Source organism: Nomascus leucogenys, chromosome 10 (genome assembly GCF_006542625.1).
Source record: "Nomascus leucogenys isolate Asia chromosome 10, Asia_NLE_v1, whole genome shotgun sequence".
NCBI lineage: Eukaryota > Metazoa > Chordata > Mammalia > Primates > Hylobatidae > Nomascus > Nomascus leucogenys.
Window position 1 is genome coordinate 12,267,497 of NC_044390.1, and position 72,089 is coordinate 12,339,585.

Here is a 72,089-nt window from a genome sequence, read left to right on the forward strand (position 1 = left end):
TTTGGTGCCCTTTCCAGTGGTAATTAGTTTTACTGTGGGCCAATAAAAACCAAGATTCCATATCAAGCACAAAACAATTCAACCAACAGATCCCTAGAAACCTATCAAGAAGGAAGAAAAAGAGATTAAGGAGATTTGGGCAGCTCTTTCATAGCTCTCCTTGCAACTTTAATCAACATACAGCATGTTCTCGCAGGGGGAGGTCCCCACCCTCAGCATTGAAAGTAAAATAACACACTCCGTGTTGCTGATCCTGGGTTGAAACGTATGACCTGCAGAAACTCAATGAGCTTGCCGGGCGCGGTGGCTCAAGCCTGTAATCCCAGCACTTTGGGAGGCCGAGGCGGGCGGATCACGAGGTCAGGAGATCGAGACCATCCTGGCTAACACGGTGAAACCTCGTCTCTACTAAAAATACAAAAAATTAGCCGGGCGTGTTGGCGGGCGCCTGTAGTCCCAGCTACTCGGGAGGCTGAGCCAGGAGAATGGCGTGAACCCCGGGAGGCGGAGCTTGCAGTGAGCCGAGATTGCGCCACTGCACTCCAGCCTGGGGGACAGAGCAAGACTCCGTCTCAAAAAAAAAAAAAAAAAAAACTCAATGAGCTTGAATTAATGTTTGTTAAAGAAGAAATATGGTTTTTAAAAGTAGTATCCTTTTGATTCCTGACTGCAAAATACGCAGCTTGGCGCTAACTTAGCTTCTTCCCCTATTAACCGTGTCTCCCTCTCTTTCCCCATGTTGTAGCTATTAAGCACAAATTGAGGACCACGTGGTCCTTCGTCCTGAGTCAAAAGCCTTTCAAGCTCCCACCCTGAGCCATCCAAGATTCCTTAACTTTCTTCCAGCCTCTATAAAAATCAATTATTGTTCTGTTTTATATACGTACATGGAACCTCTCAACAACAGCTTGATTCAGCAGAACGCTCCAGTCTTAAACTTTTCAGTGAAGCAGTGAGTGATGACAGCTTTAGTGTAGCTACTGAACTGATCCTGACAGCAAAAAAGGAGAAAAAAAGTTTGCTTCCAGAATTGTTAAGAAATGTTTTTCATTGCACAATATCCGAACCAGGAGGGCAGCTCATCAGCTGACCATATTGCCACAGAAGTGTTTCCTCCTGAAGTGGGAGGGGTTGAAAGACAAGAAGGGTCACAGGTAGGAGCAGACAAAGCTGGCAGGCAAAAGCAGCAGAACATTGAACAGAAAGGCACTGAGAATCTCTGGATCTGAAAAGCGATCAGCAGGGTAAAGGATGGCCAAGGACAGAATCCAGTCTTCCTCTTGACCACAGTGCAGCTGTTCTTTTTCTGCTCCATGAACTTGCTAAGGGGGGAAAAAGCAACCCCTGGCCTGTCTACTGTCAAGGCCAGTGAAATATGCTGGGTCATGACCAAGTTGTTTCTTAGCTTCCCAGAGCTTCTAACCACTAGACAGCACTATCTCTAGTCCTTGCCGCTAAAACCAAAATTCCGTGCTCTACAGAAGGCAGCGTGGTGTAGAGGTGCCTCCCAAACTTTAGTCTGCATGGGAACCACCTGGAGTCCTGTTAAAATAGAGATGACTGGGCCCCATGCCAGACTTTCAGATTTAGTAGATCTGGAGTGGGGCCTAAGAATTTGCATTTCTAACAAGTTTCCCAGTTGGTACAGATGTTGCTGGTGTGGGAACTATGCTCTGAGAGCCTGTGGTCTAGAGGAGAAACATGGACTTGGGAGTAGACAAACATGGGTTCTGGTCCCAGTTCTTTCACTTCCGGTGTGCCTTTGAGAGAGCCGCTTCTTTGAGCTTTGATTTTCTCATCTGACAGGACAGATAATGGCAGACAATGGTAGTGTGGTTAGATGCATGGACTGTGACTGTGTTCCGATCTGGCTCTGCCACTGTCTATGTGACCTTACACAAGTTACTTCACCTCTTTATCCCTCTATTTGCTCATTTATAGAGTGGGGCTAATAGCGGCATTTACCACGTAGAGTTGCCTTGAGCCTTGAGAGAGAGAGACTATGTAAAACATTTACAACAGTGCATGGTACATGGGAAACACTAGGTAAACGTTTGCTATTATGATTTTTTTTTGTACTTGTTAGAATTACATGGAATAAAGCATGTAAAGTGTCTTATGTGATGTCAGACGCATAGAAAGTGCCTAGTAAATGTCAATTTCCTCTCCTCAACCCAAAACAAGCAAGTCAGAGTGCTGACCAAAACAATGTCCTTTAAGTGGAGATCTTAGCAGAAGGGTACGGTCAAGAAAGATAATAGCATGAGGATTTTAGCTGTTAGTGGGGCAGAGTATGCCAGATGCCACCTCTTTGTACCCTGAGGGGTCCATGCCAGCAGGGCCTTCCTTTGAGCAAAGATCAGCAACTTGGACCATTTAGACAACTTCTGCCTGGTGCTCATAGATGTGGGAAAGGTTTAAGGAACTCCTGGCAGTATATTGAAAGACCAGCATTCCCTCTGGGGAGAAGGGCTGGAACTAGCTAAGCATAGCTCAGGGCACACAGGCATCCTCATTTAAAGGCTGGCAGGACTCAGGCTAATTCATTTCCTTCATTTTCCCCTGCCCACAGATCAAGGCAGCCCTAAAATTACCACGGAACTGATTGCTGAGGGTTAAGACAGCTGTGGTCATTTATCTTCCTTTCTGGCCATGTTCTCTAGTAATGGCCTGTGAATAAAGGGCAGGATGGAAGGTTAGATAAAACTGTCCATCATCCCTGTTGTATCCAGTGAGAATCTAGGGAGTTACTGTAGGACAAAGCATCTATATACATTTTGTGTAGGCTATATATTAATAACTCCCTCTTGGATATTTTTTATACCCAGTAGTATACCCTAAGGGCCCTGAGAAGTCCCACAGTGAAGAAATGATGATTTTTATTCTTAACTCATCAGTCTTCAAATTGTTTGACCGTGGAAACATTTTTCATTTAGACAAGTAATTCCTCTTAACATACGGTAGCAAATGCTGGACCAGGCAGAAATTTAAATGTCCAGATGTGGAATTGTTTAAACAGTGAGGGCTTCTGACCTCTGGGGGAAATAGATTAAGTTTCCAGATGCTTTAGTTTAAGTTTAGATTAAGCCATATATCAGTTTCCAAATGTTTTAGCTTATTGCTTGATCCATACTAAGTACTTGTCAGATGCTGGCTCTCCAAATGTCACCAACACAACTGTTGATAAGTCAAAGCTATCTGTATTGTTTATTGTGGTAAGGGAGATCATCTCCTAGACAGAGCTTTGGTAACATCTCTGAGGGGAAAAAAGCAAGGTTGTATTTTATTATTTAAAAAATTATTTTATGCCTTCTGATCAGTGGTGAATTAAAAAATATATTTTACTGGGAGTTTAGTTTAAGGTGATCTTTCAGTAAGGGGGCTTGATGAAGATTGAATAAGGATAATAACACAACAGTGTAGAATTGGAAACAGCAAGGAAAGGATTTTGAGGTGAGGGATTTGAAGATCCTTAGGGTGTTAACCATCTGCTGGTACTTCCTGTTGAAGAGTGAAGGATCTTTTTGGAAAGTTTCTGTAATGAATAATCAAATTATTTGCTTAGGCTAGAATCTCCTGGAATAGTAAAGTTATGCTAATGAAGACAATGGAGTAGTAAACTTACGTTAATGTAGTAAAGAAAGTGTATGTATGTGTATGAGTGAGTGTATGACTGTGTGTGTGTGTTGAGAGGGAGAGAGTTAGAGATAGGTCAAGTCCTTAGTTTCCAAGCTGTGTGTATGGGATAGATGGTTTTCATTCTCACCCTTAATTCCTGAACTTATTATATGGATGTTGAATGCTTATTTATTTTATTTTAGTTGTTTCTGCCAGGCTAGACTGAAGTGGGATATGACCTGAGGATGTTACATGTGTGTTGACTGTAGTCTACGTCATTGTTGAGATTCCACTGTGTGTCAATGCCAAGACCACCACCACTTCCCTTGGATGTGTATTGTGTCAATGCTTACAGATAAACTCACATTATCCAGAGCTGTGAAACTTCTCTTAAGAATGCTTTCATCTGGGGACATATCAGCAAGAATGATGTCCATTCCTTTGTTGGATTGTAGTATATTTTGGAGCAAGGTTAGATGACAACTTGGAAATGGTGAAGTGGGCCATTGTTTGTTTGCTGAGGTTAGAGCCTCCTAGAAGCAGTGAATCCCTTGGTAATGACCATGATGAAGAATGCATTGATGTGGACTACTTTCCATTTACTGAGGAAGTTCATATGGCTTTAATGCCTTCCTTATTTTACAAAAACAAAATAAAAAATGTCACTGATCACTCAAGTTTTATATGACATTTTAGAAGAAAATGATGAATTGGGTCTTCACAGGATCAAAGTATAGAATGAATTACAGGTTCAATAATAAAATTGAACTGATATCTTTGATAACAATAAATTTATATTTCATGAATTAAATGAGTTAAAAAAATAAAATCTTTAATCCCAATCTCTGATGTCATATGAGTAACTCACGAAATATTTTCTGTGAAATTGTTTTACCTTTTCCTTTGGAGAACTACTTTTATCTCCAGGTTATTTAATCCTATTTGGAAAAAACAAAAATTCTGGGCTAATGGCACAATTACTTTGAAAACACAGGAATGTCGCTACCTTACGTACTATCAAACTCTTCTGTTACAGGTTGATATGATTCTATTGCAAAAATAAAAAAGATGTGTCTAAGATCTTGGATAGTACAATTTTAATATTAACTTTAATAATCAAATACTAGTCAAGTGAAACCAGGCCTAATTGTTTAGATGGTAGGAACTACCTGAATTCATGAGAAATCTAAAATGCAAACTATATTTTAAGGACAAAGGATGTACAGTAAGTGAAGATAGTTCAGCTCAATAACATACATGTATTGAAGTCCACACCAATTGCAGCATTATGCTAGATCCTGGGAATTCAAAAATCAGCATGAGTGAGTCCCTGTCCTTGAGCTCATTATCTAGAATGGGAGAATGAAGGGAAAAGATGTAAGTCAGAACATAGTAGGTGCTATGACATGGCACAGAATGCTGGGGGTCAGTTGAAGGCTTCTAGAAGAGATGATGTATTAGTTATGTATCACTGCATAACAGTGACCCCAAACTTGGTGGATTTGAACAATACACATTTGTTATCTCATGTTGTTTTTAAGGGCTCGAAAGTCTGGAGGTGGCTTAGCTGGGTTGATATGATTTGGCTGTGTCCCCACCCAAATCTCATCTTGAATTGTAGCTCCCTTAATCACCACATGTTGTAGGCAGGACCTGGTGGGAGGTAATTAAATCATGGAGGCAGGTTTTCCCCTGCTGTTCTCATGATAGAGAATAAGTCTCACTAGATCTGATGGTTTTATAAAGGGCAATTCCCCTACACACGCTCTCTTGCATGCCACCATGTAAGACATGCCTTTGCTCCTCCTTTGCCTTCCACTGTGATTGTGAGGCTTTCCCAGCCATGTGGAACTGTGAGTTCATTAAACTTTTTTTTGCCTTATAAATTACCCAGTCTCAGGTATTTCTTCACAGTAGTATGAAAATGGACTAATACATGGGTAGTTCTAGCTCAGGGTCTCTCCTGGGTTGTGCCCATCTGAAGGCTTGACTGGGGAAGGATCCACTTTCAAGATGGCCCATTCACATGGCTGTTGGTAGGTGGCCTCAGTTCTTTACTATAGGGGCCTTTCCATAGAGCTACTCACAACATGGCAGCTAACTTATCCCACCAGAGTGAGGGATCTTATTGTGAAAGTGAGAAAGGCAAAAGTCACAATGTCTTATAACCTAGTCTCTGAAGTGGCATTCCATTGATTGTACAGATCAACTCTGATATAATATGGGAGAGGACCATACAAGGGTGTGAATACCAGGAGGCAGGGATTGTTGGCAGCCATCGTGGAGGCTGGCTACCATAGATACTACCTAAACCTAGTAGAAATTCCTAGGAAATATGACTTGACAAATTATTATATTATTATTTTAAATGTTTTAATTAACTGATAATCTTAGCTGATAATTTTAACTAAAATATGAATGTCCATATATAAAAGGAGAATAATAATTGTAGCCAATATTTATTGAACTCTTTCTATAAAGCAGGTACTGTCAAACCACTTTAGTCATCTAATTGAGAGGGAGGACAGGATAGTGTTTAAACATCTGGATTCTAGAGCCACATAGACTTTTTAAAAAATATTGACAGGTTGAGGCAGATTACTTAAGCACTCTGTGTCTTGATGTTCTTATCTGTAGACAAAAGGAATAGTATTTCCTTCATAGGATTTGAAATCACCTTTACAAAATTATGGCTGAGACAGTGAAAGAGATCTAACTTAACTGACTCCATCTTGCTTCTAACCTCCAAACTGTCCTTGTTCATTCGTGGGCATAGGCTGAACTAACTTTGGGAGAAACTTAGTTTATAATTTATAGTTGAAAACAAAGATGACAACAGCCCTTCCCCAAAGCAGACCTCCTTCTTGCCTGGAGACTAGGTTGTCTCTGTAGGACTAACATTAGCCACAAGATTAGAAATTACGGTTTAGGAGTCATGCAGCTGGAGGATGCAAGATTCTGATTCTCCCTAAACTGCTCCTAAGATCAGTGCTTGAGATATTTTGCAGGCCCTGCACTTGATGGATCAGCTGTCACCAGCCAGATCAATAAACTGGCTCATCTGATCTTGTGGCCCCCACCCAGGAACTGACTCAGTGCAAGAAGCCAGCTTCTTCTTTTTTTTTTTTTTTGAGACAGAATCTCGCACTGTCACCCAGGCTGGAGTACAATGGTGCAATCTCAGCTCACTGCAACCTCTGCCTCCTGGGTTCAAGTGATTCTTCTGTCTCAGCCTCTCCAATAGCTGGGATTACAGGTGCACACCACCATGCCCGGCTAATTTTTATATATTTAGTAGAGATGGGGTTTTGCCATGTTGGTCAGGCTGGTCTCGAACTCCTAACCTCAAATGATTCACCTGCCTCAGCCTCCCAAAGTGCTAGGATTATATGCGTGAGCCACCGCGCCCAGCCAAGAAGCCAGCTTCTACTCTCTATGATTTCATCCCTGACCAATCAGCACTCCTGGCTCACTGCCTTACCCCCTACTCACCAAGTTGCCCTTAAAAACTCTGTTCCCCGAATGCTCAGGGAGACTGATTTGAGTAATAATAAAACTCCAGTCTACACAGCTGGCTCTACATGGATTACTCTTTCTCTATTGCAATTCCCCTGTCTTGAGAAATTGGCTCTGTCCAGGCAGTGGGTAAGGTGAAACCCTTGGGCGATTACAGATTGTCTTGAGGGTAAAGTAAGCCCAGTGTTTGGCCTATCTCCTAACTGGAATACTTAGGTTCAGAAATCCAGCTTGTCTGTCCATCCTTTCCTTCCTTCCTTCCTTCCTTCTTTCCTTTGTTTCCTTTTTCTTTTTTTTTAAACTACTGGAAGACTGTAAGACATGGGCATCACATTGGACTGGCCCAGTAGGAAGCAAGGAAATCTAGTTTAGAGTTGGATGTACTACACAAAGCAGGCTGGTCTACCCCCATAAGGCCAGTGAGCTGGGCTGGGTTTCAAGTTGTCAGTCCATTGCTATGCTCAATCCTCTTGAAAGAACAACAACAACAAAAATGTGGGTCACCCCATGGACTATTGGGCAAGTATCTGAACGCTCCCTAGGGAAGCTGCTCAGTGGCTTGGAACAACCCAAGCTTTTTCCACAGACACTGAAAGCTGGCCAATAGGCCACCCTAGGGTGTCCCTCTGACTTCATGCCCTCATGACCGAGGACTTCTCTCTTTTTGGCTCTGGCTCCCCTCAAGTCCCACTTACCATTCTCATCTGGCTTAATCTGGCTGAACTTGTGGTGGGGGCTCCTGTCCTCTTTATTTCTTTAGCATTGGTCAAAATGTACCTGTGGGACACTCTTCCCTGCCCCGTGCCCAGTTATTTCTATCTTTAGAAGGTAGAAACTGTGGATACAAGTGCTGGCTCATTCTCAGCTAGGTCATCTGTCCAGAGCCTTCCTGGGTTATGCAGGCATGCTGTAGCTTTCATTTATCAATGCTTGGGATTGTGAAAACAGCTTTTCACAAATGAAACAACCAAAAACTCCAGACAAGTTTACCTAAATTGGTAAAGGTTTCTAAAGCTGTTTTCTTTTTCTTGTGCACAGTTATTTAAAAATAAATAGCAAAGATTTATTATGCCAGTGAGGGCAACTGTGTTTAGAATGTTGCCCCTACTTCTGACAGCCCCTACTGCCCCCTCCTTTCTTTAGAAATGACACTCAGGCCTTTAAAAATGTACATGGTGTGATATAGTAACAAAAATATATTTGGTCGCTGCCTCCATTTCCTGGCAGACAGCTCTTAAAACCCCTGGAATTGGCCGGGTGCAATGGCTCATGCCTGTAATCCCAGCACTTTGTGAGGCCGAGGCGGGCAGATCACTTGAGGAGTTTGAGACCAGCCTGGCCAACATGGTGAAACCCTGTCTCTCTAAAAATACAAAAATTATTTGGGCATGGTGGTGCACACCTGTAATCCCAGCTACTCAGGAGGCTGAGGCAGGAGAATCGATTGAACCCAGGAGATGGAGGTTGCAGTGAGCCGAGATTGTGCCACTGCACTCCAGTCTGGGCAACAGAGTGAGACTCTGTCTCAAAAACAAACTAACTAACTAACTAACTAACTGACTAACTAAGTAACTATCCTGGAATTTCCTTAGTGATAAGTGTCTTTTTGTATGTTAATTAGATGACTGAAGGCTGGGGGCTTCTGGATGGCCTCTGGACAAGCAGGGTGGGGTGGAGGTAGGGTGGCTGGTTGCCAGGGGAACCAATCATGTGATTAGAGGGTTGGGACTTTCAGCCCCACCACTCAACTCTTACCTCCAGGTAAGGGGAGAGGGGCTGAAGGCTGAGGGGGTTGATCACTGATGGCCAGTGATGTAATCGATCATGCCTATGTAGTAATGAAGCTTCCTTAAAAACTCAGAAGGATGGGCTCAGAGAGTTTCTGGGTTGCTGACCTTGCGGAGGTGCCTGGTGGGTGGCATACCTGGAGAGGGCAAGGAAGCTCTGCACCGTGTCTCCAGTATCTCCCCATATGCAAGGGCAACATATCTCTTCCATCTGGCTGTTTCTGAGTTGTACTGAGACAGGAAATTTCCCTTGACCCTTGTGATGGGGTGCTTCCCTTACTCAGCCTGCAGCTCTCAACCCGTTGAGGGAGGGGGAACATGCAGGTGAGTGGGTGCAGGAGCTGGAGTGAGCGTTTTTGGGTGCCAGCAGGAGCAAAACTCTGTGAGGCCCTGTGACAGCATCTGGGCAGAGGTGGGGGGTGGTCCCTGTGACCCATGAAGCCCCAGAGGGCATATGTTACAGTGGTCTTTTAGCATTGCTGTCCACAGACGGCTTAAGCGTTAAACAGCTCAGTGGGCCCTCTCCCTTTTCATGAGGGCAGAGGATCAGCATAACAGCCTTTAGTGTCTGCACTTGTGGCACCCAAGCTCTTGTTTGGTGTCCAGGAAAACTCAGGTTGCATGAACGAATTGAAGGGTGGTGAATGTGGAGGATTTTATTGCCGATGAAAGTGGTTCTCAGTGGGAAGGGAAGCTGGAAGGGGGATGGAGCAGAAAGGTGATCTTCCCCTAGAGTACAGCCATACCCAGCTGGACTCCTTTCTGAAGCAACACCATCAAGCTGTCCCTCTTAAGTCAAGCTGCTTCTCTCCGACGTCCAACCGCAGTCTCTCACGTCCATCTGCTTCTTCTCCTCTCCCCTTCTCTGCCCTCCACCAGTTGGGTTAGGGGTTTTTATGGGTACAGGATGGGGGGTGGAGAGGGCCATGTGTGGTTTTGGAAAAGGCAACATTTGAGCGGGAAAGCAGGAATGCATGTTCTCACTTTAGGTTATGGTTCCATGCTTGAAGGTGGGGCTTCGCCAGGGACCCTGCCCTTTTCTGCCTAGAATTCCTCTACCTCCTGTCCCTATCAGTACCCTTTGTAATAAACTGGTAATCTAATAAGCAAAATGTTTTTCTGAGTTCTGTGAGCCATTCTAGGAAATGATGGAACCTGAGATGGGTTCTGGGAAGCTCTGATTTACAGCCAATCAGTCAGAGGCACCAGTGACAACTTGGGCTCATGATTGGTGTCTGAAGTGTGGGGGAGAGGTGGGGAGAAGCCTTGTGGTACTGAGCCCTGAACCTGTGGGATCTGACTCTACTTCCAGGTACATAGTGTCTGAATTGAATTAAATTGTAGGACACCCAGTTGGCATCCTCAGAGAAGTGGAGAATTGTCTGGCATGGGAACAGGCCACACATCTGGTCACAGAAGTGTTCTATGTTGAGTGTGAGCATAGAAAACACAGTTTGTTCTTTTATTTAGTGTCAGATTTGAAGTATTGAGAGTACCTTGGAGGACAAATCTATTTTCCCTAACAATGGGAAATACCAACTACTTGCCAGGGATTGATCTGTAAGTAAGAACTGCCTTAGTAAAGTAAACCCTCATTAGCAGATGGTTATCTCATGAGTTCCTATATTTACCTTTCCATGATGAATGGGAAGACCTGCCATTGCCAAGATAAAGAGTTTTCCTAAAGTTTGGGCAGCCTCCACCTTTCCCAGGCCAGCTGTCACCCCTGGCCGCATTCCTGCCCGGCTGGCAGCAGTCTCTGAAGTCAAGCTCTCTACATCTGGGTTGGGGCCGAGGTGCCAGGAACAGGCAAGAGCAAGCTCTTTTTCCACATCTGCCAACCCCCTCCTTCTCTTTGTTGAGAGCTTTTCTCAAACCTTGTCTCCTTAGAGAAACTACCTAAAACCATGGAGTGGCCAACCCCCTTTCGTGTGTCCACAGGCAAACTTCCATCTAGGTTAGCCACTCTAAATTTTTAAATATTTATTTATTTATTTATTTATTTTACTTTATTTTATTTTTATTTATTTATTTTTTTGAGACAGAGTCTCACTCCATTGTCCAGGCTGGAGAGCCAGTGGTGCAATCTTGGCTCACTGCAACCTCTGCCTCCCGGGTTTAAGCAATTCTCCTGTATCAGCTTCCTGAGTAGCTGGGATTACAGGCATGTTCCATCATGCCTGGCTAATTTTTGTATTTTTCTTAAGACAGGGTTTCACCATGTTGGCCAGGCTGAACTTGATCTCCTGACCTCAGGTGATCTGCCCACCTCAGCCTCCCAAAGTGTTGGGATTACAGGCGTGAGCTACCGCACCCAGCCAGATTTTTGTCATAAATAAATGCAAGCATATTTCTCCACAAAAGGAATATAAATGACACAAAGGTATATGTGACTGTCCATTTTCTTACACCACTAACCAACCAGATTGAGAGAAAGACGTGGTTCTGAGGCTTTAGCCTGCGGAGTGTTCAAGATTGTGGGCTTTGAAATGGGACTTTCTAGCACCAATTCAGACACATAGTAGAGGGGCCTTTCAGCCTCCCTATGCCTCATTTTCTTTACTGGCAAAATGCAAATAATGCTAGTATTTACCTTTTGGAGTTGTTGTGAAGATGATGGGACCTTATAAAGCATCTAGAAAGTGCCTGGCCCATATAAACTCTCAATATTCCACCCACTACCCATAATTTATTATTTTTTTTTGAGACAGAGTCTTTCTCTGTTGCCCAGGCTGGAGTGCAGTGGCACGATCTCGGCTCAGTGCACCCTCTGCCTCCCGGGTTGAAGCGATTCTCCTGCCTCAGCCTCCTGAGTAGCTGGGCTGATAGGCACGCACCACCCAACTAATTTTTTGTGTGAGTATTTTTAGTAGAGATGGGGTTTCACCACATTGGTCAGGCTGGTCTCAAACTCCTGACCTCGTGATCCCCTGCCTTGGCCTCCCAAAGTGCTGGGATTATAGGCGTGAGCCACCACGCCCGGCCTACTACCCACAATCTTAATTTTAAAAAATCAGTCTGCACTCAGGGTTTCTTCCTGAAGCCTTGTGGGAAGTTCTGACTACAGGTACACATGTGTCTCTGTTTCTGTAGCTCAGCTTTCATGAGTGTCCTGTTATATCATTTGTGAACCTGCAGAAGTCTTAAAAGAATAGGAAAAAAGGACAAATGGGCAATTCTAATTCTGTACTCTGCTCTGAGCAGAAACTTTTGGTTTATTACACGCATGAAAGAACCAGAGCTTTAAGTTCACACTGGCCTTATGCATAGAATCCAGAAAAAAAGAAAAATTATCATAATAAGCATTTTGACTATTTGCTCAACTTTTATAGTTAGTTGGAACAAGCTACCCAGTTTCCAAATTATTCCTTGTACAGGATTTGTAATAGAACAAATCACTCAGTTGCCACGTTTTGTTTTTTCCTTGTGTAGATTGAGGATTACTCTGACCACTTCAGTGGGGTTAAAGGTTAATTTCCCGATAATTTAAATTTACTAACTTCACAATTGAAAGAGCTCCATAATCCAATGGGCAAAATAATCTCAACTAAAAGCCGAGATTGAGAAGTTTCTGGCTTCGTTTCCTACTTTAACTTCTTAGGTGACATTGGAGGAAAGTAAATGCCACTCCAGTTTTAATTTTTCATGAGGGAAGTATTGCTTTGCCAGGCATTCAGCTGATAGAAATCATATGGTGTTTGATTATCAAGAATCCTGGAGGTACATGTTATCTTTTTGCTTGAGGGGGAACCAGTGCCAGAAGGAAGGAGGATGGTATAAGGGTGAAGAAGGGAGGTTGAGGGGAAAAGAAAGGAAAAATGGAAAAAAGGAAATCCTTTTAATATTTTCTCCTCTTGGGAATGAAGAGCAAAAATTGATTTGGGCTGGGTGCGGTGGCTCAGGCCTGTAATCTCAGTACTTTGGGAGGCTGAGGCTGGTGGATTACTTGAGCCAAGGAGTTTGAGACCAGCCTGGGCAACATGGTGAAACCTTGTCTCTACAAAAAATACAAAAATTAGCTGGGTGTGGTGGCATATGCCTTGAGTCCCAGCTACTTGGGAGGCTGAAGTGGGAGGATTCCTTGAGCCCAGGAGGTTGAGGCTGCAGTAAGCCATGTTTGTGCCACTGCACTCCAGCCTGGGCGACAGAGTGAGCACCCATTAAACAAAAAAAAAGTTGATTCAGAAGCGATATTGGAGAGGCAGTAAATCCCTCTGTCAAGGTGTGTGTGGCAGCAGGATGGCTGATCTCCCCATCAATCTATCTCCATAATCCTCACCGAGTTCTGCTATCAGAGGCCCTGGGAAGGTGACTGTCAAACAGAGCATGACTTTTCCCAGCATATGGAACATGCCTAGTTCAAGAAGCTTGAAAGGGCCATTAAGAGGCTGCAGCAAAAGGGAATAGATGGTATCCAAGAAACATCTGTCCAATCAACATCAGTTTACATCAAGGCGAAGAAAGTTCTATTGTAGTGTCCCCTGCACATGTGAATTCGAGGTGATGGCGTCTCCTGCAAGGCTGACAATGCAACAACCATGTTATCCATTATTATAATTCACTCACATTTTAGATGTGAAAACCCACCCAAAGTTGTCTCATCAGGGCTGGGATTCAAACTGATTTCCTCAAACTATGACAGCTCCAACCTCAGGATTCCACACTGAATTATTAATTATTTTTTAGCAGGGCTGATGGATATGTTAAAACAACAGCAAACAGTAACAACATAACTACCATATAATGTCATAAGCAGTATAACACAGGCACATATCAATTGTGTTAGTAACTCAGAGTGGAGAGCAGTTGATGTGAGGGTGAGGGAGGGAAGAAGGTAAGAATGGGGTAAAGTTAGGGAGGCTCTGAGGAGTAATCGTTGTGAAGTTTTATCTAGTGTACTTCTGGGGGAAGAGATCACAAACAGGGCTGCCTGCGAACACATCGTATTTGTCTTTCACAGTGTTTGAAATTATTTTGAATAATGTTCCAATACTTATTTATTTATTTATTTATTTATTTAGAGATGGAGTCTCACTCCATCACCCAGGCTGGAGTGCAGTGGCATGATCTTGGCTCACTGCAACCTCTGCCTCCCAGGTTCAAGTGGTTCTCCTGCCTCAGCTTCCCAAGTAGCTGGGACCACAGGCATGTGCCACCATGCCTGGCTATTTTTTTTTTTTCTTTTCTTTTTTTTTGAGACTGAGTCTTGCTCTGTCGCCCAGGCTGGAGTGCAGTGGAGTGATCTTGGCTCAATGCAACCTCTGCCTCCTGGGTTCAAGCAATTCTCCTGTCTCAGCCTCCTGAGTGCCTGGGACTACAGGCATACACCACCTCACTTGGCTAATTTTTGTATTTTTTGTAGAGACGGGGTTTTACCATATTGGTCAGGCTGGTCTCAAACTCCTCACCTCAGGTGATCCACCTGCCTCGGCCTCCCAAAGTGCTGGGATCACAGTCATGAGCCACCGTGCCCAGCCATCCCGCTAATGTTTGTATTTTTAGTAGAGATGGGGTTTCATCATATTGGCTAGGCTAGTCTCCAGCTCCTGACCTCAAGTGATCCACCTGTCTCAGCCTCCCAAAGTGCTGGGATTACGGGCGTGAGCCACCGTGTATGGCCCCAACATTTAAAAACAGGATATTTCACATAAAAATAAAATTTTCTCCTTTCTCTTTGAAAATTAGATTTGTTAACACGGGGTCTCATGGTTTCACATGGTATCAACCAGCTGACTGCTTCATCCTGGGCAAACATGTCGACCGCCCATGTTGTCCCCACTGGGCCTCTCTTAACCCAAGAGGTTGAGAAGATAAAGTTTTCCGAGGCATATCAACATGTAAGCTTATAAGTTTAAAGAGCCAGAGGAGTAGGAAAAATCCTTGTTTACTTAAGCAGACTAAAATATTAAAGCAATCTGCTATTTGTTGATATTCTTTACTACTTAGGCTTTCCTTTTATGATAATCACATACAGACATACTTCTACGTGATTATCACAAAAGAGAGTTGAAAATCCTGTCGAGATTGTGGAGACATTGGGGTGAATTCGGAAAGAAATATGCTTCTGAAAAGGGCAGTGATAAACTAGGAACACTAAGGACTTGCATTCCACCATGTTTTGCTGACTTCTCTGATTACTGATAGAAATACATTGACAAAATCAACTAATTTATAATTTATTCCATTTTTTCTAATCCTCATATCTGGACATATTATCTAATGTAGAGGCTTTCAAACAATTTTGACCATGACCCACAGCATGAAATACATTTTTCATCACATACATACATATACATTTGTAACTGCAAAACACTTCAAAACGCAACACTTCCTCTTACATAATGCAACTCTGACATTTCCTATTTTATTTTAATCTGCATTTCATTTTAAAAACAAAAACCCTGCATGTCAACCCACTAAACTGATTCCACAACCCACTGATAGTTCACAACCTGCGGTGAAAAACGCTGGCTTAACATGAGGACCGACAATGTCTGAAATTATGACTGTATTAGGAAAATCTAGGGTATAATAGTAATGATATTTATACACTGTCAAATTCCAAAAGGGATGCCTGGTGGCTGTAGGCACATATGATGACCCCCTCCCCACAACACTCTGTGGCCAGCTCCTGCTACCTCTGTAATACAGTAGTCCCCATTTATCTACAGTTTCACTCTCTGTAATTTCAGTTACCCACAGTCTACTGTAGTTCAAAAATATTAAGTGGAAAATTCCAGAAATAAATAATTCATAAGTTTTAAATTGTGTACTGTCCTGAGCTTCATGATGAAATCTCATGCCATCCCACTCTGTCCCACCCAGGACATGAGTCATCCCTTTTCCAGCATATCCATGTTGTATATGCTACTCATATGTTAGTCACTTAGTAGTCTTTGCTTATCAGATTGACTGTCACCTTACTGCAGTGCTTGTGTTCAAGTAAACCTTATTTTACTTGATAACGGCCCCAAAGGGCAATAGTAGTGATGCTGGCAATTTGGATATGCCAAAGAATAGCCAAATATATGCTAAAGAAAAGTTAATTTCTTACTGTGCTTAATTTATAAATTAAACTTTATCATAGGTATGGGTATGTATGTATGTATAGAAAAAAACAGTATATATAACATTTGGTACTATCTGCAATTTCAGGCATTTACTGGGGGTCTTTGAATGTATCCCCCATGGATAACAAGGGACTACTGTACTTTGTTCCTGGACCTGGGAAACTTTCACCTCTTATTAGGTACTGCACATAAGCACCCATAACTCAGGATATAGACCATTCCCTTAGAAAAGGCAATTCCAAGTGAAAATGAAGTCAAAATGCTAAGAATATTTACAGGTTACATAAAAAACAAAACACTGTAAGATAACTAACAGATGCAATGAATAGGAGAAATAGCATCCCAAGAAACTGAGATGAAAGAATAATCTGAGTGCGAATATAATAAATATTTTTAAAATATTTATATTTTAATAATTAATATAATGTAATATTAATTAAAGAAATATAATTTAATAATAAATTCAAAGTGTAGGAAAGAATAGGGCAACATTAATGTAAAACTCATATATTTGAAAAGGATACAAATAGAATTTCTAGAAATGAAAAGTATGTTCATTGAAAGTAAACCTGTTTGGGATGGATTTAAAATCTGATTACATACAGTTGAAGAGAAAATTAATGAACTGGAAAACATCCAGAATATAGCTTAGAGAAAGAAAAAAAATATAATAAAGGTATGAAAATATCTTAATTTACTTAACTAAGATAAAAACATGAAGAATAGAATGAGATAGTACAATAGATATCTAATAAGAGTTTCAGGAGAGAATAGAAAGAGTAATAGAGGCAGTGTGTGAAAAGATAATGACTAAGAATTTTCCAGCTTGAAGAAAAATATCTTCTCCGGTTAAAGCAGCATTAATAAAAACTAAGAACAAATTCACGCCTAGACATATCATGGCAAAGTAGCAAAGGCAAAAATGAAAAGCTTCATAGCTATAAAATGTTAAAGACATGCTACCAACTAGTGAACAATAGTTGTAAATAGACTTGCAGCAGTACCTTTTCAGCAATAATAGATGTCAAAAAACAGTGGACTAATATCATCAAAGTGTTGAGGGAAAATAACTGTTAACTTAGAATTGTATACTGAGCTAAAATATTTATAAATAAGGGCAAACTAAAGAGATTTTCAAAGAAAGATGAAACACTGAGTGTCACAAACCATTGCTGAAAGAATTGCTAATGGATGTACTTTGGATATAATAACCTCGTAAGAGTAGGATGCAAGAAGAAATGGTAAATAAACAAATTGGTAAACATGCTGATAAGTCTACATGGACATTGCCTGTTCAAACATAGACATGTTTAGAGGGTTTTAAAGCAAGGGGCAATGAAAATACCAGACAATAATAGCATGGAAAATGGAAGGGGGAGATTAGAATTAAAGTATTTTAAGAAGCTAATATTTTTTTCCAGAGAGCAATAGGGAAATTGATTAATTTTAGAATTTTAGTTTAGTATTGCTCAAAATTAAAGGGTAACCATGAAAATAATAAAACATAACATAAAGTTTTCATTCAAATAGAGAGGAAAAAGGAATATAATGTGCACTTCTAGAACATGACACAAAAATTTGAAAATCAAAGAATGGAAAAAAATTATAGAAAAATGCTGAGTAAAAAAAGCTACATTAACAATATCACCATCAGTCAAAAGAAATTTTAGACAATAATGATTCTTGGGGATTAAAGAAGACATTAGTAAAAGGTACAAGTCTCCAGGAAAATATTACTACATTTGAACTTCTATACATTCAACAACTTAACCTCAAAATATGTAACAGAAAAATTTGACCAGTAGAAATCAACAAATTTATGATAAAATGGGAAGAGATTTTATCATATCTCTGTCAGAAACTGGTAGATCAAATAGACCAAAAATTAGTAAAGGTATAGACTATTTAAATAACACAATTTAAAAAATTTATTGCTGACATATAAACTCAGATTCAAGCATATATGATAATATATGATGGAAACACATTGTAAATCAATGAATTGTGAATTATTCAATAAACAATGCCGAAATAGTTCACATGGAAAAATGAATATCCGTTCATATGAATATATCAATTTAGAGAGATTTAAGACCAATTTGTCAGAATAGAAACTTTAAAAAATGAAGGAAGAAAATATAGGAAATGTCTTTATGACTTCACAGTAGAGAAAGATTTCTTAAAACAAGACCATAATAAACGTAAATCATAAAGACAAGGACATTATATGCAAATCTAAAAGAAATTCACTAATTGGGAGAAGATATTTGCAACACATAAAACTGACAAATACTAGTATCTAGACTATATTTAAAAAAACATATCTTCTTAAAATAAAAAAAGGACAAAGAAGCTCAAGGGAAAAGGGATAAAGCATATAATCAGGAAATTGTAGAATAGGAACCCCAGATAATCAATAATATTTGGCAAGGTGCTGTATTTCACTAATAATTAGAGCAATACAAATTAAAGCCACAATGAGATAACACAATTTCACATCTATTATTTTGGCAAAAAATAAAACATCTAACAATATCAACAGAATTTTGAGAGATGGGAACTCATATATTACTTAAGGGTGTGTAAATTTGTTCAACTATATTGAATGAGCAATTTCACAATATCTAGTTAACTTAATGATGTGGTAGATATATTGGTTGGGTACCCAAAAGCCATTTCCAACAACTTCTCCCTTCCTCACCTCCCACTGTAGAGACTGGAAAACCCAAATACTAACTTTCCCATTCTCTCTTGCATCTAGTGGTTGCTATGTGACTCGTTTCTGGCCAATGAGAAATAGAATGTCTGCTGGATGGTTTTACGTACTCTCCCTCACCGCCTGATTTTGAGTGTGGTCTGAGGAAGTAGTGTTTGGAACTGCTATAGTCATGTTGAGACAATGAAGGGAAGGTCAAGAGATTAATAAAGGCACTGATCTCTTAGCAATTGAATCAATTCCAGCAACATCCTTCTCTAGACCTTTTGTGAGCCAGGTTTTCCCTTGCTGTATCCAAATGCTCCTCATTGATCCTAAGATCTAGTAATTGCCTTTCCAGTTGTACACCCTAGAGGAACTTACATATTTGGAAGGATTATTCATTGTTTGTAAAACAAAAAATGGAAAGTAACCTAGATGACCATTAATAGAGGAAGGGATAAATAAATAATGGTACTGTTTCTACAGTGGAATACTCTAGAGCAGTTAAAATAAATAAACTGGGCCTACATGTTCCAACAGAGACAAATCTCACATCAATGTTGAGTGAAAGGAGCAAGCTGAGGAAAGCTGTATAGTGCATAATAGCATTTGTGTCAGATTTTTAAAGCACATGAAACAATATATTACATATTATATGAGTATATACATATATACATATACATGTACAGACAACACATAAATATGTATACACACATATATATGTATGTTGTAAAAGTGTAAAAGTATGGACAGAATGATACATACCAACTTTAGAATAGTTTTTACTCTGGGGAAGGAGAGGAATGGGGTCACCACAGAATACAAAAAAAGATATGACTGATAATAATCTTTAAAAATCTGAGTGGCAGGTAAGTGGGTGCTTATATTATTTTCTGTATGTCTGAAAAAGATTTGTAAATGAAAGGATAATAGAAAGATAATGCTGAGGCACAATTCGCAACTGCAAAGATATGGAAACAACTGAAGTGCCCATCAACCAATGAGTGGATTCAGAAAATGTGATCTATATACACCATGGAACACGACTCAGTCATAAAAAAGAATGAAATAATGTCTTTTGCAGAAATTTGTATGGAGCTGAAGGCTATCATTCTAAGTGAAGTAACTCAGGAGTGGAAAACCAAATACTATACGTTCTCACTTGTAAGTGGGAGCAAAGCTGTGGGTATGCAAAGGCATATAGAGTGGTATAATGGACTTTGGAGACTAAGAAGAGGGAAGGGTAGGAGGTGGATGAGGGATAAAAAGCTATATATTGAGTACAAGGTACACTCCTTGGGCGACAAGTGTAGTAAAATCTCAGACTTCACCACTGTACAATTCACCCATGTAACCAAAAACCACTTGTATCCCAAAAGCTATTGAAATAAATAAATAAAATGGAAAAAGAAAGATAATGTTGGAGATAGGTAAAGGAATGAGTTGAAGGGGAGAAAGACATGGCCAAGTTCTGGAGGCCATTACAATAATTCAGGTCATATAAGAGGAAGAAGGTCTGAACTGGGCCAGGGACCATGGAAGTAGAAAGAAGACAATTTTGAAATATATCTTAGAGCTAAATGAGCTACATGAGAAATTACATGCCTGACAATGATTTTTTAGTTTATATAGATTTTTCTTTAAAAATCATAAAATTTACATGGCATAAAATATATTATTTTAGCGATTTTTTAAGTGTACAGTTCAGTAGCAAGTACATTCATGTTATTGTACAACCATTACCACCATTCATCTTCAGAACTTTTTCATCTTGCAAAGCTGAAATTCTGTAGACATTAAACCCTAACCCTTCATTCCTCCCCTCCAGCCCCTGGCAACCACCATTCTACTTTCTGTCTCTATGAATATGACTAAACTAGTTAAAATGATGAACTGGATTTACAGGTATCAACACGGACAAATCTTACATCAATGTTGAGTGAGGAGCTAGTTCCATGATGAGTGGAATCATACTCAGTTTGCCCTTTTGTGGCTGGCTTATTTCACTTAGCATAATGTCTTCAAGTTTCATCCATGGTGAAGAATTTCCTTCTTTTTAAAGACTAAATAATATTTTGTTTATCCATTCATCCACTGATGGACATTTGTGTTACTCCTATATTTTGGCTACTGTAAATAATATTATGAACATGGGTGTACAAATATCTATTCAAGTCCCTGCCTTCAATTCTTTTGGGTAGGTACTTAGAAGTGGAACTGCCAAATCAATGGTAACCCTGTTACAGTGGAAAGCTAGTGAGGTATGAGCAGGGCAGGAGAGGGTCCCAGCCCCTGCAACACACACACCAGGAGTGTTGGGCAACATCATTAACTGTTTCTGTAAAGAAATAATCGGTTACAGCTCCTGCCAGGGAAAGGCAGTCTCCTAATAGAAAACATTTGAAACTGATCAGCAGCTTCCCAGTAAGATCTCAGGAGTGAGAAGAAGTAATGAAAGATCCTGGAAGCATGCCAACCTATAAAACCCCAAATCAAGAGGTCACGCTACCTGCTTGGCTTTCTTCCAAGTGTATTTTCCTTCCTTTCTTTACTGCTTCAAAGCTTTTTAGTAAACTTTCACTCCTGCTCTAAAACTTGTTTCAGTCTCTCCTTCTGCCTTATGCCCCTCAAATTCTTTCTTCTGCGGTGGCAAGAATTGAGGTTGCTGCAGACCCATATGGATTAGCTACCAATAACAATCCTATTCTCAGTTTTTTGAGGAAGATAATACTTTTCATAAAGGTATAATTTTCAGATTACAGCTACTGTGAAATAATGTACTACATTAGAATATTCATGTTTCCTCACCATTACTTTCCAGCAGCCTGCCAAGTTTGCAAATAAAAACTCTCACAGATATTTTGTTACCATGGATATGAGGCGCACAGGACTTTATAGAGTAGACCCAGGCTCTGGGGACAATCTGCCACTCGATGAATACATGAACACTCATTAAGAAAACCTAATATGGTGATTGAGAAATTGCCTCTGCCTTCTCTATTAAAATGTACACTTGTTAGTCTTGTCTGTTTTGTTTTGGGACTATACAACCTTAACTGCTGATGGTTTTCCCATGTGCTCTCAGCAAGGTCAAGTGAGATGACAAAGAAGAAAACTCCTAAATCCCAATGAGAGCCATTGATATTTAAATAAAATAGAAACCCAAGGCTGGGCACAGTAGCTTATATTTATGATCCCAATGCTTTGCAAGGCCGAGGTGGGAGGACAGCTTGAAGCCAGGAGTTCAAGATCACCATGGGCAACTTAGTAAGACCTCACCTCTACAAAAAAAAAAAAGAAAGAAAAAGAAAATCCCAACCAAATAAAGTCCCCAAACCCCAACCTTTATTTCTAACAATTACATAGGTAATGAAGGTTCACTGCAGGATAATAAAAAATATATAGATGCATAAATTTAAGACAATTAAAATGATCTATAATCCCACCTACTTTTTGTTAAATTTAGATTATTTTCTAGGCATAAATATATTTAACGTGAATTTTAATTATAAAACAGAGCCATACTCTATTGTTTTGTAACTTCCCCTCAATTAATATATTGTGCACATATTTCCATGTCATATCTGTTAAAATATATTTTAAATTACAAAATATCCACTGATGGATATATTTATTCAATGTTGTGTTGTTGGACTCTTTTATTTGAAATTTTATCTTGCCAATAAGGCAATGAATGTTTTCCTAGCTATATTTTTAAGTTCATCTTTATTTTTTATGATAAATTTAAAAAATAATATGGTTCTTTGGGAGGCAGAGATGAGACGACTGCTTGAAGCCAGGAGTTGGGACCAGCCTGAGCAACACAGCGAGACTCCATCTATAATAATAATAATAATAATAATAATAACAACAATATTATGGTTTCATCAAGTGGTATGCATAGATTCTTATTTCTTTCCAAAAGAGAAAACATTTACATATTTTGTAACGTTTACAAGTATATACATTTATTATTATAAGTTAAAATAATACAAAAAGGAATAAAAAAGAAAGTTAAAATTGTTCCTGGTTCTCAAGATAATTGTTAATAATTTAATGAACATTCTTTTAGACTTTGAGTGCATATATACAAATGCATGTATTTATTTTTTAACTTAGTGGACTTTTTCATCTCATTAAATATTATTTTACAGTATCATTTTTGATGGTTTCAAACTAGTCTGCATTTGTGTTACTCAAGTCAATCCCAGTTTCTGTAGCTTTGCCAAGGAAAGCTGGCCCATACAGAACCCCTGCCAAAAGGGCAGGGCTCCCTTCCTCTCCTGCTCCCTCTCTGCCAGCCACCGGCTGATTAGAATGAGACTAGGTATAGGACACATGCACAATCACTGGATTGTCAGGGTGCCCAGTGCAAAGTCTCTGTGCAGACTGGAAAGATCTAGACCTACAATGACCTCATTGTTAGATTTGAGCTGGGAAATAACCAGAAAGTTAAACAGTTCATAGTGGATTCACAGCTTAAAGATGCATGGGGAAATGGCAAGAGGTGCCTTGAAAGGTCATAATGTCATGGAAATGCCAGGGGTTCAGTCTAGGTCGCCTTTCTCACAGCACAGAAAACCAATCACTGAGACAACCAGTATTGCCAGGGAAGAAGACTTTTTATTTGGATCTTGTTAGCTGGAGAGAGGAGAGATCAGCCTCAAGTCCATCTCTCCCAACCAAATAAAATTGGGGGTTTATTTAGTGGTTATACAGCAGGGTATGAAGGTAGCTATGTAGGGGAAAACAGAAATCATGGAGGGGTAAGGAAGGAATCATGACGGATGAGGGGTCTGGCATCTTCACTGTCTGGATGCAGTGATCTGATGAGTTTCAGTTTCTTACCTGAGAGTCAGTTTCCTGAGGAAGGAACTCAGATAAAACAATGTAAGATTCAAGTTTTAAGATCAAGGAGAGTCAATTTCTGTTTATTTAAAAAACCATAAACATCAATTCTACGGGACAATTGGGCCAGTATCAACAAAAAGGTCAGTCAACATTATGGGAACACAAGAAGTATGAGTAAGATAAGCCATGAGGTTGATACAAATATGTACCATAAAGAGTAGTATTTTAGGATATAGGCTTTGGAGTCAGCTGAGTATTTGAATATTGATACTTCTCCTTTAATGCTATGTGACTTGGATTGATTAATCTTCTGAACCATAGTTTCCTTATCAGTAATACATGGATAATTCTGTATCTGTTACTGAGATGTTGAAAGAATTTATTGAGATAATATAGGCAAAATTTTTAGCACAGTCCCAGACACATAGAAGCACCAAATAAAAGCAGTTATTATTATAGCTATTTCTTCCCAAATGTACCTTATGTTTGATCCTGTACTATCTTTTGAATCTCCTGGCATATATCAATTTATGAATATGTAATGTGGGGGCCATAGGCTCTTGAACCCCTAAAGGTTCACTGAAAATCACTAACATGAGGCAGATTGCTTAGTAGGAGAAAAGGCATACAAATCTATTTGCCGCGTATACACGGGAGCCTTCAGAATGAAGACCCAGCTACTCAGTGTGGTATAGAAGCTTATAAACCATCTTGAGGTTACAGAAAGAATGGGGGCTTGGATCCTGGTAAAACAGGTTATAGAAGAGGCGGAAGAGGAATTCTATTAAGGGGCAATACAGGATTAACTTGTAAATAGTTCTGTTTGGAATTTAAATGATAAAGGGGTCTGCTCAGGTGTGGTTATGTCTTGGTAAGAAAAAACAATTGTTCTTGGTGGGTCTGGATCTTAGGCAGCTAAAGATACTTCAGCTTCTTGGAGGGGTGCAGGGAAGGTCAGAGAGACCTTGATGCTTCTTCAGCTCAGGAAGGCAAAACATCATATTCTGGGGTATTGGTTTTTGAGCCGCAACAGTTATCAATAATTGTATGTTGAGTTCCAGGAAGTTTTCTTGGATTTAAGTCTGGATTTTTTTATTGACCAAACTTCTGAAATAGCTGAATCAATTTTCTAATTCACAACTTTTTTCTATCTTTAATGATAAAAGGAGATTGTATCTAGACTGCTTGTTTAATTTTGGGGATATAAAACTTAAGTTTTCTTTTTTTTAAGTCTCTTGAAGTCTTGAATGGTTGTAAGAGTCACACAATAAAAAGGAGTACTAGCATTTAAATATCAGTTGGCAACTGTGTAGGCTGTACTCTCATAGAAGTCGAGGTTTCTTATCTTTTTCTCTTAGAAAGTAAGTACTTTACTTACTTAGTAAGAATTTTCTCTTGCTGGAGTGGCACAAAGGGTGGTGGGTGGATTCAATTTCAGTCATGTCAACTTTCTCTCTATTTCCCTCCTCTCCCTACAGATAATTAAGGACTACGTGGTGTGTATAAATAGCTTCAGTCGAGAACATCCTCTTATCTTTGCCCCTCTCATCACCAAGCAGGGCCCCTAACTGATGTTGCAATTAGAGTACTGATTTAGCTCTGAGAGACACATTGCAAATGATCTGCTGAGGAGGATGGTATTTATATCAGTACTGACTGATGAAGACTTTGTCAACTGTACCTTTGGCAGATCATCTGACGGCATGCCCCTGGGTTAATCTACTTCTCATTATAAACGATGACCCATGATGATGTGTTTTCTGAACCACTCATCTTGCATAGAGTGCCACAATGTGGAACAGCCCTATGTAAATTCTGATAATTAAGGAAATAATCCAAAATATAGGGGTCAACGAAAAATCTGTAGAGGTCAAGACATTTGGTGACTTACTAGGGCACAGTAATTTGATGTCGATTTGAAGGAATTCACACTTCCGTATTGCAGGTTTAATTGTCTCTTTTGACACAGAGAAAGGAAATAAAAATATGCTACTTGTGTTTCCCATAGAAAGACTGGGCAATTTGAAGTTGTCTTTTTTCATTTCATAGATGCTGTGAGTACTTCAAAATCACGACATATTCTCAGGTCAAGTAAGTAATATGGAATCAGAAATTTGAAGATTGTTTCGATTAAGATTGTTTCGATTATTTGACTAAAGTTAAAAGCCAGTGATTGAGTACAGATATTAAAATATACAAATATGCATATTATAATTATATATTATATTTATCACATAACAATTATATTTTATAGAATATAATTATAATTTATAGAATATTTAAAATTTTTCTCCTTTGTGAAAGTAAAAATGTAGTGGAAACAGTAATAGGGAGTTGAGCTAATTCTTTTCCTTACTTTGTCCTGAATGGCTAGAAGGTTGATATTACAGTCCATTAGCATAAAGATTCATCTCTGCTCTCTTCTTTGATACAGAGTATTGATATTTGTAATCTTTTGGGAAGAGATTTGCAAACATAGCGGCATGCCCCTCCTGCTCTTTCTTTTACTCCTAAACAGATTACCGTTTCTAAGCCTTTCCTACCTAAAAATCTTTCTATTGACCAAGTGTGCACAAGGAGTCCAGATGATGTTGCAACATAGAAAATCATCACTCAGAGGCCGGGCGCGGTGGCTCACGCTTGTAATCCCAGCACTTTGGGAGGCCGAGGCGGGCGGATCACGAGGTCAGGAGATCGAGACCACGGTGAAACCCCGTCTCTCCTAAAAATACAAAAAATTAGCCTGGCGTGGTGGCGGGCGCCTGTAGTCCCAGCTACTCGGAGAGGCTGAGGCAGGAGAATGGCGTGAACCCGGGAGGTGGAGCTTGCAGTGAGCCGAGATCGCACCACTGCACTCCAGCCTGGGTGACAGAGCGAGACTCCGTCTCAAAAAAAAAAAAAAAAGAAAATCATCACTCAGGCTGGGCATGGTGGCTCACTCCTGTAATCACAGCTCTTTGGGAGGCTGAGGCGAGTGGATTCCTTGAATACAGGAGTTTGAGACTAGCCTAGGCAACATAGGGAAACCCTATTTCTACAAAAAATACAAAAATTAGTCAGTGGTGGCATGTGCCTGTAGCCCCAGTGACTCAGGAGGCTGAAGCAGGAGGATAGTTTGAACCTAGGAGGCAGTGAGCCGAGATTACACCACTGTACTCTAGCCTGGGCGACAGAGTGAGTTCCTGTATCAACAATAACAACAACAAAAAAAAAAGCAAAGAAAAGAAAAGAAAATCAACAATATTGTTGTTATTGTATCAACAATAACAACAACAAAAGAAAAAGCAAAGAAAAGAAAATCATTGCTCAGTACATACTGAATCGTCCCTCTGGTGTGCGCAAGGGCACTCCTCTTCCTCTCCTTCCCCTAGTGCCCCCTCGTCTTTGGACGCTACCTCTTCCTCTCTGTTTTGGCTCCAGTGCTCAGCCAATCAGATCAGTCCTGCTGAAACTGAAGATGAGGGGCATACAATAAATCCTTATTCTTGAGAAAATGGTAGAATGAAAATTGTATCTTCTGGTCCTATCTCAGAGTGAAGTAGCTACTAAACTAACTTCTTTCACTAGTTTGGCCCATTCCTTAAGACTTTTGTGCTATGTTGTCTCTTTATTTTCTCTTATCATAGACCCACTGTGTTGTTCTAACTTAGATGAAGAGAATGGAAAACTTTGGATTACTGTACAATCAAGGCCTTTCCCATCTTTTATAAATATCTGGACCCCTCCTTCCCTTGTGACTAGTGGCTCTGGGCAAAACACAATCTGTATGCTTATCTCAAAAATGTCAGATGTAGCCCCTGGGAGGATAAAGAAGGAAGCAGGAAATCAATATGTGCTGTAGGACAAAATAGATGAAGGACTCTTAAAGCTCGAAAATAAGAAAAACACAGCCCAATTAAAAAATAGGCAAACAACTCAAAAAGAAACTTAAATATAAAAATGCCCAATAAGCATTTGATAAGATATTCAGCATCATTAGGAAAATGCAAATTAAAACCACAAAGAGATACCACTAAAGCCAAAATAAAGTAGCTAAAAAAAATTTTTTTAACCTAAATGCTGGCTGGGCACAGTTGCTCACGCCTGCAATCCCAGCACTTTGGGAGGCTGAGGCGGGCAGATCACATGAGGTCAGGAGTTTGAGACCAGCCTGGCCAACATGGTGAAACCCTGTCTCAACTAAAAATACAAAAAGTAGCCAGCCCTGATGGCAGGTGCCTGTAATCCCAGCTACTTGGGAGGCTGAGGTGGGAGAATCACTTGAACCTGGGAGGCTGAGGTGGGAGAATCACTTGAACCCAGGAGGCGGAGGTTGCAGTGCACCGAGATCGCACCATTGCACTCCAGCCTGGGCAACAAAGCGAGACTCTGTCTCAGAAAAAAATAAATAAAAATAAATAAATAAAAATAATAATAATAAAAGAAGAAAAATAAAAAATCCAAGTGCTCATGAAGATGCAGAGGAACTCTCTCTTTAATTTTTTTTTCTTTTTTCCCGAGATGGAGTCTCACTCTTATTGCCCAGGCTGGAGTGCAGTAGCCGGATTTTGGCTCACTGCAACATCTGCCTCCCAGGTTCAAGCAATTCTCCCACCTCAGCTTCCCAAGTAGCTGGGATTACAGGCATGTGCCACCACACCCAGCTAATTTTTGCATTTTTCGTAGAGACGGGGCTTCACTATGTTGACCAGGCTGGTCTTGAACTACTGACCTCAAGTGATCTGCCCACCTCGGCCACCCAAAGTGCTGTGATGACAGGTGTAAGCCACTGTGCCCAGCCTCTCTCTTTTTAATTTAACTACAATAGAGATGGAGCCTGCTGGTCTTGAACTCCTGGGCTCAAGTGATCCTCCTCCCTTGGCCTCCCAAAGTGCTGGGATTATAAGCATGAGCCACTGTACCCAAACTGGAACTCTCTCTTAACTATTGCTGGTGGGAATGCAAAATGGTATGATCACTTTAGAAAAAGTTTGGCAGTTTCTTATAAAGTTAAAATATTGTTACCTTATGACTCACTAATACCAATTTTAGATGTTTATCCAAGCAAATTGCAAATATATAGTCACATGAAAACCTGTGTGCAAGTATTTACAGAAGCTTTATTCATAAGCACCCTGTATTTGTCTGTTTTCATGCTGCTGATAAAGATATACCTGAGACTGGGCAATTTACAAAAGAAAGAGGTTTAATCAACTTACAGTTCCACATGGCTAGGGAAGCCTCACAATCATGGTGGAAGGCAAAGAGGAGCAAATCACGTCTCACATGTATGGCAGCAGACAAAGAGAGATAGAGCTTGTGCAGGGAGACTCACCTTTTTAAAACTATTGGATCTCGTGAGACTTATTCACTATCAGGAGAAAAGCATGGGAAAGACTTGCCCCCATGATTCAATTACCTCCCACTGGGTCCCTCCCACAACATGGGGGATTTCAAGATGAGTTATGGGCAGGGACATAGCCAAACCATATCACATCCCAAACCCCAATGTCCTTCAACTGGTGAGTGGATAAACAGCCTGTAGTCCATCCAAACAATGGAACTCCACTGAGCAATAAAAAGAAACTAGCTTCTGATACATGCAACAATTGGTTGAATCTCAAATATCTTATGCTAACTGAAAGAATACAGACTCAAATAGGTATATGCCACATGGTTTCATTTATATGATATTCTGGAAAAGGCAAAGCTGGAGGAATAGAAAACACATGGTAATTTTCAGGGATTGGAGGTGAGGGAAGGAGCTGACAACAAAGGTTTGTAAGGAATTTTTAGGGATAATCGGAATGCTTTATATCTTCATGGTTCTGCCTACGTGATTGTACCTGTCAAAAATTACAGAACTATACACTACAAAGGCTAAAAACTTAATACATGTAAGTTACATAGAATAGAAAACAAAGATAAAATAAAAGTTATCAATAAAGGCAAGTTGCTTCTTTGAGAAAACTGACAAAATCAGACACATCTCTGGTGACATTAGCCAAGGTTGCCAAAATGAAACAGAGAGAGAGGGTGGGACATATGGGAGAAGGGGCCCATCCAAAGCAGCTTCTCTTCTAGAAACCTAGGCTCAGGACTGTAGAGGGAAAGGGCAGTGAGTAAAGGCTGGAGAAATAACACTTGTGGGATGAGATTAAAACATCTGAGGTCAGTTTACCTGCTAATGAGGGGGCAAAAGGGTGATTTCACAGCAGTCTTTGAGTTTCTATGCCTCCTTGGCAGTTTGATTATGGTTCAATTTAGCAAGAATGAACAGCTTAAATAATCTTTAGCATATTATAATGGAGTGTGTCTATGGAATTATATGACTTCTCTGAAAGGTAAAGCACTTGTAGTGCCTTTTAAAATGAAAATGCAGCATGCAGAGGCTTGCATTGTGAATTTTATCTCCAGATCGACTGCAAGAACAAACCAGCAATCCCGAGAGGACCCACAGACCCTCTGAAAGAAGTGGACTGCTTCTGCAGGACCCGAGAGACACCCCAAACACTGTGAGTGCCCCAACTGTGGAATTGGGAAAGGGAGAGCCTCCTCTCCTGAACACACACCCCCACTGGAGAAACTGAAGGTCTGTTTGTGGGAGAAGCTTCTGACTTTACATGATCCTGAGTCAAGTTAGAGAGCTGAGCAAAATACAGGGGTAGAGGAAGCAGCAGAAAGGCCTTGGGAGCTTGCTGGCTCCCCAAACAGCCCATTCCTGCCTGACACCACAGGGATCCATCCAGAGGGTGGCCAGAGGAGCAGGGGGTAAAACTCCACAGGGAGAAGGAATTCTCTAGCTGAACTTTGTAACAATTTAAACAGGGCAAGAAGCCTCCTGGCCAGAACTTAGGGGAGGGCTGAATCAGGTGTTCAGACTTCACAGGCAAGGGAAGAACTAAAGCTTTTTCCTCTTGTAGCTGGGAGGCAGATAGCCTTGGGCAAGTTTTCAAGCCTTTCTCACCCTCCGCCTGGAAACAGACTTGGGCTGTTGTGGGAGGCACGGTGGGAGTGAGACTGGTACTTTGGTTTGCCTGGGAGCTGGTAAGGCCTGTGACTGCCGGCTTTCTCTTGCTTTCCTGACAACCTGCATGACTCAGAAGAGGCAGCCATAATCCTCCTAGGTACACAACTCCAGTGACCTGGGAAACTCACCCCCATCCCCGGCAGCAGCTGCAGCAAGACCCGCCCAAGGAGAGTCTGGCCTCAGACACACCTAGCCCTGCCCCCACCTGATGGTCCTTCCCTATCCACCCTGGTAGTGGAAGACAAAGGGCATACAATATTTGGAGTTCAAGGGCCCCACCCACTGCTGGTCCCCCTCCATACTACTACAGCTGATGCTTTCTGGAAAGTGCCACCTCCTGGTAGGAGGCCAACCAGCACAAAAATAGAACATTAAACTACAAAGCTAAGGACCCTCATGGAGTCCATTGTACTCCGTCACCTCCACTGGAACAGGTGCTGGTATCCACAGCTAAGTGACCCATAGACAGTTCACATCACAGGACTCTGTGCAGAAAACCCCCAGTACCAGCCCCGAGCTGGGTAGACTCACTGGGCAGCTAGACCCGGCAGAGAGACAACAATCACTGCGGTTCAGCTCACAGGAAGCCACATCCATAGAAAAAGAGGGAGAGTACTACATCAAGGGAACATCCCGTGGGACAAAAGAATCTGAACAACAGCCTTCAGCCCTAGACCTTCCTTCTGACAGATCCTACCCAAATGAGAAGGAACCGGAAAAACAACCTAGTAGTATGACAAAATAAGGCTCTTCAACACCCCCTCAAAATCATACTAGTTCACCAGCAATGGGTCCAACCAAGAAGAAATTCCTGATTTACCTAAAAAAGAATTCAGGAGGTTAGTTATTAAGCTAATCAGGGAAGGACCAGAGAAAGGCAAAGCCCAATGCAAGGAAAAAAAAAATGATTCAGGAAATGAAGGGAGAAATATTCATGGAAATAGATAGCTTAAAGAAAAAACAATCAAAAATTCAGGAAACTTTGGACACACTTTTAGAAATGTGAAATGCTCTGGAATGTCTCAGCAATAGAATGGAACAAGTAGAAGAAAGAAATTCAGAGCTCAAAAATAAGGTCTTTGAATTAACCCAATCCAACAAAGACAAAGAAAAAAGAATAAAAAAATATGGACAAAGCCTCCAAGAAGTCTGGGATTATGTTAAATGACCAAACCTAAGAATGATTGGTGTTCCTGAGGAAGAAGAGAATTCTAAAAGCCTGGAAAACATGTTTAGGGGAATAATCAAGGAAAACTTCCGCAGCCTTGCTAGAAATCTAGACATGCAAATACAAGAAGCACAAAGAACACCTGGGAAATTCATCACAAAAAGATCTTCGCCTAGGCATTGTCATCAGTTTATTCAAAGTTAAGATAAAGGGAAGAATCTTAAGAGCTGTGAGACAGAAGCACCAGGTAACTTATAAAGGAAAATCTATCAGATTAACAGCAGATCTCTCAGCAGACACCCTACAAGCTAGAAGGGATTGGGGACCTATCTTCAACCAAAACAATTATCAGCCAAGAATTTTGTATTCAGTGAAACTAAGCATCATGTAAGAAGGAAAGATACAGTCATTTTCAGACAAACAAATGCTGAGTGAATTCACCATTACCAAACCACCAGTAAAAGAACTGCTAAAAGGAACTCTAAATCTTGAAACAAAACAAAACAGAATCTCTTTAAAGCATAAATCACACAGGACCTATAAAACAAAAATACAAGTTAAAAAGCAAAATCAAAAACCAAAAAACCAAAGTACACAGGCAACAAAGAGCATGATGAAAGCAACAGTACTTCACATTTCAATATTAACATTGAATGTAAATGGCCTAAATGCTCCAATTAAAAGATACAGAACCACAGAATGGATAAGAACTCACCAACCAACTATCTGCTGCCTTCAGGAGACTTGCCTAACACATAAGGACTCACAAAAACTTAAAATAAAGGGGTGGAAAAAGGCATTTCATGCAAATGGACACCAAAAGCAAGCAGGGATAGCTATTCTTATATCAGACAAAACAAACTTTAAAGCAACCGTGGTTAAAAGAGACAAAGAGGGACAGTATATAATGGGAAAAGGCCTTATCCAGGAAAATATCACAGTCCTAAACATATATGCACCTAACACTGGAGGTCCCAAATTTATGAAACAATTACTAATAGACCTAAGAAATGAGATAGACAGCAACACAATAATAGTGGGGGACTTCAGTACTCCACTGACAGCACTAGACAGATCATCAAGACAGAAAGTCAATGAAGAAACAATGGATTTAATCTATACCTTGGAGCAAATGGACTTAACAGATATATACAGAATATTTCATCCAACAACCTTAGAATACACATTCTATTCAACAGCCCATGGAACTTTCTCCAAGATAGACCATATGATAGGCCGTAAAATGAGCCTCAATAAATGTAATGAAATTCAAATTATATCAAGCACTGTCTCAGACCACAGCAGAATAAAACTGGAAATCCACTCCAAAAGGAACCTTCAAAACCATGCAAATACACGGAAATTAAATAACCTGCTCCTGAGTGAGCATTGGGTCAAAAACAAAATCAAGATGGAAATTTAAAAATTCTTTGAACTGAATGACAATAATGACACAATCTATCAAAGCCTCTGGGATACAGCAAATGTGGCGCTAAGAGGAAAGTTCATAGCCCTAAACCCCTACATCAAAAGGTCTGAAAAAGCACAGGCAGACAATCTAAGGTCACACATTAAGGAACAAGAGAAACAGGAACAAACCAAACCCAAATCCAGCAGAAGAAAGGAAATAACCAAGACCAGAGCAGAACTAAATGAAATGGAAACAAACAAAAACAAAAATAGAAAAGAAAAATGAAACAAGAGCTGGTTCTTTGAAAAGATAAATAAAATGGATAGATCATTAGCAAGATTAACCAATTAAAGAAGAGAGAAAATCCAAATAACCTCACTAATAAATGAAACAGGAGATATTACAACTGACACCACTGAAATACAAAAGATCATTCGAGGCTGCTATGAACACCTTTACATGCATTAACTAGAAAACCTAGAAGAGATGGATAAGTTTCTGGAAAAATACAACCTTCCAAGCTTAAATCAGGAAGAATTAGCTACCCTGAACAGACCAATAACAAGCAACAAGATTGAAATGGTAATTTAAAAATTACCATTTCAAAATAATCCAGGACCAGATGGATTCATAGCAGAATTCTACCAGACATTCAAAGAAGAATTGGTACTAATTTTTTGAGCTATTCCACAAGATAGAGAAAGAAGGAACCCTCCCTAATTCATTCCATGAAGGCAGCGTCACCCTAATACCAAAACCAGGAGAGGACATATCCAAAAAAGAAAACTACAGACCTCTATCCTTGATGAACATAGATGCTAAAATCCTTATCAAAATACTAGCTAACCAAATCCAACAACATATCAAAAAGATAATCCACCATGATCAAGTGGGTTTCATACCGGGGATGCAGGGATGGTTTAACATACCCAAGTCAATAAATGTGATACACTACATAAACAGAATTAAAAACAAAAATCACACAATCATCTCAGTAGATGCAGAAAAAGCATTCAACAAAATCCAGCATCCCTTTATGATTAAAAACTCTCAGCAAAATCAGCATGCAAGGGACATACCTTAATGCATTAAAAGCCATCTATGACAAATCAACATAACACTGAATGGGGAAAAGTTGAAAGCATTCCCTCTGAAAACTGGAGAAGACAAGGATGCCCACTCTCACCACTCCTCTTCAATATAGTACTGGAAGTCCTAGCCAGAGCAATCAGAAAAGAGAAAGAAATAAAGGGCATCCAAACCAGTACAGAGGAAGTCAAACTGTCACTGTTTGCTGACGATATGATCGTTTACCTTGAAAATCCTTAGGACTTCTCTAGAAAGCTCCTAGAAGTGATAAAAGAATTCAGCAAAGTTTCCAGATGCAAGATTAATGTACACAAATAAGTAGCTCTTCTATGCACCAACAGCAACCAAGCAGAGAATCAAATCCAGAACTCAACCCCTTTTACAATAGCTGAAAAAAAATAAAATAAAATAAAATTCTTAGGAATATACCTAACAAAGGAGTCAAAAGAACTCTACAAGGAAAACTACAAAACACTCCTGAAAGAAACCATAGATGACACAAACAAATGGAAACACATCCCATGCTCATGGGTGGGTAGAATCAATATTGTGAAAATGACCATACTGCCAAAAGCAATCTACATACTGCCAAAAGCTATCAACACAATCCCCATCAGAATACCACCATCATTGTTCACAGAATTAGAAAAAACAATTCTAAAATTCATATGGAACCAAAAAACAGCATGCATAACCAAAGCAAGACTAAGCAAAAAGAACAAATCTGGAGGCATCACACTTCCTGATTTCACACTATACTCTAAGGCCATGGTCACCAAAACAGCGTGGTACTGGTATAAAAATAGGCACGTAGACCAATGGAACAGAATAGAGAACCCAGAAATAAACCCAAATACTTACAGTCAACTGCTCTTTGACAAAGCAGACAAAAATGTAACATGGGGAAAGGACACTCTTTTCTTTTTATCATTTTTTTATTATTGTACTTTAAGTTTTAGGGTACATGTGCACAACGTGCAGGTTTGTTACATATGTATACATGCGCCATGTTGGTGTGCTGCACCCATTAACTCGTCATTTACATTAGGTATGTCTCCTAATGCTATCCCTCCCCCCACCCCCCACCCCCCCAACGACAGGCCCTGGTGTGTGATGTTCCCCTTCCTGTGTCCAAGTGTTCTCATTGTTCAATTGCCACCTATGAGTGAGAATATACGGTGTTTGGTTTTCTGTCCTTGTGATAGTTTGCTGAGAATGATGGTTTCCAGCTTCATCCATGTCCCTACAAAGGACATGAACTAATCCTTTTTTATGGCTGTGTAGTTTTCCATGGAAGGACACCCTTTTCAACAAATGATGCCGGGATAATTGGCTAGCCACATGTAGGAGAATAAAACTGGATCTCATATCTCACCTTCACAAAAATCAACTCAAGATGGACTAAGGACTTAAACCTAAGACCTGAAACTATACAAATTCTAGAAGATAACATTGGAAAATCCCTTCGAGAGATTGGCTTAGGCAAGGATTTCATGACCAAGAACCCAAAAGCAAATGCAATTAAAACAATGATAAATAGCTGGGACCTAATTAAACTAAAGAGCTTTGCACGGCAAAAGGAACAGCCAGCAGAGTAAATGGGCAACCCACAGAGTGGGAGAAAATCTTCATAATCTATACATCTGACAAAGGACTAATATCCAGAATCTACAATGAATTCAAACAAATCAATAAGAAGAAAACAAACAATCCTATCAAAAAGTGGGCTAAGGGCATGAATAGACAATTCTCAAAAGAAGATATACAAATGGCCAACAAACATATGAAAAAATGGTCAACATCACTAATGATCAGGGAAATGCAAATCAAAACCACAGTATGATACCACCTCACTCCTGCAAGAAAGGCCATAATAAAAAAATAAAAAATCAGTAGATGTTGGCATGGATGCGGTGAACAGGGAACATTTCTACACTACTGATGGGAATGTAAACTAGTACAGCCACTATGGAAAACAGTGTGGAGATTCCTTAAAGAACTAAAATTAGAACTACCATTTGATCCAGCAATCCCACTACTGGGTATCTACCCAGAGGAAAAGAAGTCGTTGTTCAAAAAAGATGCTTGCACACGCATGTTTATAGCAGCACAATTCACAATTGCAAAATCATGGAACCAACCCAAATGCCCATCAATCAATGAGTGGATAAAGAAACTGTGGGGTGTGTGTGTGTGTGTGTGTGTGTGTGTGTGTGTATGAATACTACACAGCAATAAAATAAAAAGGAATGATTAACGCGTTTGCAGTGACCTGGATGAGATTGGAGACTATTATTGGAGACTATTATTTTAAGTGATGTAACTCAGGAATGGAAAACCAAACATCGTATGTTCTTACTGATATGTGGGAGCTAAGCTATGAGGATGCAAAGGCGTAAGAATGATAAAATGGACTTTGAGGACTTCGAAGGAAGGACTGGAGGGGGGTGAGGGATAAAAGACTACAAATATGGTGCAGTGTATACTGCTTGGGTGATGGGTGCACCAAAATCTCACAAATCACCACTAAAGAACTCACTCATGTAACCAAATGCCACCTGTACCCCAATAAATTACAGAAAAATAAAATGAAAGGAGGAAAACAAGTAAAATGAAATGAAAACGTGCCTGAAGTACACTTAATAGCCATATAGTTTGGAGCCTCTTTGTCCTTATCTACAAAGCAGGCACAGTGTTATCTGCTTCATAATTTTGTAGGGAGGCTTCAAGTCAGATTGCCTGTAAAAAGTGCCCAGCCTCTTTCATGTTTCCACCCCCCTCTTCTCTCAACTCATTCTCCTTTTTTTTTTTTCCTTTTACTGAGGGCTGTGAACATTGACGTTTTTAAGGCAATAGTATTAAAAAAACAAACTATTTATTCCGCTGAAATGCTGGACACTGTTCTAAGCTCCAAAGTTTATTGACCCATTTAATTGTCATGCCAATCCTATAAGGGAGGTATTATTATTACCTCCATGTTATAGACTCAGACACTGAAGAGCAAGCGAGGGTAAGTGAATTGCTAAGGATGTTGCAATTGTTTCTTCTTACTGAAATTAAAATAATGTTTTTTTGTGGGTTTCACTCTCTTTTTAGCACTTCTTTCCTCTTAGCAGCACACTTCTGTTTATGTTACCTTTTATACTTGCAAAGCACTTTCATATTTTATTTGCAGCTATGGGGATTTTGGTGTGAAGTAGTAGTAATGCATACGTGTTGCTGAAGTTGAATGATGACCATTTCTAGAAAGTTCTAGGAACAGTTAAATGCTGCTATTCTGAGTTCCATATTATTTTTATTTTTATTTTTGAGACAGGATCTCGCTCTGTCACCCATGCTGGAATGCAGTGGCACAATCACAGCTCATGGCAACCTCCACCTCCTCCTCCCTTCAAATATGTCTTGAACACTGAGAATAAAATAACAGAAACAAAAAAAAACAAAACACACATCCTGTTAGCTGTGTATCTTTAAGTGATGGAGGGTGCCTTGTCCCAGATGGATGCTTTTCATTGACCACTATGCCATCACATGGCTACACTTGCTGCAAGTAAGGCTGAGAACTGCAGTCAGAGTACAGGAGGAAAGGACAAATGGATGAGTGAACAATCAGGCAGCTTTGATATGTTCTTTGTGTTGGCCGTTCTTGTTTTGCTATAAAGGAATACCTGAGACTGGATAATTTACAAAGAAAAGAGGTTTAGTTTGCTCATGGTTCTGCAGGCTGTACAAGCATTGTGCCAGCCTCTGCTCAGCTTCTGGGGAGGCCTCAGGGCGCTTTCAGTCATGGCACAAAGTGGAGTGGGAGCAGGCACGTCGCATGGTGAGGGCAGGAGTAAGAGAGAGGGAGGGAAGGTGCCACACACTTTTAAACAACCAGGTGTCCTGAGAACTCACTCAGTATCATGAGGACTGCACCAAGATATAAGGGATCTGCGCCTATGACCCAATCATCTCGCTCTAGGCCCCGCCTCCGACATTGGGGATTACATTTCAATTTGAGATTTGGGCAGGAAAAATATCCAAATCACATCAGTCTCCTTTGATTAAATATAAGTTTTAAAGTTAATGTAGTCAAATGTGTCACTTTGGGTGTTTTTTGTTTTTTTGTTTTTTTGAGATAGGGTCTTACTCTATCACCCAGGCTAGAGTGCAGTTGCACGATCATGGCTCACCGCAGCCTTGACCTCCCAGGCTCAAGTGATCCTCTTGCGTCAGCCTCCCGAGTAGCTGGGACTATAGGTGTGTGCCAGCAAGCCTGGCTAATTTGTTTTTATTTTTATTTATTTGTATTTTTGAGACAGAGTTTTGCTCTTGTTGCCCAGGCTGGAGTGCAATGGTGCCATCTCAACTCGCTGCAATCTATACCTCCCGGGTTCAAGTGATTCTCCTGCCTCAGCCTCCCAAGCTGGGACTACAGGTACACGCCACCATGCCCGGCTAATTTTGTATTTTTAGTAGACAGTGGGTTTCACCATGTTGGTCAGGCTGGTCTCAAACTCCTGCCTCCGCCTCCCAAAGTGCTGGGATTACAGGCATGAGCCACCACGCCCGGCCATTTTTCTGTATTTTTTGTAGAATGGAGTTTTGCCATGTTGCCCAGGCTAGTCTCCAACTCCTGAGCTCAAGCAACCCACCAGTCTTGGCCTCCCAAAGTGCTGAGATTATCAGCATGAACCATCCTGCTCAGCCACAGATTTTTCTTTATATGTTGTACATTTGATGTCTTATTTGAAAAATCATTCTCTATCCTAAGGACATGAGGATACTATGCTATATTCTATTCTTAAAGTTTTCAAGTTTGACTTCCACATTTAAGTCTTTAATCTACCTGGCATCAACTTTGGTGTATCGTGTGAAGTAGGGATTTTATTTCTTCTCTTTGTGTCTCATGCTCTGGAATTTCATGATGCTGTTTTTCTGGTATAGGTTTTTCTTCTGTGCTGAGTTCTCTCAATCTGAAGATTTATATTCTTCAAACCTTGGAAAAAGTTCTTTATTTGATTATTTTATCCCCTTCCTTTTCTCCTTCAGGAACTCCTATCAGATGTTTGAGATCTTGGATCAATCCTTTACATATTAATCTTTTCTTTCACATTATCAGTTTATTATTATTATTATAACAGTTCACTGCAGACTTGACCTCCTGGGCTCAAGCGATCCCCTCACCTAAGCCTCCTGAGTAGCTAGGACTACAGGTGCACATTATCACTCCCAACTAATTTTTAAATTTTTTGTACAGACAGGATCTCACTATGTTAGCCCAGGCTGACCTCAAACTCCTGGGCTCAAGCTATCCTCCTGCCTTGGCCTCCCAAAGTGCTGAGATTACAGGCATGAGCCACTGTGCCTGGCCCAATCATTTGTTTTATATATCAGTTGATATAGGGATTTATTTATAATCGATTTAATAGTAATCATTATTATTTCATGCCACATATTCTCAGACCAACGTTGCCAAAGGCCATTCAAATAAAATTGATACTTTCTTTTTGGCTAATGGTGACAACAAGATTGCAAGCCAATTGCTGTTGTGATGGACATGCTTCTTGCCTCTTTGGAAACTTCATAGCAGAGCCTGGACACACAACCAGTCTGTGTAATTCCAATCCAGTGTTTGTGTACTTATGAAACCTTCATCAGGTGTCACCTCTATGCAGAGGGGAAGAGCTTGTCTAGGGAGGAGCAGCAGATACTGAGCCCAGGAGGCTGCAAAGGTATGAAGTTGGGCTCCACTTCTGCCATCACTCCTTCTTTCCATCCCTCATTGGACATTTTCCAGCCTCATCTGCCAGATGTCTCTGGTGTCAAGAGCGCTCTAATATAGCCCAGGGCACGGGATGGGGAAGAAAAGTGGGTTAGGGAAGATAGGCTCTTGATGCCACTGTTAAGGGAGGGGAACAGGGTTCTCTAATATGTATATATGTGTGTGTGTGTGTGCTTTTTATCCTCCAACTGTTCTAATGAATTTTCAATTTGAGCAATTTTATTTTTAATGCTCCCCTAACTTTCTTGTTCTCTGTTTGTTGTTTTTTTTTTTTTGTCCCCATAGAATTTTGATGTTATTTTATAGTTGCAATATCTTCCCTAATCTTTCAGGGGCTTCAGGTTCTCTTCAGTTTCTTATGTTTTCTTTGTTTCTGATGAGATGCCTGCTTTTCTTGGTGTCTCTCTGTTATCAAAGGTCTGGTCACCCTTAGCTCTTCATGCATAATGAAGCGTGAGCTGCTGGAGAGTGGAGTGGGGATGCTTTAGACCTCAGTGGGGCTAACTTTCTGAGGATAGTTGTTTTAGGACGATTGGCAGCAGGGAGTTGGCCGCAATACTTGGAAATTTTTTTTTCCTTCTTTTTAAATTAAGGAGCCGAATGCTTTGTGAACTGAGAAATTTCTGAATGCTATCCTATGGAGGTCTGTATTACTCCATTCTCATGCTGCTATAAAGAACTGCCCAAGACTGGGTAATTTATAAAGGAGGAGGTTTAATTGACTCACAGTTCCACATGGCTGGGGAGGCCTCAGGAAACTTACAATCATGGCAGAAGGCAAAGGGGAAGCAAGGTACCTTCTTCACAAGGCGGCAGGAAGAAGTGCCAAGTGAAATGGGAAGAGCCCCTTATAGAACCATCAGATTTCCTGAGAACTCACTCACTATCATGAAAACAGCATGGGGGAAACTGCTCTTGTGATTCAATTACCTCCACCTGGTCTTTCCCTTGACACATGGGGATTATGGGGATTATAGGGATTATAATCCAAAATGAGATTTGGGTAGGGACACAAAGCCTAAACCATATCAAGGTCTTTTCTCTGGAGCCATTCAGTTTCTCCAAATAAGAAACCTCATAATTCCTGTCTGGGCCTGGCTACCAGGAACCTGTGTACAGGGATGTTTCGGTGCATTATATTCATTGATTAACTGTTCTAAATACAGACCTTTTTGGTCAATCCCACTTTGCTGTGCTAATGATAAAAATGGCAAACTCTTAAATATCTATGTCAGGCACTAATCTAACTGCTTTACATTGCTTACCTCATTTAATCCTCCCAACAACCCTATGAGGTAGATGTTATTACCATCTTAGTTTTACAGAAGAGGAATCTGAGGCACAGGGAGATTAAGTAACTAGCCTGAGATCACCCAGCTCGTAAACCATAAAGCCAGGATTTTCACCCAGGCCCCTTGACTGACTATAGGGCCAATGGAATGCTGCCTCCTTGATCAAAAAATCACATAGGCTGAGATTTGGGCCATTTCTGAGGGTTCAACAAGATTGCAAGCCCCAAGAAAGCAGAGATTTTGTCTGTTTTACTCACACTGTACATCCAAATCCTAGCACAGTTCAGTGCAATGGATTTTCATGAAATAAATGAATTTATAGTGCCTTTCTTACAGAAATGGCACTTGTTGCTTGTGGGGGTGGGCTACTGGAAGGAGGTGTGATGACCTTCTGATTTTCTTTGGTTGTTAAATATAATCTTTTCTTCTGGGAAAAAGAGCAGAGCTGAGGTTGGAGAAGTGGTATGGGGCACATTTCTTTAGTAAAACTTCTTTATCTCCTTCCATACTTGGCTTCCTCATTCTTTGTTCAAAGACTGTTACTGTTACTTGGGGAATGAGCTTATTTATTTTTTCTCAATATTGTGCACTGTGAATCAACATTCCTGTCATTATCTGTTATCTGAAGTTCAGAGAAAACCCCCAACCTCCAGCATTCCCTATTAAAAACAAAACAAAATGAGTTTTGATATTTGGATTGTTCTCTTTGAATGAATAATATCCAACCTTTCGTTTCCTCCCAGAATGGCTCTTATTTGACAATGACTGTTTTAAAGCATGAATTTCCTGAAATGGAATGACCCGAAGGCCATGGCAATACACATGCTTTACATACTTGAATTACAAAAAAAAATCTGGCTCTTATTTCAAGGGTTTAATGCTGTTTTGACAATGCATTTCTATCTTCCACTGAAATGTTTTTTGTAAAAACGGGCTCATGCATAATCAGGATCTGAAGCTTTATTGCCAGTGTCACTAATATTTATTGTAGATTTTGGAGCAGAAAGAATTACCTTATATTAGGATTGTTTGTTTGCAATTCCAGACTTCTCAACAGCTTACGATTAAAGAAAACACTTTTTAAAAGGATGGTGCTGATAAAAGTTTTTCTTTATTAAATAAAACAATTCACTAGAAGTAAACTATAGCATGAAGAGGGAAGTAGACAAGTTATTAAATGAAATCAGCAGGTGTCAAGAATTGCTTGGTTATAAGTTACAGAAAACCATTCCATCTATGTTAAGCAAAACAGGAATTTTAACGGGAGATTATGGAAGCCCAGTACCTACTACAAAAGATGACTGAAACCAGGAACTGGAAAGTCAGGGCCTGAGACCACCCACCCTCCCTCCCTTCCTCATGCCCTTCCTTCCTTCCTTCCTTCCTTCCTTCCTTCCTTCCTTCCTTCCTTCCTTCCTTCCTTCCCTCCTTCTTCCTTCCTTCCACAGATATCTATCAAGCACCTCCTATGAGCCAAGAACTGTAGATACAGTAAAGAACTAATCAGAGAGACCTCCTGTCAAACAGCTTATATCCTCATAGAAGGAGATAGGTGATAAGCTAGTCAAGGTCAAATAAAAACAAGTTTCTTATAAGTAGAGCGATCATGAAATTTGTTTCCTACTTCTTTTTCTGCGACAGGGTCTTGCTCTGTTACCAGGCTGGAGTGCATTGGTGCGATCTCAGCTCACTGCAGCCTCAAACTCCCTGACTCAAGGGATCCTCTCACTCAGCCTCCCAAGTAGCTGGGACTACAGGCATGTGCCACCATACCCAGCTAATTTTTGTATTTTTTGTACAGACGAGGTTTCACCATGTTGCCCAGGATGGTCTTGAGCTCCTGGGCTCAAGCGATCCTCCTACCCTGGCCCTCCAAAGTGCTGGGATTACAGACATGAGCCACCGTGTCCAGCCTTGTTGCCTACTGTTGAGAGTGAATGAGGTGCTGTTAATAGTCATGCCTGACAATAAGAGTAAACCTGTCCAGGACACACTGGAAATGTCATGGGCAAAAGACTATGGCGAGAATTAGAGTAGAGTCATGTGGCAAGGGCTGGGTGGCTACTTGACACAGGTGATAAGAGATGTCCTTATGTAAACTGAGACCTGAGTGACAAGAAGGAGCCAAGCATAGGAAGATGACAGGAATGAGCCTCCTAGGTAGAGAGAACGACTAAAACAAGGGCTCCCAGGGAAGAAGGAAGGTGGCTGGTGTGCACGGACAGGGAGAGCCTGGCTGGAAATGAGACCAGAGGCATAGGCGGGAGCCATGTGAAAGCAGTCTTAAGAAGGAGTTTGGCTTTGTTCAGAGCATGATGGGAAACCACAGGAAGGTTTTCAGCAAAGAAATGACATGTTCTGCTTTACTTTTTAAAAAGACCATTCTGGGCCAGGTGCAGTGGCTCATGTCTGTAATCCTAGCACTTTTGGAGGCGGAAGCAGGTGGGTAGCTTGAGGCCAGGAGTTCGAGACCAGACAGGGCAACATGGTGAAACCCTGTCTCTACAAAAAATACAAAAATTAGCTGGGTGTGGTGGCACATGCCTGTAGTCCCAGGTACTCGGGAGGCTGAGGTGGGAGGATTGCTTGAGTCCAGGAGGTCGAGGCTGGGGTGAGCCATGATTGTGCCACTGCACTCAGCCTGGGCAATAGAATGAGACCCTGTCACAACAAAACAAACAAACAAACAAAAACACTTTGTGTTTTTTAAATTGGAATTTTTATTGATTTTTTTCTTAGATGTGGTTATTTTTAAAGTTCCTATCTTTAAGAGATGCAAACGTATGCAAGATCAGATCATTTATAGACCAAATGGTGTAATATCTGAGATTTACCTCAAAATTAGAGATAGAGATGAATGACATTGGCCATGATTGGATACTTGTTAATGGTGGGTAGTCAGGGTTTTGATTTACTGTTCTTTTTACTTTTGTATATGCTTGAAATTTTTAAATAATGAGATGTTGCGAAAAAAAAAAACAAAGTATCTCTGGTTGCGACTGTGTGGAGACTGTGTTTTAGAGGAATGAAGAGCAGGCAGACCAGTTAAGAAAAGCAGAATCTATCTGAGATATGGTGATGGGCAGGATTAGGTTGGTTGTAGTATAGACAGGAGAAGTGGATGGATTTGGGATACATTTTGTAGCTGGAGCCGACAAGACATACTGATAGATGAGTGGGGTGAGGAGGCAAGAGGGGTCTATGGTAACCCTTCACTTTTTAGCTTGGCAACTAGCTGGATTAAGATGTTACTGACCAAGATAGGGAAGATATAGGAAGAGCAAGTTGGGGAATAGAGGAAGAAAAGTTCTCTTTTGGCCACATTCAGCTTCACATACCTATTTAGACATTCATGAGGAAATGTGAAGTTGGCAAGTCTGGCGTTGTGCACAGAGGCCTGGGGTGTCCGACGCCTGTCATGAGCTACTCCAGGTGCTCTCAGGCTCACATGCCTCAGGGGCCTTGCAGATTTGTTCTGCCTCTGTGGCTGGCTCTGTGTTGCTTCCACTGGCCTTTTGTGGGTGTCACTTTCCATCTCGGGGATTTCTTATTGATGACAGAAACGTGCTCAATGCCTCTGTAGAAGGGACTGGAAAGTGAGGAGGAGTTAACATCCTGTGGAGTAAACTTTTGACCATTGGGGAATGGGAGCTGATGGATAAATTCCTCCCTTTTCCTCTCCTTGGACAGCCAGTGCTCAGATGCGGTCATTCTTGTGGTCTCTTGGACAAAGGTCCTGGGACATGGAGTAACTGGCCATGCATGATCCTGAGAGAAAGCCAGCTCAGGGATGCAACATTGTGTTTGTTTTCCTTCCTTTCCTGCCTCACTCTCCCTTCCCTCAATATTTGGAGAACAAGAGAAGATGGACACAGTAAAGGCGATGGAAAAGGAGGCAGAAAAGGAGAAGGAAGCCCAGGAGAAGGGAGTGTCATGCAAATCTTGCATGGGAGACAATGATCATTTTGTCAAATGCTGCAGGCCATCCAAGTGAGAAGAGACTAGCGTGTGATCCTTAGATTAGGCAAACATCAAAGCCATTAGTAACCTTAATGAGACCAGCCTTCATGGGGTGGTGAAAGTTGATCATATGAATTGGGTCATTCTTGTCATACTCAACTAAAACATAGTCAAGGGGCCTGGAGAAAAAGCACTCAGGATGCCTCACATTGCTCTAGAAATGTTACTTTCTGTAAGTCCAGCAGCTGAAACTGCTGGTTGTAACCTGAAACCAGTTTCATCTATAGCTGCTAAGATAACTTGCTGCAATTCTAGGACTAACTTTGCCCACCACCCTCGCCCACCAATTGGAGCTTGCCAGCTCCCCACATCTTTGCTAATCGCAATGAACTTTCTTTCAGGACCACACATAACGATCCTCTCTCTTTTTTATAAAATCCCCAACCTTTTATTTGTTCTTTGGATATATCGAAAACCACCTGGACTGTGTGTACACCCCACATTGGAAGCCTTTCTTGCCAAAGAAACATTACTTGTAGAGATTTGTCTCTATATTTTAATTTTGACTTCAACAAGGTGATTGGGAAAGAAGCTTGGCTAAAGTGGACTGAGGAGAGAATAGAAAATTTTTTAAAATGTGGAGGTGGTAAATAGAGACAACTCTTTGCTTTGAAGAGGAGCAGAAAATGAAGTGGGGGCTAGAAGAAAATGTGTGGAAAAGGGAGGTTGTTTGTGTGTATTTTTATTTGTTTGTTTTAAGATGGAGTCTGTCTGTCACCCAGGCTGGAGTGCAGTGGCACGATTTTGGCTCACTGCAACCTCCACCTCTTGGGTTCAAGCGATTCTCCTGCCTCAGCCTACTGAGTAGCTGGGATTACAGGCTTGTGCCACCACACCCAGCTAATTTTTGTATTTTTAGTAGAGATGGGGTTTCACCATGTTGGCCAGGCTGGTCTCTAACTCCTGGCCTTAAGTGATCCACCTGCCTCTGCCTCCCAAAGTGCTGGGATTACAGGCATGAGCCATGGCGCCCAGCTGGAGGTTTTTTTTTTTTTTTTTTTAAAGATGGGCAGTATTACTCTATGTTCATGGGAATAATCCACGAGGGGGCATAATTATGACAGAGGAGTCCCGAAGAAGGCAATAAGGAATACAATTCAGGACTCAAAGGAAGGGTAGGGCGAGCATGGGTGGGCTGGGGTTTCAAGAGAGGAGAATGTTCATTTTGGAAATGGGGAGACAAATGTACTAGGCATGTGTAGTAGACTCACTGGGCGGTGTTGAGACGGGGCTGTGAGGGGTCTACCTAGGCTCGTGTCTATCTCTCATCTCATCTCTCACTAAGGCTGCTTTATTCTGCTCACCCAAGACTGGCTTTTCCTCCTGGCCTTTCTACTGCTCTAAGTTCAAGAACCTTCAAGAGCAGGAGTTCCTAAATTCCAGTCTCTAGGAGAGAATCTAGGAAAGATACCCTAACAGGCGTCTACTGTTGGTGCTGTCAGCTTTGTCAGGGAAGTGGGGTCGGGAGTGGGGTGCAGTTGTGAAAGAATGGGGCATGGATAAGGCAGGTGCCTCCAAGAGGTGTTTACGGGTGCAACCATAACCTTCCTCACCTTCTGCAGGTCCTGCTCATTAGAAGGGCCAGAGGAACAGGCTGGATGCACTTGGCTAAGCTCATTTTCCCCCCTTGAGGACATCCTTGCTATGGGCATAGTGATCCTAGTCAGACTGTGTTCTGATTTTTACTTTAGAACATTTCCTCTCTACAGCTGCAGGGAAACATCTTCTTTTATTAAACTCAATCATTTGAAGGAGTTTGTGTAGGAGGATAATGAATAGAGACAGTGTGTGTGTTTTCTTCCTGTGAGTGGTATGTTGGCTTCTGGTTCTTTCTGAATGCCGGAGGACCAACACCTTTCTGTGGGGAAGGAGTTTTGTGTAATGATTTGCTCGTTGGAATAGATGAGTCAATGGCCCATTAGGGCAGTGTGCTGGGCAGTCTGTTGGGGTTGTGCCCCTGGCAGCATGGGGGTAGAGGAGTTCAGAGCTTAGTGAGTCAGTGTTCTGGCCTTTACTAGCAAGCGTCTGGCTACTGTATCATCCGGAGTTGCCTTGTTTTTCCTACCTTTGTTAGGAACTCAGGCTTGAAGTCAGATCTGGTTCAGATTCTCTTTCTGCCGTCTGCTATCAGAGTGGTCACAGGACATTACTGATGCACACCTTCCTTCTGGGGTTCTTGGGAAGAGTAAATGAGTTTGGGTGTGTAGAGCATTCAGCAAGCTGCCTGGCACAAACTAGACCTGGCACAAATAATAATGGTTAGCATTTGTAGAAGGATCTATTGACATAAAATGGGGTAATCAGATGTCCAGTGTAATGTATGCTCTAGAGAGAGAAGGAAAAGCCATTTAGGGAATGAGGTAAGACTGGGACTGGGGAATAGAGGAGCATCACATGGAACATGGAATTATGGAACTTTAGTTATGGAGGGAGATTTTGGTTCACATCTTAAATTAGCTGCTTGGGTCCTTGGGGGAGTTACATTGTTAAGCCTCACTTTCCCACCTAGGAAATGGGAATAATAATGTTTACCTCATGAGGTTTTTGTAAGGAACAGATTAATAAACCACTAAGCACAAGGCCTGACATATAGTAGATAGTCATTAGAGAGCAGCTCTGATCTTTAATAATAGCAGATGGGTGTCACCGCTCCCATAATAGAGGCAGTGTAGCTGAGTGGGGAAGAGTGGCCTCCGCATTCCTGAAATTGCACCAACTTAGTAATTATCCACTTTACAACAGCAGAGGTTGACCCTGCCCAAATCTCAGTCCTGATGATTCAACAAAGGTTGCTAGATTTGACATAACAAGGGCCTCTTTCAAACATGTACAAGTTATGAATAATCTTGGACACTAATCTTAGGTGCTCCATTTTTTCATTTTGCTTGGGACATCTCACCCTGCTATGAAGAGGCATATACTTACCAAATTCTCATGTTCAAAAATGTTTTTTTTTTTTAAACCTCTTTGAATCTGATCATTCAGGCTTGGCAAAATCCTTGTCCTTGAGTTTATTCAAAGTTCATGGGAACAGCATCTCATTGTATCATTCTTGCCAAAATTGCTTAAGCAGAATTGAATCGCAAGGCAACAATCAGATAAAACCAGATTAGGGCACATTCTGCAAGACAACTGCCCTAAACTCTTCAAAAAACTTGAAAGAGCAAACCCAAAAAGGCAGGGCTGGAGGTAGGTAGAATTAGGTTAAAAGAGACTAAATGTACATGATAACTAAATGCAATGCATGAACCTTGAATGAATACAGATAGGCACCCCCCTAAAAAAAACCCGACTGTAAAATACATTATAGAACAACTGGGAAATGTGATTATGGACTGTATATTAGATACTGTTATTGAATCAAAGGAAAGTTTCTTGGGTATGACAATGATATTATAACTATGTAGGAAAATATCCTTTTTTTTTTTTAGGACAAATAAGAGTAAGTATTTAAGGGTATAGCGTCACGATTTCTGCAACTTACTTTCAAATGGTTCAATAACACATACACAGACACACACACGCTGGGTGTGTGGCACATGCCTGTAGTCTTAGCTCCACAGGAGGGTGAAGATCATGGATCTTTTGAGCTCAGGAGTTTGGGACTGTAGTGAGCCATGCTTGGGGCTCTGAATTGCCACTACACTCCAGCCTGGGCAATGGAGCAAGACCCTGTTTCTATATTTATAAGCACACAAATACAGATATGTAAAGAGGTAGAAAATGTTCTTTGGGACATGACAAATGTTAACAACTGATTAATCTTTGTGAAAGGTTTATGGGTGTTCATTGAACTGTGCTTTCAACTTTTCTGTAGGCTTGAAAATTTTCAAAATAAAAAGTTGGGGTGGGGGGAAATCTTCATGGAAAAAAACTAGCTAACCAATCTGCATGGCTTTGTCTAGCAAACATTCTGTTCAGTGAGGAGCCCTTGATGCAAACTCACAAAGACACGGGCGCTGTTCTCCTTTTGAGATGAATGGCTCCCGCCACCTATAAAAGGTAGTGGGGTATTTAAACTCTTGGCCAATTCTCACATTGGGGAAGCCGCAGTTCTTTACAATCCTGCAGCTGAAAGGCTGGATTGAGAGGGAGATGTGGAGGGAGGGCTTGCTCACAAAAGGAAACAGTAACATGAACATGCATTTGAGAGAGCAACCATTTAGAAAACCTTAAGGAAGTCAAAGTCCCTTGGGTCTGTTAAGCATTTGTGCATACTTAGTAAGCATCCTGTCTGCCTATGTGACGAAGAATCAAAATTCTAGGGTAAAAAGCGTCCTGAATTTTTCACCTGGAATTTCTGGGGAGAAATTTATTTTTAGACTTCATGTTACATTAATTCTATATCTCAGGGAGAAGGGATTTCTTTTCAAGAATGGATTTATTAAAGTCAGATGGATCCAGGGGTCATTCCACTTGGAGCCGTAATAACTATGTTCTAAAGCAGTTTGAGTTCTTAATGACTTGACTCTTTCATATCCAGTGGTGTCAAATTTAAAACCAACCACACGAAATGTTGGGGGCAAAAAGTAGTCCAGTAAACAAACTTATTAATAGAAATGAAATCCCACAGGGAACACAGACACATACAAGTCAGTGGGATATTAAATTCCTATGATAAGTTAACACGGATTAAGCAAAACTTTTTATAGTGCAAGTTCTTAGTATCAAATTTTGAAGCACAGCAACATCTAATAATATAATTATTTATATTAACTATTTCTAATAAGCGGCAAATAATTCTAAAAAGATATGTTGAAAGAAAAACATTGATTCATTCAGTAAATAATTATTGGACACCCATTCTGTTACCAGTTTAGGAATAAACATACCTTCTTAGAGTCTTCTCTCCACTGGCAAGGTAAACTTACACAAATTATTACGTGATGAATTCCAATAGCAGTAAGTGCCATAAAAGAGTAGTTTGTAGATATGACCATCTGGGATAGTGTAGATTTTGTAAACTTTAGTAATTACAAAACATTTTCACCAAAGTTTGAAGTCTCTTTTTAATATATTTCAAGTTTTTTCTGGATTTTTTTGTTGTACAAAGGTTATGTGGAGATTTAAGTAAATTTCTGAGATCACTTCACAAATACTGATGGTTGGAACTTTTATATTCTTTTTTAGGTCACCCCACTCAATACTCCCAGATAGGATGAACAACAAGATTGATACCTATCCATGTGATGGTGGGCGGGAAGGATGCGTGGGACATTGCTCACCATCCTCCTTGCCATCAGCATGGTGGTAGAGATTATTGCTGGGGAGCGATGATTACCTGGGCCAGCCACCTGGAGGTAAAAGAATTTACCAAGACAGTTGTAGATAAAGAAAGGTAGATTTATTAGACGAAGTATGAAAATACATTGCAAGAAAGCAACGGGCAAATCAGCAGAAGAGAAGCTGACTGCCAGGAGACAAAGGCTTGCTGGAGATTTTATAGGATGGTTTTGGGCTGCAGAGTGCTACGTGCAGTACTGCTAATGCCAGGGTTGCAGGGAGCTAACTTGCATTTTTTGTATTAGCCGAGGGTCTGGTGATAGCTGGACACAGGAAGATTATGAGTTATTTGTGCAGGAGGGCTGTATGTCCTGGACCATGAAGAAAGGCAGACTTATAGCGTATTTGCCTTTTTTTGTTGCTTTTCCCTGCTCCCACCAGCCTGTCTTTTTCTTTAATTGAGACTCCACAGTGATCAGTGATTTCAGGTACCAACAGTAGAGTTAGATTCTTGAGTTAAGGTCCAGCCTCTGTCAATTGGTATTTGTGTGATCTTGGGCAAGTTCCTCGACTTTTTTCTAAGCCCATTTCCTTGACTATAAATAGGGTTAGTAACAGGATAGCCCTCTGATATGGTTTGGCTCTGTGTCCCCACCCAAATCTCATCTAGTGTCTCCCATAATTCCCATATGTTGTGGGAGGGACCCGGTGGGAGATGGTTGAATCATGGGGGCGGTCTTTCTGGTGCTATTCTCGTGATAGTGAATGGGTCTCACAAGGGCTGATGGTTTTTAAAACAGGAGTTTCTCAGCACAAGCTCTCTTCCCTTATCTGCCACCTTGTGAGATGTGCCTTTCACTTTCCACCATGACTGTGAGGCCTCCCCAGGCACATGGAACTGTAAATCCAATAAATCTCTTTCTTTTGTAAATTGCCCAGTCTTGGATATGTCTTTATCAGCAGCATGCAAATAGACTAATACACCCTCCAACATTAAAAGAAAATTCTAAACAAAATGATGTGGGCAAAGCATTTGATGCGAAGTAAGTCCTCCATAGATTTTAACTATGTTATGGTTACGTTAATTATCACTATTAGGTTGTCTGATCATTCGTAACCTTACCTATTCTGGACAGGCTCCTTGGCTTTTTATTCTTATTTCCCAAGCTGAATGCAGGCAGATCTCTGATTTCACACCAAATGTATTCCTCTTCTAGCCTTGTATGTGTGGTGATCATGTTGGGCATTTATTCTCCTAGAGGTCAGAAAGCATAAAATTCTACCTGCAGTACGAAAACCCAAATTTGATATGGGAAATGAAGCTTAAATTTATCAGAGATTAATAGATGAAAGTGTAAATTGTTTAAAAGGCAAATGTAAGAAGTTGAGAACTGTCTTTCTCTGGAGTGAACATCTGCTTAGTAGATTGACATGCTTGTGAGACCAGCTAAGTATTAACTACTTCCTTTTTAGAGATAGGATCTTGTTCTATGTGTGCCACCATGCCTGGCTAATTTATATTTTAGAGATGAGAGTCTCACTATGTTGACTGGGCTAGTCTCAAACTCCTGACCTCAAGCCATCCTTCTGCCTCAGCCACCCAAGTAGCTGGGATTACAGGTGCAAGCCACTGCACCCAGCCTAGTACTAGTCCTAGGTTTACTGGGAATTTTTCTAGTGATTCTGGGAAACCTATATCTTTGTGCTTTTATTTTTTCAGTGTGATAGGGACAGTTACTTCCCCCAATATTTATTTATTTATTTATTTTTAAGACAATGCTTATTTTTCAACTGGATCTACAGCTACTCAGAATAAAGACTACATTTCCCAGCCTCCCTTGCAGCTAGATGTGGTCATGTGACTAAGTTCTGGCCCCAGACCTGTGAAGAGGAAAGATATAGCCTTTTTGAAAGGGAAGATATGCTCTCCTTCTTTTCCTTATTCTATCAGCTGGGATGCAGATGCTGTGGTGAGCTATGTGGACCATGCAGATGGGGATAATACTCTAAGAAAGGTGGAAGGAACTTGGGGTTGTGATACTACAGAGCAGCCATGTTATATGAGAGAAAAATAAACTTCTATTTTGTTGAAGTTATGGTCACGCAGTCTCCTTTACTGCAATGGTATTTATATCCTAAATAATACAGGCAGGAATGAGGTTGGCAGCAGAAGTCTCCCGCTGCCCAAATCTTCTTCCTTGTGGCTTGGGTCCTGGAAAAATGCTGACTTATTTGTGTTTGTGTGTGTTGTGTTTCTCTGTGTGTAGGAATTCACTCATTTATTGTATCCAGTATTTATATTGAGTGCCAGGCACCTTACCCACCACACACATGTCTATGTATATCTATACGTCAATTTTAATTCCTGCTTTTAATGAACATACTGTTTAGAATCTGAAAATCTAGAGTATAAGAAGCACTGTATGACCAAGTGAACAAGATAATGGATACCAGAAAATGTTAGAAAATGTCATGGCCACCATTTTTCTTCTTAATCCATGAGTAACCTGTGAAAGTAAAAAGATGGTCTCCAGAAAGACAAAAGATGTAAGTTCATTTCATTCCATTTTCTCCAGTGTATACAGAATACCCTCCACCCAGGCTGGCATGGCAGGGTTTAAGGACCTCCTTTGGTTCTGTGTCAGGTTGCCCCCTCTGTTGTCTTGCGGCTCTGTGAAGATAACCCCACCTCCTCCCATGTGATGCCCATGCTCCGGAGACCTCTGTCATTTTGTAAGCCTGGTTTCCCCTCAACCCTGTGTGAGGCAGGCAGCCAGCATCACTGCCCTAGTTTCACGGATAGAGCAACCAAGTCATTTTTCTATTGTTGCTGGACAAAGGTACCGAGTGAGTCATCCTAAAGTCCTAGAATCAGATCCTAATTCTTGTTCCTGGCATCATTCATGGACCTGAATTCCACCAAAGGTTCAAGAGGGTACTGGCCACTAACCAACTCAGAGAAGAACGCATTTGCGTGTGACTGAGTCAAAAATAAGGATTAACTCTGTCTTGACAATTGCAGGCTTGAAAAAGAAAGCAGGGGAAAATGTGCACGAGTAACATCATCATCTCATCATACCGGGATTCTCAACCTCTCTCAAAATGTTTCGAGAATTCCCTGGTACATGATTTCCTTAGTACTAAACTTTTAAATTAAAAAAAATCTTTTTTTTTAAAAAATATCTTATTTGCCATTGAAGCAATCAATTTTCTTCATCTTACAACAGAATTATTTATGTGAATTTGGATCCAAGAGGAAAATAAATTTATTTCCTTCTTTTTGCAAGAGAATCTTTGAAGTATCTGGCAGAGAAAAAAAAATGAGCTTGCTCATGTAATAAAATTAGAAACACAAACCATTCCAAACACAATCTGTTCATATTTAGTAGGATGATGCTTTTTATGTAGCATTTTCTGAATAGCTTCGAATTTCCTAAATTTTTTTCCTTTCCTTGTATTTTTCTTTGTCTCACATGTCACCCTATTTATTCATTCCCTCACTGACCTTTCCAGCTAAGGAGGAGAGAGGCACAAGGTATATGTGCAGAAGTAACCATGGATTTAAAAGTAGCTACAGCATCAATTTAAAGGCAAGTTACAGCTTTAGTACATTAAACTTGGTGACTTTATCCTTTGCTTCATAGCTGTGGGAGAAGGGAAAGTTTTGGAAAGCAGAAATAGGAGTCTTACTGGGAATCCAGAAACTCAAGATTGTCTTTCTTAACGAACTAAAGAAATGGCCCCTGAAAGTATAGTCTTGGTTGTCTGTCCTTCCTTCCTTCCTTCCTTCCTTCCTTCCTTCCTTCCTTCCTTCCTTTCTTTCTTTCTTTCTTTCTTTCTTTCTTTCTTTCTTTCTTTCTTTCTTTCTTTCTTTCCTCTCTCTCTCTCTCTCTTCTTTCTTTCCTTCCTTCCTTCCTTCCTTCCTTCCTTCCTTCCTTCTTTCTTTCTTTCTTTCTTTCTTTCTTTCTTTCTTTCTTTCTTTCTTTCTTTTTCTTTCTTTCTTTCTCACCTGCACCAGCCCTTCAGTTGCTAGCTGGGGCCCTCTGAGTCACGATCCTCAAAGATGGCTCCTAGGAATCTGCATTTTACAAAACTTCCCAGAAGGTTCTCATATCTACTAAAAGCTTGAGAGTCTCTGCTCTGAAGGGGGTTTTGTGGATGGGTCTTCAGGGACTCTGTGAAGCCTCTCAATGTGTTTATAAAGTGTATGTGTGTATATTTATATATATATGTGTAGTTTTCTGAAGTAAATTCTCAAAGGCGTCTAAGACCCCAGAAAAGGTTAAGGCCCGGTGCATAATGGCCAATAAATGGAGAGAAAAAATGTACAAATCTCATGTATTAATGAAAAGAAGAACGCAAGTTAAAACAAGATTATTACTTTGTACTCACAAACTTTTGAAAAAATCAATGATGGTTTGCAAAGATAGAAAAATAAGAATTCTCATACACTGCTGAGGGTACAGACATTTTGGGAAACAATTTGACAATAGCTAGCAAAACCTAAAATACATTCTCCTTACAGCCCAGTAAGTCCACTTTTAAGCAAATGCCAACTCTTGAACATATGAACATGGCATATTTAAGGATATTCTTTGGGATACTGCTTATAATTAATTGTGAAAAATTGGAAACAACCTAAATATGTACCTTAGGGGCAGAAAGAAGGTGATCCCTTTCCTCCCTGTCGTTAGGGTCATGGCTGACACCCCTATAACAAAGACAAGCTAACGAGAGAAAAGCATAGCACATTTATTTGATCACAGTTTTATGAGACGTGAGAGCCTTCAGAATGGAAACCAAAGATCCAGGAAAAAATTGATCCCTTTTTTTATGCTTAGGTTCAGTGAAGAATGTAGAGCCATGTAGAACTACGACTGGGGGAAACAGGAATAATCTAATGGAAATAGACTGAGTCGGGAAACCTACCAAGCCCTGTCAGCTCAGCTTCTTCTTGGCCTCTCCGTGCAGCATTTCTTTCTCCCAGGTATGGAATAGGAACCCTCTGGGATGAGGGTCTTAATTTCTTTACAGCCAGCTCTTACACAGAAAGGCAGGGGAAGATTACAGTAATATTTTTAGGTTTTATGACTGGCTTCGTGTAAAATCTGTTTTGGTTTCTATGATCTGCCTTGGGGAAGAGGAATTATAGTTTTCTATGGCTTGCCTTAGGGAAGAATGAGGGGCAAGAGACAGGAGGGCAGGAGAAGGTCAGAGAGAGACTTTGCTTCAGAGGCCTTCACTTTGGGGTGTCGTTTTCTAAGTCCCAACACATCAAGAGAGGAATGGGATAAATAAAATGTCGTATGATCAATGTTAGCTTACTATAATTACAAGGAATGATGTAAATCCATTTATTAATAATATTGAAAATAATAGGCTGGGTGTGGTGGCTCACACCTGTAATCCCAGCACTTTGGGAGGCTGAAGCAAGCAGATTGCTTGAGCCCAGGAGTTTCAGACCAGCCTGTGCAACATGGTGAGATCCCATCTCTACCAAAAATACAAAAATTAGCTGGGCATGGGGTGCATGCCTGTAGTTAGTCCCAGCTACTCAGGAGGCTGAGGTTGGAAGGTCACTTGACCCCAGGAGGTTGAGGCTGTAGTAAGCTGTGATCATGCCACTGCACTCAGCCTGGGTGACAGAATGAGATGCTGCCTCAAAATAACAATAATAATAATACTGAAAATAATAGCAGCTAATACTTATATGGTGTTTACTGGCACTGTTCTAAAAGCTTTGCATATATTAACAAAACTTAATCTTAAAACATAATTGTGAGTGTAAAAAGCATAGAATAAAATGATACAACACTATGATTATTTTATGTTTAAAAGCACAAAGTAATACATAGGTTATTGAGATATATATAGACAGAGTAAAAGGAGAAAACATGGATTTCACAAATATACACAAAATTCTTTCTAAGGGTAGTCTAGGGCAGCACTAACATGGATTTGTAAGAGTGGGGACATCTCAGTCTCCCTCAGCTATATCAGGTATATGTTACTTGTAAAAGATCTATAATTAACAAATACTTATGCGATACTCACAAAACCAGTTGGCAAGGCAAGATGTTGTAAAATCTGAGTGCTCGGTGGCAGGGCAGGGCAAGACAGACAGAAGGGAACAGAAGAGGAGGCCATGCAGCCGTAGGGCTGTTAAGGCAGAAAGATTTTGTTGAGCACAAGCAAGACTTAAACACAGACGGAGGGACTGCAGAAATCGTACTGCCTGGGAGGTCCTAGAGATAAGACCCCTAGAGGAAGAATGTCATCTTGGGGGTGCCACGAATGGAGAGTCAAAGGTGGACACACACAAGGAAGCAGGAAGACATTGGCATTTTCTATCAGGGCATCTGGAAGTCTCTTTTAAAGAATGTATGGTAAGTTATTTAATTATAAATAACAGAGGAAGTGACCAGCTGAACTGCACTTCTGACAAGCAAGAGGAATTATATAGTGAAGTGCAAGTTATCAAACCTTTGAGAGAAGGCCATGATGTCTTCAAAGCATTCACAATATCCAGGGAATTAAGGGCTCAGTGTTGTTAGGTGTGTGGCTTAAATGTCAGGTTGGGAAAACTGAGAAAACTCAAAATATGCAATTTTGCTTTAACCAAAGCAAATGTCTTCTCCTTCTGTCCAGAAAAGAAAGAAAGGGTTGGAGGAAAAATATTTATGGCTACTCCAGGAATACTCCCTGCAATCAGATTTCAAATTTCGAGCTCTCTCTCTCTCTCTCCTGTTTCCCTGTCCTCTTTGCCTGAAGGATTAGTTGTGACTTACAAGGATCTCCACATTTGGTCCTAGCACCCTTCCAGTCCACCCAACACCCCACCCATATGGACTCTTCATCCTTCATTTCAGTGATGCCAACCTTTGCACATCTTGCTTCCTTTGCTTGGAATGACTTCTCTCTGACCCTGCTTTGCTTGGAAAAGCTCAATCTTCTTTTAAGAACCAGCTCAAAGGTCTTCTGTTAAGCCTTTCTTGAAAGAGGGGGAGCATAGCCATTTACACACCCACTTATTCACCATACCAACAGATTGAAGGCTACCAATGCCCTCCAGCCAAAGACCACCAGGAACACACTGATAATTAAACAAGCTGGGCTTATTACTCATTGATTAAGGCAGAACATACTTTAAGGACACTATCTTAGCAACTGTGTTAGAAAGAAACTACTAGAAGATTTGGACTTTGGTTGGGTGATTTGTGGAGGGCTTAAGAAATTAAGGATTTGCTCTAGGTCAGATACCATCAGAAATCCAGGCAATTCTATGATTGAGTACATTACAGGGGGCAGAGTGACCTTGTTTTTGTGCATGGACAAAATTATGTAGTGACCTTGTTTTGTTTCATTTTATCATAGTTCAGGATAAGCTTGTCTGAGGTTGGTGTTCTGTGAGATTGTCTATGTCCAATAGGGGAACAATGGCCTGGCTGTGAGTGTCAGATCAGCTTGTAATAATATTGAGATCTACCAGTGACTATCTCTGGATGTCAGGGCCTGCTTTTTTCTTTCTCTATGCCTATAATGCCTCAGCCATTGGACTGTGATATTGTTCATACGTCTCTTATATCACCTAGTATGCCTTATTATGTAGCAGACAGTGCAGTTATTTCTCAAGATACATCCCAACCCTCTCCCACCATGGGGCAGCCATGGGATGTGGGTGGGACTGATTCCACTCCCAGCTCCAGGATGGGCCCTGATTTGTCTAGAACATCTGGTGACTTGTTTAGAGATAGGCATTGAATATTCAGTTTTATGGAAACAGACACTGAGATTGCATGCAGGAGGTTTAGTGGGGAGAGCACATAGGAATGATGTAGGCAAGAGAGGGAAGGATGATGGCACAGAGGGAGAAATTGACCCAGTATGTGATTTCAACAGAGGCTTTATCTGATTCCCCTTTGGAAGCACTGGAGCTGGGATGATCCTTCAGACATGCCTGAGTTGAGGTGACCTCAGGCTTTTATACTCACTCATTGATCAGCCATTAAAGGCAGTGTCCTCTCAAGGGGGACAATATCCTCGAGTCTGGCAGCTCCTTTTGATCAGAGCAATGCTTTGGGAGGAACTCAGCTGCGAGCCATCAGCAATCAATACTTCCAGAGTGGGAAAATGAGGGTCTCAGTTCTGAAGGGAACATCTGGTTGACACAGGCCCTAAAATGGGTAAACATGAATATCATTTTCTTGTCTTGCTGATAATTCCACCTTCTAGAGGGTAGGTTTTTGGTGCTAATTCTGCCTGTCTTAGTCCATTCAGACGGCTATACCCAAATACCTTAGGCTGGGTAATTCATAAACAATAGACATTTATTGCTTACAGTTCTGGAGACTGGGAAGTCCAAAATCAAGGCACCTAGTAAGGGCTCATTCCTCATACAGCACCTTCTAGCTATGACCTCACATGGGAAGGGGCAAGGACACTCCCTTCAACCTCTTTTGTGAGGGCAGTAATCTCATTCATGAGGGTGGAGCCCTCATGACTTAATCACTTCCCCAAAGACCCCACCACCTCTTAATACCATCACATTGAGTATTAGGTTCCAACATATGAATTTTGAAGGGACAAGAACATTCAGACCATAGCTTTGTCCAACAAGGAGTACTTGGTAGGTGAAATGAAGAGCCTTGAGAGAAGGTAGCTATTACTTATTTTAATATGCCACCCAAGGCTAAGCCAGCTGGGTGATATTCCTTGGATACAGCAATTCTTTCAGAAGAGCTCAGGAATTTTTTTGGTGATTAGAAAAGAAGCTTGCTAGACACTAGAAGGAAAGTATACAGTCCCAGCTGCTGGTTGCATCATCAGGACAAAACCAGCATACAGAGGATGGAAAAACTGAGAGAATTGTGAAGAAATGAGAATGGTCATAGCATGCTGGAGCTAGCCTGCATCAGGCAAGGGGTGACAGTGCACATCTCTTCCCAATTCTATCTTCAGTGACTTCGTGTTGGTAGCTTGAAATAGGTCGTGGTGGGAGTATTTACACCATGGAAATAGACAAACTCATGGCTCTTTTTTCTCTGGAAAGTCAGTTAGTTGTGACATACTTCCTAGCACACTACTGATGAAGCCCTAATCAAACAGTGCCTGAAGCCTGTCTACTTCTGGACTTTTCAGTTATATGAGTCAATAAATTCTCCTTATTTTTCAAATTACTTTGAATTCTAATTGCTGCATGTTATAATTTATCTGTTTGCATATCTGTTTTCTCCAATAAGTTATAAGCTTCCTGAAAGTCAGAGAACATATTTATCTTCAAATTTTTGGTGTCAGTAAACATAGCCAGTACCCAGCATATATTGAATAAATGAAGCATAAGGGTCTTTGAACTGAAAAGAGCAAACATTAATAAGATGGAAATGGATAGTCAAGATGGGTGAAAGTATAGATGTTTAAACCAGTCCAATTCTTCTGGCATGAATGAGAAAAAGGAAACAGCTCTCTCTCTCTCTTTCTCTCTCTCTCTCTCTGTCACACACACACACACACACACACACACACACACACACCCTATCTCTTTTTGAAGACACAGTGCACAGTGAATGTGGACTTCAGTGTCAGACAGCCTTGACTTCCATTCTTGGCACAGCTACTTATTGGCTATGGTCCTAGACAAGTTCCCTAACGTCCTGAAGCCTCAGTTTCCTCATCTGTAAAGTGGGCAAAATTATGCCTTCCTCAGAATGAAAGAGAAAGATGAGTAGAAGCATTTAACCCAGGGCCTGATACAGAGCAGAGATGGCAGCCATTTTTTGCTGCTGTTCTTGTAGCAGATGTTGCTTTGTCATTACTATTACTGTTGTTGCAACTCCCTTCCTTATATTGCCTTTGTTCTGGTTCATAAATTTGGATGGGGAAAAATTGCATCTTTGTTTTATCTAACCTCTCAATGAAATCTAGCTTTTTGTTTCTATTAAGAATGTAAGCAAGAAACTGCAGTGGTATTAGCAGCACCTATGGCTCTTGCCACAGAAATAACAGATGTTTTCATATCACCTGGTAGTTGTTGTAGACAATGGAAACACCGTTTCTCCCATCAGTCTTTGAAATGATGGTTGTTATTTGACCCCTCACCAGATCCTATTATTTAAAGCACTGATAAAAGAGTAGAAATATTACTATATTTGTAATCTTTAAAATATTTGATATTGTAACTGATTTCCTTTGTAGCTTTATATATTTCATTTTATGCCTAATAACAGTATTCTGAGAGGGGAGTCTGTGGCTTTACCAGCCTGCCAAAGGAAGCCTGGTGCATAAAAGGTTAAGAGCCCCTGCCCTGGGGCCATGTTGCTTCAGGCTGGCTGGTCAGCTCAGTTAGTTCAAGAGCAATGAAGGTCATAGGGGCCCACTTGTAGGGTCAGTTCACTTAACTTTACTCTATTCCTCAGCCACAGAGGCTGGCCGGCGTGTGTCCAAGACCTAGAAGAGGCTGTGTAAGACCAACCTCAAGGAGCCCCATCTGTTTGGCAGGAAACAGAATGCCCTGTGGATGGTGGATTAGTCTTGGTGCTACATTATGGGAGGGGCGGGGTCATTTGGACATAGAACTTGATGGCTTCAAAACACAATGAATGTAGATATTAATCACTTGTAACTGGTGGAGAAGCCTGTGATCTCTCAGTAGTTCCTCATTCTGACAGCCTCTCTCTCTCAGTCTGCGCCTCTTGCTCTATGTCTAGTAAGGCTCCCACTTCCTGTTCCTTTCTCTCTCCATCCCCACCCATCCTGCTCACTCTCTCTCTCCCTTTGTGTTCTCTCTAATTTATTTCCCCCCTTTTCTCTGAGGAGGAAGCAGTAGAAAATCCGGAATGTAGTCACTGGGCATCTGGTGGACATTCTTCTCTGTGCTTGGCCTTGTGTTCTTGGCATGGATACTTGCTGGCCCTGGGTCTGCTCTCACTTTCCTTTCTGTCATCTCACACACACACACACACACACACACACACTCTCTCTCTCTTTCTCTCTCTCCATCTCTCCATCTCTTTCTCTCCCTGACACACACTCACACTTCAGAACGATTATATTTATAATACCCTGGGCAGTTCCAAATGCCAGTATGAATTTTAAGAGCACATTTGTGTCTCTTGCTTGGAACAGACTGAATTTTCCACTGTCGGAGGGTTTGAAGTTCTTCCAGCTAAGAGAGCAGTGAGAGCCTCTGGGGGACCAGCCATGTGTCAGAGCCCTGTCAACTTTCTGCTCCAAGGGTCGCACTCACTCAACATTTGTTGAAGGACCTATGGCCACATTTGGCTCAAGCCACTCATGTTGTGCTTTTCAAGTAAAACCCGGTAGGGGAAGGGCATCTGGAGTGGAGATACCTGGTGTCAAGTGAGAATGGGTCCTATAGGGCTGACACTTAAAAGCCATCAGAAATTGACCTGTTTTCTGGGCCTAGAGGAGAAGAGGCGGATATTGAAACCAGTAGATCCAGGATATACCCAAAGGAATATAAATCATTCTACCATAAAGACACTTGCACGCGAATGTTTGTTGCAGCACTATTCACAACAGAAAAGATGTGGAACCAACCTAATGCCCATCAATGGCCGATTGGATAAAGAAAACATGGTATATATACACTATGGAATATTATGCAACCATAACAAAGAATGAGATCATGTCTTTGGCAGGAACATGGATGGAGCTGCAGGCGTTATCCTTAGAAAACTAATGCAGGAACAGAAAACCAAATACCACCTGTTTTCACTTCTAAGTGGGAGCTAAATGATGAGAACACATGAACACAAAGAGGAGAACAACAGACACTGGGGCCTATTGGAGGCTGGAGGGTGGGAGGAGGGAGAGGATCAGGAAAAAAAAAATAACTATTGGGTACTAGGCTTAGTACCTGAGTGACAAACTATATGTAAACAAACCCCCATTTACCTATATAACAAACCTGCCCACGTACCCCTCAACCTAAAATAAAAGTAAAAAAGAAAGAAAAACTGGCCGGGCATGGTGGCTCATGCCTGTAATCCCAGCACTTTGGGAGGCCAAGGCAGGCGGATTACCTGAGGTTGGGAGTTTGAGACCAACCTGACCAGCATGGAGAAACCCCGTCTCTATTAAAAATACAAAATTAGCCAGGCATGGTGGCGCATGCCTGTAATGCCAGCTACTCGGGAGGCTGAGGCAGGAGAATAGCTTGAATCCAGGAGGCGGAGGTTGCAGTGAGCCAAGATCACACCATTGCACTCCAGCCTGAGCAACAAGAGCGAGACTCTGTCTAAAAAAAAAAAAAAAAAGAAAGAAAACCAGTAGATCCCTGAAAGTATAAATTATAACTCTCATTCAGCGTCTAGGAATTAATCTGAATTCACTTTTAATTGGGAGTGGCAGCTGAAAGCTCTCACCCTCAAGATTGAACTTAAGGCTGACTTTAGGCATAGGCAGACTTGGGCAGTTTCTCTCCTCTTCTTGTATTTAGTTGTTCCATTAAACACCCTTAAAAGAATTCAATGACAGCCATTCCACAATTAGAAGTATGGCTTGAAATTCTCATTCCTGTGAGAGTTGACACACTGGCTTTAATTCATACTAAAGTGTAAACGACTAACCTAAGATTCTTTCCTTTCTTGCAAACAGCTTTATTAAATACGAAGAGAGGAGAGAGAAAGAGAGGCTTACATTTGAGAGGAAATTGGGTAGAGGGACAAAGAAATGAGATGCTGGAGATTTTATAACTTTATAGTAGTGTCAGAGTTGGCCCCAGTTAGCTTTCTGGAGTTAATTGCTCAGTTTAATTACAGATTTCTCCCCACACATTTCCAGCACTCAGTTGCGATTAGATCTTATGTTGTTTGGTTTCCTTAGCCTCTTGTCAAAGAACCTCTTTGGTGGGTAAAATGGGGGAATGTGGCGAGAGAGGGGGGTGCCCTACAGTGGATCAGAACCATTTCTTAGAGGATGTTTCATCACCTTCTAAGTAATGTCATCAGATTTCCAACCAAAGTTAAAACGTTCTTCCCTTCTACTTCACAGTAAACTAATCTTGGGAGAATTCTTTCTGGCTGAGCGCTTCCCAAGCCACCATTCTTTAAGTGGAATTTATTTGAATAATTTGACATTGACTTCTAGTCTGGGTACCGTTTAGTTCCTTTTTGGGTCACTGAGCAAAAGGACTTAATACATTGCAAGTTCCATATAAAAATATCATCTGATTTTAGCTGTCAGTGAGCTCCTAGGACAAAAGGAGGGTTACTGGTAATGGAAAAGTATCACTTCCAACACTGGATGTGCTGTGAGCATTGGTGGTATGTAACATATTCAGTAGTGTTTTCATGAACCTGTCAGCAGAGTCTGTGTAAACTTTGCAATGAAATTCACCTTCTACTCAGCTCAACTTTATGGCTTCATGAGCAAGGAGGTAAAGAACATAGAAGAGAAGTGGATGGGTCACAGGGGTGCCTTCTGCCTTGTGAGACTCCCACCTCTGGTGTCTGGAAGGGGTGATGGTGGTTGAATTCAAGGTCACTGCCCCTAGGCAGAGAGAAGGAAGATAAGTGTTTTCTTCAGGTTCTTCTCCTTTTGATAGGAGAGTGAGGCTCCTGCTCCAGATTCTATAGGGAATAACATAGAGAAATTATACTTTATCACTGGCAAAAAAATTCATCGCTTGTAATTTGGGAATAATACATTGTGTACAGAGTTTAGAATCAATGCAATAAGCTATTAAAAGTACTTAACTCGATAGCTGGCACTAGTAGTCACTCAATTATTGTTTTTTTCTTTCTGGCTGTCACCAGTTACAGTTTTGCATTTTTACCTTTAGGTCTTTGATCTGTTTTGAGGTAATTTTTGTGAAAGAGATGTAAGGTCTTGGTTTAGATTCTAGTGAATTTTTTTCCTGCATGTGGGTGTCCAGTTGTTCCAGTACCATTTATTGAAAAGACTGTCCTTTCTCCACTGTATTGCCTTTGCTCCTTTGTCAAAGCTCAGTTGACTATATGTGGGCGGGTCTTTTTCTGGGCTCTCTATTCTGTTCAGTTGGTCCATTTGTCTGTTCTTTCACCCATGTCACATTGTTTTGATCACTGGAAAGCTCTTCAAAACCATAAAGCCTTATACCCATATGAGGCACTACTAGTAGACAGTGACCAGCTGAGGGCTGATGGCATTTCCTCAGCTCTTATCCTCTCCCTGCTCTGTGTGAGTTAGAAAATGGAACTCCTCATCTGTGAAGAGGGAAAGCCAATGCTCCAGGGCCAATGGTTTACTGAGGGGATGATGGACTTGGTCTCCCTTTCTGCTGAGTTAGAGGACAGGGCTTGTTCAAAAATGTCTAGTTAACCTCTGCTTTTTCCGACTTCGAGGACGTAATCCAAATGTGTCCGGAATTGGTGGGTTCTTGGTCTCACTAACTTCAAGAATGAAGCCGTGGACCCTCGCGGTGAGTGTTACAGCTCTTAAGGTGGCGCGTCTGGAGTTTGTTCCTTCTGATGTTCGGATGTGTTCGGAGTTTCTTCCTTCTGGTGGGTTCGTGGTCTCGCTGGCTCAGAAGTGAAGCTGCAGACCTTGGCAGTGAGTGTTACAGCTCTTAAAAGCAGTGTGGACCCAAAGAGTGAGCAGTAGCAAGATTTATTGCAAAGAGCAAAAGAACAAAGCTTCCACAGTGTGGAAGGGGACCCGACCAGGTTGCCGCTGCTGGCTCGGGCAGCCTGCTTTTATTCTCTTATCTGGCCCCACCCATGTCCTGCTGATTGGTAGAGCCGAGTGGTCTGTTTTGACAGGGCGCTGATTGGTGCGTTTACCATCCCTGAGCTAGACATAAAAGTCCTCCATGTCCCCATCAGATCAGTTAGATACAGAGTATTGACACAAAGGTTCTCCAAGGCCCCACCAGGGCAGCCAGACACAGAGTGTCGATTGGTGCATCCACAAACCTTGAGCTAGACACAGGGTGCTGATTGGTGTGTTTACAATCCCTGAGCTGGACATAAAGGTTCTCCACATCTCCACCAGACTCAGGAGCCCAGCTGGCTTCACCCAGTGGATCCTGCACCGGGGCTGCAGGTGGAGCTGCCTGCCAGTCCCGCGCCGCACGCTCGCACTCCTCAGCCCTTGGGTGGTCGATGGGACTGGGTGCCCTGGAGCAGGGGGTGGCGCTCGTCAGGGAGGCTCGGGCCGCACAGGAGCCCATGGAGGGGGTGGGAGGCACAGGCATGGCGGGCTGCAGGTCTCGAGCCCTGCCCCGCGGGAAGGCAGCTAAGGTCCGGTGAGAAATCGAGCGCAGCGCCGGTGGGCTGGCACTGCTGGGGACTCAGCACACCCTCCGCAGCTGCTGGCCTGGGTGCTAAGTCCCTCATTGTCTGGGGCTGGCAGGGCTGGCTGGCTGCTCCGAGTGCGGGGCCCGCCAAGCCCACACCCACCCGGAACTCCAGCTGGCCCGCAAGCGCCGCGCGCAGCCCCGGTTGCCGCTCGCGCCTCTCCCTCCACACCTCCCTGCAAGCTGAGGGAGCCGGCTCCCGCCTTGGCCAGCCCAGAAAGGGGCTCCCACAGTGCAGCGGTGGGCTGAAGGGCTCCTCGAGTGCCGCCGAAGTGGGAGCCCAGGCAAAGGAGGCGCCGAGAGCGAGTGAGGGCTGTGAGGACTGCCAGCATGCTGTCACCTCTCACTAACACTTTGCTAATGGCAACTCAAGCATTATATATTCTGTTATTTTAAAATATTTTATTGTTTTCTTGCTTGTTTTAGATAGTAATATTGTTTCCTTTTACTGCTCAGTCTGGGTGTGGCTCATGATTGCCCATTATAGCTTCAGCTGACATGGATCCTGTGTTTTAGCAAGCAGTTCTCCAAGTGTGGCCCCTGACCCGCAGTATCAGATCCTCTGGGAAATGCAATGTTAGAAATGCAAATTTTCAGGTTCTACCCCAGACCGAATGAATCCAACTTCTAGAATAAGGCCAAGTAAATCAGTGTTTTAATTTAAAAAAAAAAAAAAAAGATACATGCTCAAGTTTGAGAACCACAAACTAGGCCGGGCGCAGTGGCTCACACGTGTAACCCCAGCACTTTGGGAGGCCGAGGCGGGCGGATCACGAGGTCAGGAGATCGAGACCACGGTGAAACTCCGTCTCTACTAAAAATACAAAAAATTAGCCGGGCATGGTGGCGGGCGCCTGTAGTCCCAGCTACTCGGAGAGGCTGAGGAAGGAGAATGGTGTGAACCCGGGAGGCGGAGCTTGCAGTGAGCCGAGATCACGCCACTGCACTCCAGCCTGGGTGACAGAGCGAGACTCCGTCTCAAAAAAAAAAAAAAAAAAAGAGAACCACAAACTTTGAGTTTACAAAGAGTTTTTCATTCATTTAGTAGCAGCATTCTCACATGCATTGTCTCTGATAGATGGCACAATGACCCACTTCCACTTGGTTATTCTTTTCCCTCTGCGTTTTGGGACTTACCATAGGACGCCCTGCCGACGCTGGCATGCTGCACGGGAGCTATCCTTAAATGCCACTCTGAACATTCTCACAGCCTACAGCCTGCAGAAGGAGAGCGTCGCCTGGTCTAGCTGCTGAGTGACCGCTGATCAACAGCTGGCTTCACCTTGCATCCTGACTCCTGGGAGCTCTTCCTCTCCCATCTCTCTTCCCTTCTTTCTCTGTAGGCGCAGCCGTCAGGATCAACTGAACCACTGGGGATGGTTGTCTTTGGAGAGGAGCTATGTGGCCTTGAGAAAAGTTGGGTAGAGGGACGGCCTCTCCTTGGAAATGGGCTCTCTGAAGGGACAAAGCCTAGGAGACTGCTCCTCAGGGTGCAGAGCACAGGCTTGCCTGTTTATTTAGGGTGTGAACTTGGAGTCAGGACAGGAGTTTTATGAACAGGAGAAGGAATTTTGTTGAGTTTGTGGCCTTATGCTGATTCTTTTTGGGATGTTGAGTAGCATGAATAGAGAAGTCTTTGAGGAGAAGAAAAAAAAAACAGTTTTAGTGAAGTAAATAAATGTAGGTTCATTTTAATTTGTAAATATATTTCTTATATTTGTTTTTACTCCATTTGTAAGATGCACACGTATAACCATAGATTCAGAGTTTTTTTGTCTATCCATTGATGGCGATCTGTGTTACTTTCTGTCAAGGAGGTACAGCAACTTGGTGTCAGTGTGGTGAGGCTCTGGCTGCCACAGACAGTATAGGTAGTGACCTTCTGTTAGTTGATAATTAATTACTAAATTGGCAGCATGTGCCCCTCATTCTGTGATACACACACACACACACACACAGTACCCCTTATGTCTGCTTAACTTCCAAGAGTCTTTTGGACATATAAAATTTGCCTGAGTCAAAAGTTTAAAATATGCATTGGTTCTGTGCCTATTAAAAGCAAAGTTTAAAATAAAGCCCGAAATAATGGATGAAATCCATTCAGGCAGCTTGGTGGTTTAAAGCAAGACTGAACTTTCTACTTTTTGAAAAGTGTATTTCCAGGAATAAAGCTGAGTGGGCAAAGCAAGACCTAATTTTCTCTACTGAATAGGAAATAAAATGACACATGTTGAATGCTGTCTCGAAGGTACTTATACAGGTTGGGAAAAGATGGCCTTGAGACCCAGGCTATTTACGCTAAGATTGAAGATGAGGTGAAAATGCGAATTAAATAATGTCATGGCAAAGTTGGCTGAAAATAAGTAAGCAGGACTTTGTGAACCCTTCATATTCCTAATAAAACATCTCTTCCTTACTTGAACGTCTCTTCCTCTCTCTTTTGAACTTCAGCAGGCTGTAAAGGACAATGCCCTTCATTTGTGATTATCTAATCTCTAGAAACATGCCCTGCCCTCATATATTGCTGGTGGGAATGTAAAATGATGCAGCTGCTGGGGAAAGCAGTTTGGTGGGTCCTCAAAAAGGGAAACAGAAAGTTATGTGTGTTTATGACCCAGAATGTTCCACTCCTAGGTATATACTCAAGATAACTGAAGACATATGATCATACAAAAACTTGTACACAAACGTTTGTAGCAATATTATTTATAACAGGCAAAAAGTGGATACAATCCAAATCTCCCTCAGCTAAGGAATGGATAAATAAAATGTGATAGAGCCGTACCATGAAATACTATTCAGTCATAAAAAAGAATAAAGTACTGATAGTTAAAGAGTTGAATAAGGAAGAAAGAAACATGAAAAGTGGCTTCGCAGTTAAAGACAGGTTTATTTTGGAGAATAAACCTGAGAGGGGCTTCTGGCTGAATTAGGTCAGGGGCCCTCTCTGTTACAGACTAAGAGTATTTAAGGGTTTAGGGCAGGAGAGCTTATCACAGGCTCAGAATATTTCTGTGTTTCTTTGTCTTGCTTATTTGGGAGGGAGTTTTTGTGTTTGTTTCCATACTGTTTTTTTTTTTTTTTTTTTCAGCTGCAGGCATACCCAAGCCTGCTTTTAGCTTCCCTATCTTAGTGCACCTAAAGGGAAAGGGATGTGCTTATTAGGGCCCACTGTTTTACTGGGGCCCATTGTATGAGTGTGAAGTTTGGCAGTTACCCAAGAGACTTTCCCCCCACCTTCTATGCCCGAGCTGTCTTATCTGTGTTTTACTGTCTGCTCTTTCTGGCTGCTTGTTGTTAGAAGAGAAGTGATTTCCTTGAAATACCTGAGATTAGAAAGGGAGCCGGAACTTGAAATGGCAATGTTTGTCCCATATGATGGTGCTCCTGCTCTGTCACTGATACCTGCTACCACTTGGATGAACCTTGAAAACGTTGTGCTAAGTGAAAGAAGCCAGAATCAATGGGCCGCATTTTGTTCGATTCCATTTATATGAAATGTGTAGAATAGGCAAATTATAGCCCCCCAAAATTCATATGTTGACGTCCCAACCCTTAGTACCTCAGAATGTGACTGTCTTTGAATATGGGGCCTTTAAGGAGGTAATTAAGGCAAAAACGAGGTCCTCTGGGTGGGCCCTCACCCAGTAAGACTGGTGTCCTTCTAAGAAGAGAGAGATTAGGACACAGTTACACACAGAGGAAAGGTCACGTGAAGACAAAGGGAGAAGACAGCCTTCTGCAGGTCAAGGTGAGAGGCCTCAGGATAAACAGCGCATAATAGGTCTGGTAAGGTCTGAACAGAGGTCAGATTGTATAGTGTGTTATCAGCTAGGATAAGGAGTTTTATTTAAAACTAATTCAGAGCCACTGGAAGGTTTTAAGCAGGGTTCTACAGATCTGATTAATATCTGGGAGTTAGGGTTTCCCTGGTGATTCTAACAAAGGGGACTAAAGCATCCCTGACCTTAGACCCAGAGGTAATCTCTATCAACCCAGGTCCTGAATTAAACTTTCTTCATCCTGTTGATTGCCCTTGGTTTTCAGCAGAGTTTGCACAAAGATAAATCAACACACCCAGGATAGCATGCCTTAGTACTCCAAACAGATTCTGAGAAGCATAAGGGTCAACCATAAATGCACATTTTTGCAAACACTGTAATCTATTTACGCTACAAAAAATCTCCTAAACAGAGAAACTGAATCAACTGCAAATAGCTATTGTTGACTTTCTACGAGGACACTGGCAATCACGATGGCTCTGTGAGCCACAGGATTGTTGTAAAGAGAGATTTCTGCATGGTGGTGATTTTCTGTACTCATCAGTGGATTTTTGTTTTTTCATCAGGGCCAAGATCTCCAACCATAAACAAAGGAGAAATTTTGACTTGAGAAATATCTACTTTGTTAATAAGCAGAACTGAAACTGGAAAAAAATAATTTTGTTTTGTAAACACAGGCTTGCTGTTCATTAGTGCAAAGTATAACTCTTGCAAAATGCTAAGGGTACATGGTCCCCATGGTGCTAGAGTTTAAAATGGTTTTGGAGGAATCAAAACAGCAGCTCTGTTTATTGTGCAAATGTAGCAAATACGAAAGCCAAATCATATAAATTATTTTAAACAACTGAATGCCACTTACCAGCTGTGAGCTACCTGCTTCAACAAAACTCTTTCAAGCCTAAATAAAGGGGGAAAATTTCTCTCTTCTCTCCATGTATTTAAAGACAGCATCCAAATTAACATCTGAGTCATAAATAGTCCATGAAACAGATGACTCCTCATCCTATGACTAGATGTTTTTTTTTTTTACCAGATAAAATTCTGAGTGAATCTCTTTTCTCTTTTGCACTTTTAAAGCTATTTCCCTTCTCTGGTTTGGTCTTCTGGTTAATGTGCTGAGGCAGGCTTTTGGCAGCCAGATGGAATATCATCTATATTTAGGGCTTCCATTAGCTCTTGTGTTTGAATCTGCTGCCATTTCCTAATTTCAACACAAATATTCTACGAGAGTGGATTGCCATTTATGTTATTGCTGTATAATAAAGTCATCATGCTAATATGCCTTATTTTTCATGGAGATGCTTTTTGCTAATCAAGCACATTCCCTTTTATTGGTCACATACCGATACATGAGAAGTTGTTACCTTGATAACATTTACCAGCATTCAGGCTGGTCAGCCTTGGTTCTGGCTTTTCTCGCTGTCCCTCCCAGGCTGGTTTGGATACCATTCAGTGTTTTCTTTTTGGTTCGTGGGAGTTCAGCAACCCAATAACCTTGAGAAAAGAGAAATGAGAAATGGAACCAGTTCATCTTAGGCTAAAAGATTCATTTTGACAGAGTAATTTTTTTTCCCTAGGATAAGAAATTACTGTGTCATTCCAAATGCATAGATACTACTGTGCCAAAGTGCTGCAGAGAGCTTCATGCTGAACTTTTCTAAGAAAATTAATTGGATGTTAATGAAAGTTTGGGGGTGGTAGAATTCAAGGGAGAAGTACTCTGTTTTTTTATCACCACTTCCCAAAATTATGTAGTTGAAGGCTCTTATGATGATTATAAAAATAGTAACCCCCACTTACTTGTGCTAGACAGAATATACAGCCGTTTCACAACATTTCTGCGTTGAATTAGAGTAATCCTCCTGGTATCTGAAGACCTCCTCTGAGCCCAGCATATGCTGGCATCGCCACCAGAATCTTACGAGTGAGGCCTTTGGCCAGGTTTGGAGGTTCTAATAAATTTAGTATATGGGGCAGGCGCGGTGTCTCACACCTGTAATCCCAGCACTTTAGGAGGCCAAGGTGGGCAGATCACTTGAGGTCAGGAGTTCGAGACCAGCCTTGGCAACGTGGTGAAACCCCATCTCTACTAAAAATACAAAAATTAGCTGGGTGTGGTGGTGCGTGCCTGTAATCCCAGCTACTCAGGAGGCTGAGGCAGGAGAATCGCTTGAACCCAGGAGGCAGAGGTTGCAGTGAGCTGAGATTGTGCTACTGCACTCCAGCCTCGGTGACAGAGTGAGACTCTGTCTCAAAAAAATAAAAATAATAAATAATAAATTTTTAAAAAGCATATCATATGGAACACTCTTCTGGAATCAGTGTCTGTAACAGAAAAAAAAAAAAGAAAAATTTAAAGTTGCAAGTACTCAGATGGGTTTGTGGACACTGGAAAGCAGATGAGGAACCTACACATCACCTTATTTCCAGGAGAAGGTGGGTGGCGGATTCGTGCTTGTTCTCAATCGTAGCGGTTGTTTGGACTCAGTAGGA